This window comes from Populus trichocarpa, chromosome 2 (genome assembly GCF_000002775.5).
Source record: "Populus trichocarpa isolate Nisqually-1 chromosome 2, P.trichocarpa_v4.1, whole genome shotgun sequence".
NCBI lineage: Eukaryota > Viridiplantae > Streptophyta > Magnoliopsida > Malpighiales > Salicaceae > Populus > Populus trichocarpa.
The window spans coordinates 16,114,378-16,179,927 of record NC_037286.2 but is presented as its reverse complement, the minus strand read 5'-3'; the positions used below and the strand labels follow the sequence as shown (position 1 = coordinate 16,179,927).

General features: G+C 33.0%; 8 protein-coding genes across 27 annotated transcripts; 4 read left to right on the top strand and 4 right to left on the bottom strand.

Moving 5' to 3' along the window:
* Positions 1 to 4,546: 4,546 nt before the first annotated feature.
* LOC7478859 (uncharacterized) lies at positions 4,547 to 5,437 on the bottom strand. The gene has a single exon (XM_002302711.3). It carries the CDS (start codon positions 5,318 to 5,320, stop codon positions 4,733 to 4,735), a length of 588 nt encoding a protein of 195 aa, XP_002302747.1. The 5' UTR covers positions 5,321 to 5,437; the 3' UTR covers positions 4,547 to 4,732.
* A 25,315-nt stretch (positions 5,438 to 30,752) lies between these two features.
* On the top strand, positions 30,753 to 31,316 carry LOC7460440 (uncharacterized). Its single transcript, XM_002301461.4, has one exon. The coding sequence runs from the start codon at positions 30,753 to 30,755 to the stop codon at positions 31,314 to 31,316; it is 564 nt and encodes a 187-aa protein (XP_002301497.2).
* Positions 31,317 to 32,639: 1,323 nt separating this feature from the next.
* LOC7478860 (eukaryotic translation initiation factor 4B1) lies at positions 32,640 to 34,170 on the top strand. The gene is made up of 2 exons (XM_024596147.2): positions 32,640 to 33,064; positions 33,297 to 34,170. The coding sequence occupies exons 1-2, from the start codon at positions 32,853 to 32,855 to the stop codon at positions 34,042 to 34,044; spliced, it is 960 nt and encodes a 319-aa protein (XP_024451915.2). The 5' UTR covers positions 32,640 to 32,852; the 3' UTR covers positions 34,045 to 34,170.
* Positions 34,146 to 37,383, bottom strand: LOC7478861 (phosphoribosylformylglycinamidine cyclo-ligase, chloroplastic/mitochondrial). The gene is made up of 8 exons (XM_002302713.4): positions 36,900 to 37,383; positions 36,557 to 36,651; positions 36,379 to 36,480; positions 36,222 to 36,281; positions 35,337 to 35,509; positions 35,100 to 35,202; positions 34,841 to 34,999; positions 34,146 to 34,673 (listed from the first exon to the last, which is right to left on the bottom strand). The coding sequence occupies exons 1-8, from the start codon at positions 37,228 to 37,230 to the stop codon at positions 34,509 to 34,511; spliced, it is 1,188 nt and encodes a 395-aa protein (XP_002302749.3). The 5' UTR covers positions 37,231 to 37,383; the 3' UTR covers positions 34,146 to 34,508.
* Positions 37,384 to 44,692: 7,309 nt separating this feature from the next.
* On the top strand, positions 44,693 to 50,539 carry LOC7460441 (arginine--tRNA ligase, chloroplastic/mitochondrial). Of its 2 annotated transcripts, none has more exons than XM_024596025.2 (18): positions 44,693 to 44,911; positions 45,002 to 45,063; positions 45,146 to 45,282; positions 45,369 to 45,447; positions 45,568 to 45,669; positions 45,851 to 46,066; positions 46,406 to 46,486; positions 46,639 to 46,722; positions 46,837 to 46,941; positions 47,119 to 47,297; positions 47,389 to 47,473; positions 47,727 to 47,913; positions 48,101 to 48,170; positions 48,941 to 49,010; positions 49,182 to 49,271; positions 49,741 to 49,809; positions 49,929 to 50,027; positions 50,304 to 50,539. In XM_024596025.2, exons 1-18 carry the CDS (start codon positions 44,803 to 44,805, stop codon positions 50,412 to 50,414), a joined length of 1,935 nt encoding a protein of 644 aa, XP_024451793.2. In that variant the 5' UTR covers positions 44,693 to 44,802; the 3' UTR covers positions 50,415 to 50,539. The 2 variants fall into 2 exon arrangements, with proteins under 2 accessions (XP_024451793.2, XP_002301499.2); XM_002301463.4 differs by having other exon boundaries at positions 44,743 to 44,911; positions 44,998 to 45,063.
* A 2,262-nt stretch (positions 50,540 to 52,801) lies between these two features.
* LOC7478862 (uncharacterized) lies at positions 52,802 to 55,467 on the top strand. 5 transcript variants are annotated; one of them, XM_024594510.2, is made up of 3 exons: positions 52,802 to 53,095; positions 53,310 to 53,383; positions 54,403 to 55,467. In XM_024594510.2, exons 1-3 carry the CDS (start codon positions 52,937 to 52,939, stop codon positions 54,959 to 54,961), a joined length of 792 nt encoding a protein of 263 aa, XP_024450278.2. In that variant the 5' UTR covers positions 52,802 to 52,936; the 3' UTR covers positions 54,962 to 55,467. The 5 variants fall into 5 exon arrangements, with proteins under 5 accessions (XP_024450278.2, XP_002301500.4, XP_024450280.2 ...); XM_002301464.4 differs by having other exon boundaries at positions 52,807 to 53,095; positions 53,310 to 53,407; XM_024594512.2 differs by having other exon boundaries at positions 52,922 to 53,090; positions 53,310 to 53,407.
* A 1,524-nt stretch (positions 55,468 to 56,991) lies between these two features.
* LOC7478863 (probable protein disulfide-isomerase A6) lies at positions 56,992 to 60,580 on the bottom strand. Its single transcript, XM_002302714.4, has 11 exons — positions 60,343 to 60,580; positions 60,003 to 60,087; positions 59,746 to 59,843; positions 59,605 to 59,660; positions 59,283 to 59,400; positions 59,124 to 59,151; positions 58,472 to 58,563; positions 58,219 to 58,375; positions 58,008 to 58,132; positions 57,746 to 57,845; positions 56,992 to 57,477 (listed from the first exon to the last, which is right to left on the bottom strand). The coding sequence occupies exons 1-11, from the start codon at positions 60,495 to 60,497 to the stop codon at positions 57,412 to 57,414; spliced, it is 1,080 nt and encodes a 359-aa protein (XP_002302750.1). The 5' UTR covers positions 60,498 to 60,580; the 3' UTR covers positions 56,992 to 57,411.
* Positions 60,581 to 61,965: 1,385 nt separating this feature from the next.
* On the bottom strand, positions 61,966 to 65,305 carry LOC7460442 (uncharacterized). Of its 15 annotated transcripts, none has more exons than XM_024594602.2 (7): positions 65,126 to 65,305; positions 64,994 to 65,045; positions 64,387 to 64,561; positions 64,186 to 64,287; positions 63,764 to 64,087; positions 63,380 to 63,636; positions 61,966 to 62,491 (listed from the first exon to the last, which is right to left on the bottom strand). In XM_024594602.2, exons 1-7 carry the CDS (start codon positions 65,169 to 65,171, stop codon positions 62,248 to 62,250), a joined length of 1,200 nt encoding a protein of 399 aa, XP_024450370.1. In that variant the 5' UTR covers positions 65,172 to 65,305; the 3' UTR covers positions 61,966 to 62,247. The 15 variants fall into 15 exon arrangements, with proteins under 15 accessions (XP_024450370.1, XP_024450372.1, XP_024450376.1 ...); XM_024594604.2 differs by having other exon boundaries at positions 63,764 to 64,084; XM_024594608.2 differs by having other exon boundaries at positions 63,764 to 64,081.
* Positions 65,306 to 65,550: the final 245 nt, after the last annotated feature.

Genomic DNA, 65,550 nt, shown 5'->3' with positions numbered 1-65,550 from the left:
AAAGCGGTCACGAGTTCGAATCACACCATTCCTATTTATTTGATAAAAATTAAGCACGATGTAATATGGATCTATGCAAGTTTTAAGCTCAAATGACTTTCACTTGAAGGGGTGTGTTAGAGAATAATATAAATCATATCTTGGGACCTCACCTAACAACTTAAGCTATTGAGTTGAGCTGGTTCTTTGACACACATGAGTGTTTTTTTTTTTAATCACTAATATGGATTATACCCTATTTTGAGTACTATTTTAATATATTTATACATATTGTTATATTTAAAGTGATGAGACCCATGTCATTGCATGGAAACCTCAAGGGTATGACGCCGCTAATGATTTATTTTTAGAGAAGAAATTAGGTTCAAAACAATACCATGCGATAGGTTTGGGAGGATGGGAATAAAATGACATATATGAGATGTAACTATTTGGTCTCAATATAATGAATATATTTTTCCATGTTTTTGTGATTGTGTTTGCCATGTTGTATACAATTGAATTGTTGTTTGATGATGTTGTTATATTAATATGCGTTTTTATTTATGTTTGCTTGTTTTTGGCAATAAATCTCCTGAGTGCATCTCATATCCTTTTTTACAATAAATCCCAGTAAACAAATGGAATGAGTGTTTGCATAAGCACTTGGTAGTCATGACTATTTATTCCATACAATATGTCATTCTTTAAATTCACCAATCTAAATATGTTCGAAACATATCCATTAAAAAAATACAAACTCTTAAGTTATTGGTAGACAAGTAATTGTGCATTTTTGTCTAGGATAAAACTAGCTTTGGACTTTGTGATCTATGACTCATCATAAACCGACTCCATATTGACAAAACAAAGGTAAATCCATTTTATCCTTCATGTTTTCCTTTGTTTTCACTTTCATGTCCATCGCCATGTTAAAAATGTTTTCAAACATGTTCTTTTTATATATTTGGCATTCAGATTATGACGGAGGAGATTAGTCTTCCATTAAAGAAGCTCTCAAAAAATACTTTGTTTAACCCAGTTATGGGTCACACGAAAACATGAAACTTCTGTTTACCAAATTGAAAACCAAACACAACGTCTTTATACAACCAGACCATGTCATACAATTCTTCACCAGACGGTACTGACAGTGCAACATCCCTTTCAACTCTACCTATAAAGAAGTCATTGATGTTCTTTCTATACTTGTAATCAGTTGGCAAGAACCTTTAGTGGCAATAAAAAAAAAATGTTTTATCACTATTTGTTTATGTGAAGGCCTTATTATTTTTCATACAGTATGGACATGCTAATTTTTCATACGTGCTCTAACCAGAAACTATCTCATATGTAGGAAAATCATTGATAGTCCATATCAAAGCTACCTTCATCTGAAAATTTTGTTTTCTCAAGACATCAAATGTTAAAGTCTCGAATGACTACAATTGTCTTCACTCATCAATCAATGGTCGATGACAAACATCTATATTTATACTCAGATTATTAGGACCAGGTATGATCATAAATAAGAACATGAACTTTAGCCTGATGTACATTTTCAGTGGCAAGTTGTATATCGTGAGTATTACCGGCTGACAAGAATATGGTGCAAAAAATGACCCAAATTGATTGAATTTGTCTGTATATAACCCAACACATATGTTTTGTGGTTCTATTGAAAACTAAAGATGCACCATATTAAACTGTTTTCAGGTTTCACCATCGAAAGGGCGCACCATAACTCCATCTACAGTATCATATGAATGATGTCATGTCATGTGCAGCAGTATTTGGAGACATGAATAACCTTTACAGTCCAGAAATGATTGTGAAGTATCTAAGTTTTCTATGTGCGACAAGAGTCATTTCCCTGCTAGTTCTAGGTTTATACTAAGCATGCCTACATGCTCTGTAATTGGTTAAATCTGTATATTCTAGGCACTACAACATGCACAAGTTTGGACACATGTTAGTTTTTTGGTATCCTAGGTCAAGGGGTTTTATCATGGATTTAGCAGCATAAAAGTTCTCTTTTAACATATTCTCTTCAGGTAAAATTCTTCATGCCCATTCAAAGATTCTATCATAACAAGCCTCGCTCAACCCATGATTTGACTTGATGGTGAACACCTATGCACCGGTCAATAATTTACTGTAATTTGTGAACTCATCCCATAATGATTTGTCAGAATCTTTCAAAAGATCAAAAAATCTGGTTGCGTCTGCATTTGGTTATTCATCTATAATTGAACATTCACCTACATCACCACAATTCATTTTCATTACATCCATAATCATACTCCTATAATGATTATTATTATCATCTATAACTTCATGCAAGTTAACTATAACTAAAAATTGACCTAACCATCAATTCTACCATGGTTTCATAAGGAACATATGGTTCTATGTGTGTAAACTGACACAAATATTTCTTCATAAACCTTTTTTCATAGAGATACATTGTAACAACATCTGAATTGAGAAACTTTTTTATTTTTACACCTCTTACTTGGACATCTAATATCATCTCCACTAATATTTCTCGAATTAGATAATGTGTATTTAATAAAACCCTCAACTCCATTACAATAACCTATTTTGCACTATCTTTTGAGTGAAACTTGATACATATAAAAATGATCATCCATTACTTATATAAAACCTATATAGAATATTGATTACAACATGTATTAATTAATAATGTTAACAAAACAAATTATCGGTGCCCAACTAATTAGTTATCATTGGTTTAACTAAAACTTATTCAATCTATTTTAATAGTATCCATAAATCATTATCAATTCTCTATAAAAATTCAAATTCCTCTAAATTTATCGAAATTTTCAACTTAATAATAAAATTGATAAAATGTGAAACATACCCATTAAATAAGACATTATTTGTTTTATTATAAAACACCTAAGTTACAAAATCAAACTCAATTTCATCAAATGACAAACAAATATAATTTTTTAAAATCTCAAACAAACCCTAACATGTACAAATCATACATTCATACAATAAATTTCTATGGAAAAAGGCTATAAAACAAGTAAATACACAAACAAACTACATATACTAGATTAAAATACCAAAAACTTAACATTTTAAAATGGATTACAACAAAAAAAAATATATGTAATTTTGCTTGCTTGATGTGGCGAATCTTCATAAAAAATTGAGTCAAAATAGGGATGATGATAGATTGAGTGTTCGGGTAGCTGGATTTGTAATGATAGGAGCTTGAATTTTGATAAAATATGAGGGTGTTGTGTGTTGTTTTCAGTAGTAGCAGCAGAGGAAGAAGAAAAAAAGAAAAAAAAGAAGAAATAGAGAAGGGTAAGAGGGGGGGTTGTCTGTCAGGTTATAACTTAAATATTAGTGAGAGATTCACTTATGGGTATTAACAACAGGTATATTTTCTCGGTAATTCAGTCTATAATAATGACACATTATTTTATTATTATTATTCCTTCATTTCCAATTGTATTTTCCATAATAGTCACCAACAAAAAAAATTTGTCGGTGTATATCTAGAGAAACAGTGAGGATATATTTTGTCAGTAAAAGACATTGTGATTTACTAATGAGTTTTTTTCCATCAATATTTGTATTTGTATTTGATAATTTTTTAGTAGTGATAGACTTTTTGCTTGAAAAAAACCATCTCCGAATCAGAGAGGGTTTCATAAAATGGAGGCAAAATGGTTTTTTTTATATTATTAATAGTTTTCTCTTGTCAATCAGAAGCACATAAAATTCTGATAGGAAAATCACAATTCTTCTTGATCTTCTTTCTTTCTATTTATTTTTACCTAGAGTGAATTTTGTAAACCAATTCTGATCGGAAAATCACATTTCTTCTTGATCTTCTTTCTATTTATTTATTTTACCTAGAGTGAATTTTGTAAACCAGGAGTTCAACCATCAAAATATTCGCTGATTTTTTTGGTTTTAGAGCCTTAATATATACACCAAGAACGCCCTCGCTCAGGGTGCGAAAAAACTTACATTTTTCTCTAGTTCTCGCCAGAGTAATCTGGGCCAATCAAGGAGCCTAGGTGCCTAATCCATATTTCCAAGATTCCAGAGTAATCACATTTCTTCTTGATCTTCTTTCTATTTACTTATTTTACCTAGAAGGTTTACCGAATGATATTGTTTTTCAAGATTGTTGAAATAACATGGTTTAAGAAAACTCTGGAGCGCCTGCCGTACGCATTTTTAAGCTTTTAGCTCTATGATCTGATATCGCGGGCATAAACCTTCTTATGAGTAAAAATTTCCAGTATCAAACTCTGATGTTTCATGCCAGAAAAAGAATAAAACGAATATTGAACAAGACGTGTGTGTGTAAGACAAGAAATCATGTTCTTGAGCAATTTGAATCTCTAGAACAAAACTATGTTTATTCATTAAAGAAAAGTCTGGATCCATGCCTAAGCTTCAAACAAAATTGCAACAGTTATATATCCCCTCTTCTTCCAATTCATAATTAACTTATACCCAAATTACAGGAAAACGGAAAAATTAATAACATGTAAAAAAAAAAAGGGACACATGACAAATATTGTTTGTCTTCATTGAATAAAAATCTAAAATACAAAAACACTAAAGTAAAAATCATAAAAACCAGATAATGGTTTTCAAAGATTAAACAACCCAGTTGTTTCGCCCTTTACCTGAGAATCTGAGATGAAACGAGCATACATGGAAGCAAACAAATTGTAGTTTCAGTTTAATGACCTCAGTAACTCTTGTGTTGAAGCTTCATTTGGTCATAAAATTTAGCAATGAACTGCTCAGCCTTCATGTCTATCGTTTCGTCCCCATATTTATCATCATAATAACTATCCTCATCCCCATCCTCATCTTCATCACTCATATCAATTAGAAGATCTAGAAGATTTTGCGCCGATGCGTATTGGCTAGTTTGACCCGACGAGGATGACGCGATGCTTTTTGGGGCCGGTGAATAAGATGGGGTAAGCACCTCTAAATATTGCTCAACAACATCCACGGAAGCCGCCGGAGGTGTAACTTTTGATTCTTCATCAACCGCCGTGGATGTTACAGGTGCCGGTGTGGCCTCGATGCGTTGTTGGTTGCTGTGAACGTGCAAAGGACGCATGAAAGACAAGTACTTCTTCCACTTTGAAGCAACATCTGTCTGGACAGATTTTGATTTGCCAGATCTTAGAGACAGCATGTACATGGCCACCCTAAGGATGTGCATTGCACTGCGTCGCTTTTTCTTCTTGGTCTTTGGGACGCCATCTTGATGGTTGTTGACAGCACTGACAATATCAATGACGGCGTCTGATTTATGTTCCATTAATTAATTAGAGGAAGCGAAAAGTAACTGCCAATCTCTAGGGCTCTTCCCTGCAAAGAGCAGGGGGAGAAATGGTGACTCTTAAGAAAGAAAGCAAATATGGAACGCATGCATTTATATGTGCTCTTATGACCCTGAGGTGGTCATTTATTTATAATTAAATATAGCCACTAATTTAGGGAGGTAGCCATTTAACCAAGAATTTAGGGAGGTTAAGCGCGGAACACTCCCTAATGCTTGTTTGAATTCTACAATTATATAATATGCACGCACAAAAATTAGTGTGATGGGTTGTATACAACTCACAGATACCCCTCATGATGCATTAATCAGTATAGTTTGCCCGTTACAAAAACTCCATCTTGAAACTTAGCTGCGGAGAATAAATTAAATTTCCCTACTTTCTACGCCCATCTCCCATCTCTTTTAATAATTACCAATGACATGCATGTTGGAGTTTGTGGTCTGCAAGTACGTACGTACTTGCTTCTTCTTCTTCTTTCTTTCTTTTTTTTTTTTTTTCTTTTTTGAGAGAGAGAGAGAGCGATGGAGAGAGGGAGGGAGAGGGAGAGAGATGGGGTTTTGTTTTGTAGATTTAAAGATTAGAATTTAAAGTGATTGAATTAATTTTGAGTAATCTTCAGAAAAACTGACCTCGTATAGTTACTACATGGATACTATCTTTCATAATCTAACAGTTGCATAGTACTGTAGTAGAATACGATTGCTGTAATTAATTCCTTAGACTCTTCACTATATAAGGGCAAAAGGAACGTTGGTACTTGTTGATCTTAACCAATTTTCTTTTTTTTAAAAAATATGAATTTAGGTTCACTCCGTTTTGAGGAAATGAGCCCACAACCTTCCCATGCATTAAGGGAGGAATGTTCCTATTAGTGAAGCTAGTGCGCTATTCATGCTGATCTTACTCGATTTGAGCAATCATTTAACATTGTATTTGACCAAATGGAATACAGTATACTAAGTAATTTATTTGTGATACGTTTTGGGTTGGATTACATTTTTCTTGAATATAAAAGAAATATTTACATATTGTTAATGTTTTTTTTTCCAGCCAAAAAAATTTAAATTATCTGAGAATTGACTCGATATAACTCAATTGAATATGTGAGTTCAAAAGCAAATCCATTAAAAATATAGTTTGACTAAAAAAGATTTTAAGATAATATTTTTTTTTAATATTAAGATAACAATATGTTGCATTGACTTGGGTTAACCCGAGTTTTCTTGTCAAATCCATGACTCGAGTTATGAGACTATGATAACTCAATAAAAAAAATCAAAATAAATTATGAAATCTAATTCTCAATCAAACAAATGTTGAAGGATAAAATTAGGAAAAAAAATAAAAAAAACAAGCCGAATTAACCAGAACACGCGACCCGGGTCACAAGACCGAGATAACCTCATGAAAAGAAAATCGATAATAAAACAATCAATTAAAAAAGAACATAAAAAAAGACCCGAGTCAATCCACCAAACCCGTGACCCGGTTCATCAGACCAAGATAATCTCATAGAAAGAAAAAAAAATAATCTGAGTTAACTCGAGTTAACCTACCAATTCCATGACTTTGGTCATGAGACTAAGATTATAACCCCTTAGAGAGAAAATCAAAAACAAATTATGAAACTGAATTCTCAATCGTTATTGTCGAACCAAATATTGAATGATGAAATTTGTAAAAATTTTAATTAAAAAATAACACAAAAAATAAGTCAAGTGAACTCGGGTTAACCCGTTAATCATTATCCATGGTTCATGAGGCCGAGATAATATAATAAAAAGCAAACTAAAGTAAATTATGACTCAAGCAAACACGATATTAATTATTAAATGATGAAATTGGGAAAAAAGTCAATGAAAAAAAACTAAGTCAGTTGGGTTAACCAGTCAAACCTGCAACCCGAGTCATGAAACAAGGACAACCCAATAAAAAGAAAAACCAATGTTGAATGACCTATGACCTAGGTCATGAGACCGAGATAACTTTTTAGAAAGAAAAGAAAAAAAACAACCCAATTTAAATGTGGTTAAAATGCCAAAACAGGCAACCTTGATCATGAGACCAAGATATCCCCATAGAAATTAAGCAAATCAAAACATATCATGAAGCTTAATTTTCAACCGTCTCAGCATTGAATAATGAAATTGAAAAAAAAATCAATTAAAAATAAAGCACAAAAAACCACTCAAATCTACTTAAGTTAACCTTTTAATCACTATTTTCAAATCATGAAATTGAAATAACATAATTATAGAAAGTAAACAAAACAAATCATGAAATCTAATTTATAATCAATCCAATATTAAATAATAAAATTAAAAAGAAAAAAGTGAATTAGAAAGAAGAAAAAAACCTGAGTCAACAGGGTTAACTTGCAAAACTCGCGATTCATAACTCAATAAAAAAATATTAAAGAATAAAATTAAAAAAAAAACATTGATTTATTAAGAAAAAATAAATTACTATTCCAATAAATAAATACAATAAAACCTCCTTCTCTTTTAGTTTACTATTAATAACACAGAGCAGAGGTTCTAACCACCAACCAACTTGCCAAATGGAATCCTAGATATCAAAAAAGAAAGAAAAAGAAGAAACTTTTTCCAATCGCAGTGCTCGCGGTAATGTAATTTGTATGTGATGGACTCCTGTTTGCTAATATTGAATTTGGAAATCAAATTAAGGAACGTTTCTTTCTTTTATTTCAAATACTCTTGCATTATTACCGTCCAGTTCCAGCATAGAAACTGGAGTAGTTAGCTGAGGAAAAAACACATCACTACCTGTTCGATCAGTAGCCTCTCTTTTCTTTTTTTAAATCTCTCAGACACATCTCAGTAACTCAGTCAATTAGGCCTGAGCAGAGGAAGATGCGCGACTTCTTCTGCCATGGCGCAAGGCGACGTGCAAGCATTACTTTAGGCAAAAAAGTCGTCAGGATTCTATTTCTAGAAAACAAACCTAAAAAACCAATCCATGGGCTCACATTCATTTGCCACCGCGAGCTTCTCGCCGTGGTTGAACTGGTCTTCTCCATCCTTGATACCCAACAAGCATTTGCTTTTGCTTTGCATGCACTAAAATTATCTATAAACGTTTTTCATGAAAATTAGTGACCCTGAAACATGGGTTCATAAAATCGGTGCAACTTGTATTATGTTATTGGGTATATATATGGTCATAGAAGGAGAAACTATACAACTCATCTCTGCCATAGCTAGGTTTTTTTAGATATTTGAATATTCTCCGGTTGTTCCAGTCCATTTATTGTTATTGTTCCTGTAAATATAATTTTTAAATAATCCCAGCATGTTATGCAAGGAAAATATTATATAATTATGTGGTTTTCATTATTTTTTCCATCCCTCTATCTTTTTTTTTTATTATTATTATTAACGTGGGTATCCGGGTCAGTTTGCGCGCACCTCGACTAATCCCACGAGCCTTGAAGTTAACGATCATGTAAGCCTCCAGTAACCATCCTATTAGATTTGTCTATTTTAATATATATATTGATTTGAAGTTTCTGCTTTTGAAAATATAATTTACTTGAAGACATACATAACCGGAAAGAAGCCATGGTTTACGTGAAGCAATGATTTATGCTTTACTTAATTTGGAATATTGGATATCATGATCATGCACGTAAATGATTTGGAATATTCAGTTTAAATTAAGACTAACCAGTTAGTACGAAGGACCAAATACTATAGAACAAAGATTAAAAAAAAAAAGTGTGCGCGTTTGATCGACATAAATGCCTCTCAAAAGAGAATGCATTTCATCACTTTTTGGAAAATGGGTCAAATAACCTCATTTTGTATGCGTACAAATTTAACTCCCTGTTCTTTTCTTTTCTTTTCTTTTTTAATTACATTGTTCCTTTTATATATAATATACTTATTTTTTTACTTTGTCTCTCTTCTCTTCGTTTAGAAATTATATTTTATATCTGAGATCAATTTAGATTTTTCAAATTAAACAAAAAGACTAAACTACCTTTATATATATTATATTAAAAACACTATAAACAAAAAATTAGTTAAATAAAAAAAAATTCTTCTAACATTATTTCTCTCTCTCCTCTCCCCAAATACAAAATCAACCAAAATGGAACCTGGATTTTGATGGATTATTTATGCAAAAAGGTTTGTATCTCTAGGTTGATGTTGATGTTTTGTTTTTATCAGCGAGATTGAGAAGGAGATAACTGGATTTCAATTATGGACTAAGTTGTTTCATTTGTGATAGCCATGATAGACATTGTTGCTAGTTATCTTGGTGTGTATTATTGGTAGCTGATGTTGGTGGTCGAAGGGTGGAGTTGTTATCGATAATAAGTGTAGAGAGGGAAGTTATCGGTGGCGTCTATCGTGAAGTGAGAGAGGGTGCCTAGCCTTTTTTGGTTGGGTGGCTAAAATTGGTTTATGTTGTTGATAGTGTAGTAGTCTATGGCGGTTTTAGGTTGAAAAGATGGTTAACGGTAGATGTTTGGTTGCTCGGTTTTAAGGAAAAAGACTTGAATGTTTTTTTTCTTTTATTTTTCTTTTTGCTTTTTTACTCTATTTTTTCTTCAAATTTTACTCTCATTTTTTCTGCACGCTTTCTCTCTATCAACGGTGGCTAGAGTTTATTTGACTCACCCTCCTTTTCTCTCTGGATTTTTTTTCATATGGCTAGGGTTTCTTTTTGTAGGCACCTTGGATAGGTTGTTTTTTTTGTCTTTTTGTTCTCTAATATTTTTTTTCTTCTCTTAATAGTGGCTAGGGTTTGTTTTTACATCTCTTCCCTTCTCTCAAAAATATATCATCCCTTCTCTCAATACAATGCTTCTGGTATTGGTTTGAATCCCGATGACACATACTCAAACTTCTTAGTATTGGTTTAAAATCCAACGATTCAAGATAACAGTTCTGAATGGGTATAAAGAAATTTTGTTAGAGCTCTTTGGGACCCCAACATGAAAGTCTTGTGATGACAGGGTTCAATGCAAACTCGTTAGAGCCTTGCTGAGAACAAAAGCAGAGAAAAGCTTTACTTGATAAATGGGTTAAATTTCCTAGCAATGTAGTTAATTTTTATTTTTTTTTAGGATTTGACTAAAGATGTCCTTCCTTAGGATCATTCTCAAGAAAATATTGTTTTGAGATAATTTAAAAAAAATCATATAGCTCAATAGTTTTAAAGTTAAGATTGACAAATGATTTCATTATCTTAATTTGTAGTTGTTTAGTTTTTTTGCTTGGAGTTATACTAGATCTTTAGAGCACGCTAAGTTATGGATTGATCATTTTTTTTAAAAGCAAAAAAAATAATAAATGCTTGGAGCTATACTACTAACATGTTTTCTAGTAAAAAAAACCAAAAACATGCAAAAGGAAATTAAGATGTTTGTAAATTTGGATAACCAAAAAAAATGATAACAAAAATAGATGTTTGTAAAATCAAGCATCAATAAAATGATGGGATATTTATTTGGGACCACAATAACTCCATATAATGCAAAAGAAAACAAAACATGAAGACCAATTAAAAATAAACCAAAAATTGAAGGAAGAAATTGAAAAAAAAATCAATCTCTTTTTTAAAAAACCAACATTAAGGTATGAAATTAAAAAAAAAAACAAAAAAAAAACAGCACCTAAAAAAAGGCCCAAACATACAGGCCTTAATAATAATAAAAATAAAAAATAAAAAGCTTGGACATGCGAATTTGCATGTCTAGGCTCGCACCTAATCCTTCATTATTTTTTTAGGGGCGGATGACATGTCTTTTAGAAAACATTGCACGGTACGCCTCACTTTTTATGCCCTAATTTCAGTAATAGAGGGTCACTGAAAAGCCAAGGCATGGGTGTTTTACACCTATAAATCCATTTTTAAAAAAAAAAAAACTTTCTAGAAACCTAAATAAAGTCATTTATAACTTCAAACCAAAAAACAGTCCAAAAATAAAATATCAACCTGAAATCCAAAAACTTCTTGATATCAAATCTACCCTCTCAAGCAATTTAAAAATGAAAAAAAATCTCAGTACAACTCCCCTCATCGAATGGAACTCGTCAACACCAAAATTGATTATTTTTATGGACAAGATTTGTGTCAACTAAGACTCTTTAACCATAAGTTTACAGATCTCACTCTCTCTCATTTCTCAAATCAAGGACTGAAAAATAAGAAAAATAAAATTTTGAAACAAAATGGAGTTTTAAAAAAACCAAAGGGACAAAAATATAAGAAATTTGAAAGTAAGAGGACCAAAGTGAACATTTTATGCCATCTTTAAAATTACCAACCATTTTTTTTCCACTTTGGTCCTCTATCTTTCAATTTGGCCTTTTCTTTATAAAAAAAAAAACCAAAAGCATTTTGCTACCAATTTGGCCACAAAAGGATTAATTCAAAAGGAATAAAAAAGGTCTGAATACCAAAAGTTTTTTAAGAAAAGAAAAGAAAACACTTTGGATTCTTGTAGAAAACATATATGATTTTTAGATTTTTTTATAATAATTAAAATCAAGATTATTATCAAATTCTTTGGCATTATCTTCCAAGTTGAATTCCTTTTCATTGCCTAATGAAGTCGTAGACGTAAGATCACAATAAAGAGTACAACTGTATTTTTTTTTTTTTTGAAAAGGGATTTGATGTTATGTTTCAATAGTGTAGGAAGTTTTGGGTTTGGTGAGTGTTCCTATATAAAAAGATAAATATAGAAAAGATAAAAATATGTTTAGTTAAAAAGATAAAGATAAAATTTAAATTTAAATTTGTCTCTGTGATAGTTTTAGAGCAAGTTTTAGTACTTATAAACAAGAAATAAAATAAGAAATATAAAAAAAAAAATGTCTACACTATCTTTGCATCTTAGATCTCAAATCTCAAGATAGTAACATATCACTACTAAAACTTAACCTAAGGATAATTTTGGCATTTTAAAAAAATCAAATTATGTGTTATTTCATTAAAGGCAAAGAAGAATTGAAGCGTCGTTATTACTTATGTGCAGCAGCAATAGTGACTCCCAAAAACCATTTGTAAAAATATTTCAAAACCAAATGAAATGGATTCCAAAAAGAATTGTTAACATTGATTGTTGAGTTTTTGTTTCAATAAAAATTCAAAATAATCAAGTGTTATATTTTTATTTTTAGTTAAAAAAAACAATAGATTACACCAAACAAATCTTTAATTATCATGCTATATGGAAAAATTAAGATTATATAATTGATTAAGGTCTTTTTTTTTGTTTTGCAGTTGTAAAATGTTTTTATAAAAATTTGAATTTTTATTCAAATTAAGTTTTTTTGGTATTTTTAAATCATTTTTATATGCTAATGTAAAAAATAATTTTTTAAAATATATATTATTTTGATGCATTTTCAAGAGAATAAACACTTTGAAAAGCAATCACTACCACAATGTTAAAAAAATTGATTTCTAAAGATGATTCGAGTTGACAGTCATTACATTTACCAACAATTATTTTGAAGTTCGTGCATTTATAGTTAATGAGTTAAATTTTTTGTTATGATTTTTTTAAATAAAAATTAACTTTAATAAAATGGATTTGACAAATATGTCAAACCCAAAGAACTTGGAGTTGGCAGTCAGCCAAGTCTAAGGTACAAAAAACTTTGACTTTGCAGTCAGCCAAATAATATATGATTGGAGGATCCTTATTAGAGACTATTTGCAAACAAGAGAGCTTACCCTAAAACAGAAATGAATTCATTTGCCTGACATGACAACCATCAGGATATTGTATAATTGACAATGTCTTATACAGAAGATCTACCTTAGCCTCATTACTGAAATGAGTGTCCCCATATGGGACTCCTATGTTTTACAAGAAATAAATGAAGGCATATGTGGTTTATGTATAGGCTTTAGAGCTCTTGTAGCTCAAGCAATACAGGCAGGATTTTATTGACCAACCATACTATAGGATGTTATAAGCCTAGTAAAAAGGTGTGACAAATGTTAGAGATTTGTTTCAGTTCCTCGACAACCATCTATAAAAATGACAGCTATAACTTCCCCTTGGCCATTTTCACAATGAGGAATGGACATTCTAGGTCCATTCCCTAAGGCTACAGGCAAGAGATAGTTTTTCTTAGTGATCGTAGACTACTTTACCAAGTGGGTTGTAGTAAAAGCTCTAATAGAGATAACCATCAACAAAGTGCTTTTTTTTTTCTTTTGGAAGAATATAACATGTTGTTTTAGGCTCCCTAGAGTTTTGATCTTTGATAATGGAGCGCAGCTTGACAATCATAAAATGAGAGAACATTGCAGAGGCTTCATATAGATCATTGTTTCTCTTTAGTATCACACTCTCGGATAAATGGTCAAACTGAGTTAACTAATAAAGTTTTGTTTATTAAACTTAACAAATGATAAAGGAAGCCAAGTCAGAGTGGGTAGAATTGTTGAATGAAATTTTATAGGCCTACAGAACGACTCAAAAAACATCAATTGGTGAAACATCATTTCTTCTCACATATGGGACAGAAGCCATGATCCTAGCTGAAATTGGATGTTCAAGCCACCGAGTAGTTCATTATACCTTAGAAGGCAATGAACAAGGTCTTAAAACTAACCTCGATTTTCTAAAAAAATTATGTTTGACAGCTGCATTTAATAATGAAGTTTATAGGCTCAGAACTACACAATATCACAATACCGAGGTCATGAATAGAAGGTTCTAGTTTGGAGACCTGATACTCATAAAACTAGAAGCTATATACAATAGAAAGAGTAAGGGTAAACTACTTAATATCACAATGTCGGGGTCAAGAATAGAAGATTCAAGTTTGGAGACCTTGTACTCAGAAAACTAAAGGTTAGAGGCAATAGAGAGAGTAGGGGTAAACTAGCTCCAAAATGGGATGGTCCCTTCAAAGTTATAAGAGTTATCAAAGTCAATACTTACCATGTACAAGATATGGAAGGAAAGATCTCCCCCACGAATGGCATTCAAACAATCTAAAAATATATCATAGTGAATAGAAATGTATATTTTCATTTCTTTATCACTGTGTATACCTTTCAAAATCCTAGAGGACGGTGTGTGTTCTCCCCATGGGCAATCTTCAGGGGATTGGTATGAGGCCTTCCTTAGGGCAGTAGCCCCTACAAAGTCCTAGAGGATGGTATGTGTTCTCCTCATATGTAATTTTAAAAGGATGGGCGTGGTCTCCCCAATGATATATGCACTACTCTCCAAATGATAGAGTTGGTCTCCCTAAGGGTAGTAGCCCTTACAAAGTCCTAGGGGATGGTATGCATTCTCCTTGTAAGAAATCTTCAATGGATGGATGTGGTCTTCCTGGTGCTATATGCATTACTCTCCAAAGGATGGATTTGGTCTCCCTAATGTTATATGCATTACTCTCTAAGGGATGGATGTGGTTTTTTAAGTGCTATATGCACCATTCTTCAAGGTATGAACTTGGTCTCTCTAAGGGCAGTAGCCTTTACAAAGTCTTAGAGGATGGTATGTGTTCTCCCCAAGGGCAATCTCCAAGGGATTGTTCAACGGTCTCTCTAAGGATAATAATGTCAACTATCTCCCTAGAGATAATACTCTCAACTATCACAAGCACCTCAATTATCTAACATCGTGGGTCTCAACAACATGTAGATTACTACCTAACATAGAGAATTCATCTCCACCCTGGCCAAACTTAGATTTTTAGGTGCTGGTTATTTCAATATAGCCCTTGTTGGATGTTGGTTGTTTAAACTTTTTAAACTTTTCTTATAGATGTTAACATTTTTATAAGAATTTTTCTAAGCATTGGAGATCTATGTTTTTTTAACAGTGGGCTTTGGACTCGTTTAGGCGCTTAACACAACTTGTTAGCATATATAAATACAATAATGATATAAGTAATGTATCATATGCTAGTGATGTATCATAAATTTTAAAATCCAAAATATAAAGCATAAGCCTTCCGGCCAAATTCAAGGCTTGAAAAGCCCTAGTATTCAATACATTGCAATAAAAAAAACAAAAAAACACTAAAGGAACCTACATCTCCAGACCAGGTTCTGGAGCCAGATAAACTCCACTCCTGGTTGAGGTAGGTCTAACAGGGAAAACATCAGCGAAGTCCAGGACTTGGCCATCTGGGAAACTCTCGTTAAAATCAGCTTGTATCCCTCTGGACAGGTTGAAAAAATAAAAGTTTGACATGGCTAAAAAAAGCTTGTCCCCTATTATCTTTGTTAGAGACATAGACTACCTATATTCAGACCAAAAAGCTTGGGAGGAATTCTTCAAGTCTTTCATTCTTGCACGAGAGTTTTGAACCTCCTCTTTAGCTAATTTCAGCCCTTCTCTTAGGGTTTCTCCTGCCCCTTTAAGCTCATCTACCTCCTTCTCCAAGTCATTCATCCCTCTCTCTAGAAGGTCAATATGGTTTGAGCTTTTGTCCCCCTACGCAGACTGGAATACACAGTTCTAAAAAAGTCCATTTCAATATCTTAAGCAGCATTTTCTTCTCTAAGTTTGTGTATTTCAGACCTACTAGCATGATACTACTCAATGGCCTCTTTCATAGCCCTTCTCTCTCCAGCCCACCTACTCTTGGAGTGGGCATACATCATAAAAGTCTAAACAACAAAAGAGATAATATAAGTTATCTTTCAAAATAGTATAAAAATTAAATTAAATTAATTTGTTATCTTACCTGAAAAGCCATATGTCCAGTAATGGCCAAATAGCGTTGGAAGCTAGGGTCGATCAGTCTTTCTACATTAGAAGAAAAGGTGAGGAGTTTTTCCAATCTCTATATCATGTCCAACCCACTAAGTCCTAGTATGGACCTCCCCTAGAGTATAGTCTCTATTATCCCCTTCCTTTCCTCACTTAGAGTGGGGAAACGGATGGGGGCATGGTCTAACATGAGATTAGAGAAGATTTCCTCCACCCTAGAGGGTAAAGAAGCTTGACTAGAAGATCCAAGAAATAGATAAACTGGACTTGTAGGAGTAGGACCACTATATAGATGGGGAATGATCTCTACATCAGAATCTGAAGGGATAGAGACTCACCTTCTTTTCCGATGGAAAGCAGCCTCCAGAATAATTGAGGTTGGGGTTGACATCCTGTGACCTCTGATAGTGAAAAGTGAGACCTCTTGTTGCCTCTTAACAAACCTCATTAGCAGGAAGGTTAGTTATAGGGATGTCTTCAGGAACATCTTCAGCTTGGACTTGGACTGTGGAAATCTCTTCAATGTTCATTTGAATGGATGACCTAACCCTTCATCTTCTCTTCAATGGTTGATTTTCTTTAGAAAAAGAGTCGTCACTAGGAGATGGCGTAGACACGTGACTAGGCATAAACAAGATAAACCCACTAAATTCATATCCATCGGTCCTAAGTAAAAACCCCACACAAAGAAACAATCAAGAAATGAAAGGTATTGAAATAAAAAAAACATATAAAAGCATAATTACTTGAAATGTTGTATAGCTACAATTAATGTCATATTCAGTATAGAGGTTGTCTAACCGGGTGCAAACTCTCTCCTCCTATAGGCCTAAGAAAGGCTTTTCATTTACTCTCATTAGAGGTGTCTTCCAATAGTGGGTACAACCCTTAGATTGGGCTATACCCATCTTGAGGTTTAGCTAAGCCAGTATACCTTACAACTGCTCCCTCTATTTTTTTTACTAAAAAGACCTTCCCTTCATAGTATTCTTTATTGGTCCATTTTACCTATTGAAAAAAATAAGAAACCAATGGATTGAAAGCTCCCTTTCAGTGCCACTGATCAAGGTATAACAGTGCCTAAATAGCCTGACCATAAGTTCATCATTCAAAATCCTCAATAATTTCCAAAATAAGGATAAAATGGTTCATCCATTAGGATGAATATGAGCATGACTGAGGTTGTAATAACTAAAAACATCTTTTACAAATTCTTGTAAATGAAATTAGTATCCAAACTCGTATAGACTTATAGGGGTTGTAATGATAATATTACCCCCATCATATTTGTTGGTGACCTGAGAGATACGGTCACCAGCTTTAGGGACGACCACCATATAATCTTTAGGCTGACTAGCATTAGCTAGAGATACTTGGCCCCAATTCACTAAACTATAAGGTCTTAGTTGTCCTCTCAGGTTTGAGACCTCCTGGGAACATCATCATCCCTTCTTCCAGCAAAAAAAGATTAGACATCATCCCTCTCATATCTAGGGCCAATTCTTATGGCTAGAGATCTGCAATGAGTGGTTTTAGTTTCAGGCTTGAAAATAAAATCATGTTCAGGAGATATGTTTCCTTTTCCTTTTCTAAATGTTATGATGATAGAAGAAAGAAAAGATTAAAGAAGGTTTTACAAAAGCACAAGGAAAGAAGATTTGGTTTACTTAGCCAATGAATTCCTATCTGTTGTTAAATTGCCATCTTCTTGTAAAAGATTGGAAATTTCTAAGTCAGAAAATATTGGAAAAAAAGGTTTAAAAAAAGCACAATAAGAGGGAAAGATGGAATGCAAGACAAATAGCACCTCATCTATAACCATTAAAAAGGCCAAATGCTTGCAATATTTATTATGCACTGTCGGGTGATCTTCCTAAAAACCTTTTTTCTTTTCTCTAGAAATCTTTTTAGATCAATTGTCTCCCTCAAAATCTCTTATGCCTCTAATGAAATATTAGACATTAAATGTTTAGGGGGAAACTGATGAGTTAACTTTTTGGTTAAGATTTTTATAAATAAATATCATCTAAAAATAGGTTTAGTGAACATGCCAAACCTAAAAACTTGAGTTTGGTAGTCATCCAAGTTCAAGGTAACGTGGGTCTGCCGAACATGTCAGACCCAAAGAACTTGGACTTGGCAGTCAGCCAAACTCACGGTAATGTGGGTTTGTGAGCATACAGACCCAAAGTACTTGGGCTTAGCAATCAATAAAGCCCAAGGTAACGTAGGCCTGGTGAGCATACATACGCAAAGTGCTTGGGCTTGGCAATCTGTCAAACCCATGGTAACGTGGGTCTGGCGAGCATGTCAGACCTAAAGTACTTGGGCTTGGTAATTAGATAAGTCCAACTGCTAAGCCCAAGGTAACGTGGGTATGGCAAGCATGTCAAACCCAAAGTACTTGGACATTACCATGTTTAAGGCTATATGTCTGATCGTGGATGATTCTCTACAATAAAAGTATTAATGGCCCAACATGCCTATACTCATAAGTGTATACAGTGTCTCTTAAAAGACTCACCATACTTATTATCTCATTAATGATATGTAAGATATATTTATCTCCCATTAATGTAGCTAAAAGCATAGGACTTTTCAGTCCATCCCTTCTCTGAAAACAACAAGGTTCAGGGAATATAAATACCCTCTGAATCATCCAGGTAAAATGTCAGAACTTTTCATCTCTTAAGATAAAGATATATAGATTTCAAAGCATTAACCAACTTAAAAACTCAAGAACAAACATCTTTATTTTTTAAATTTAAGACTCTTTTAAGTTATTTGTTGTCTTAAGTTATTTAATACATTTCCCATAAATATACTGACTTTATCATTGGAGGGTCTTTAAGTCCCTCCGATTAAGAAAATTTTTATAGGTACTCAAGTTTCCATCATAAATCTGGAGTTTCTTAGATTAAGAAGAAGAAATTCAAGCACTTGAACATATTAATTAACCACTATCTAAAAAATTAAATAACCTCTTATTTACATATCTTAGATTTTGAGACATCATCAATAGTTATTTATATATGTTTATGATTATTTTGGCTAGTTTATTTGTAAAAGGAAAGAAAGGGTTTGTTTGTAAAAATAAACATAAAGCTAGTCATAAATGTTGTTACTCATTATACATCTAGCATATGATTTCTATATGAAGGTATGGGCTCGATCGGTTGTCAATGTACACAAAATGTTTGTATGGGAAGTCCCTTTCTAGGATTTAATTAACACACAAGCAATAGACACCACGAATGATGCAGCACAATCGTTGAATATAATGTCATTAGCAAGCCCTGTCATGGTTGTTTTTGCATAAAGTCTCAAACATACGTGTAGCAACAATACTTGAGATAGGTAGCTAGCTAGCTAGTCTCATAATCGTTGGACCATAATGTAATGATCAACGCAATGTATACTCGTTAAATAAAGCTAGCCATAACAACTTAAGGTGAAGTTTGAATTTCTAAGCACACCAACTAAAATGTCACCAGTATCATAATTACTCGATCTTATTTAAAAATATTAAAATGTGCAGTTGGCATAATTTTGAAACATCTAATAGAAGAACGTTGCTCACTGTCATTGAACATGCATTACAACTATCTTGAAAAAATAATTTGAAGGGATGTTTCTTCAGTTTTCCTCGACAAATTAATGACATTTTTTATTGTTATGAATACGATCTGGTGTATAATTTGATTGATAAATATTAACATATACTTAGCTAATTATTAGATTTGGTATGAGAAGAAATTTGGGAATGAAAATATTAATTGGATAAAATTAAAGGAATAAAAGATGTAAAAAGGGTGAAGTGTTGAAGGTTTTTGTAGAGAGAAAAAATATGAGAATTAGTAGATCTCATTAACTTAAATTGATTAAACATAGATAAAGTGCCCTTAAATTCAAGAAAAAAGTTAATCGTCTTTTCTTGTACTTTTCATGTTTTTTTTTCCTTTTTAGATTTAAGGTTTCCCTACTATATGTTTTTCAATTCTGAATGTAAGGTGAAAACAAAAGAAAAGGTGGTGGGTTTCAATTTAAAGAGGAAAAAAAACAGAGAAAATGCATAAAAGGCAAAACCATTTTCTATTGGAAGTTTCTTTAACCCTTTCTTATTATGGCATTGAAACTTTCATAATCTAATCTTCAAATACTCATATCAATGTTTATGCTTTTGGTTTTAATGATAATCGTGCTTCTAAGATTATATCTCACTAGTTGGATTTGAATTTCCATATATCCTAACAATGTACTTAAAGAGATTTTTATAAAATATAGTGTTTACAAACAATTTATATTAATTTTTTATACAAACTAATTTTGCAAGGTGAAATGTAAATCTCAAGTATACAAATGATTAGTTAAAAAAGAAAAGAATGATTATCAAATGCTTCTTCTTCTTTTCTTTTCTTTTCTTTTCTTTTTTTTTTTTTGCAGTTTTTTAGAATCCAAGCCTCATATGATAATGTACAATAAATTGGCTAATCATGATAGTTTTAATAGGTGTGTGTGTGTGTGTGTGTGTGTGTGTGTGTGTGTGTCTATATATATACATACATGTTTAATGGATGCAAATGGATTTGTAATATGTTGTTCTGGTGCATAATGAAATTCAAACCAATCAAAGAATAAAATTTGTATTTTATGGGTCTCAATGTAAGCATAAAATTGTTTTTGGATATCATTTCTCTGTTGGAGGAAGTTTTGGAAAAACCAAGATCATTTTTTAAAATTATGGTCACCATAAAAATCTTTTTTGAAAAGAGTTTTGTTTATGACAAAATACTTATCTGAAGTCAAAACAATCAGCTCGTTTTGGATGTTTTTAGTAATAGCTGAGAAGGTTGGTGATGTTGGAGGAGATGGTTGCTCAATATATGTATAAACAGGTTTTAGTATATTTGTAGTATAATTTGCATTTTGAAAACTAGCAGAAGGGATATCATATGTAGATTTTCTAAGAGGATTTGCGTGAGAAGGGATATTGATAACAGAAGGGATTTTGAAAATTCTTCCCAGATCTATTGTACTGGAAGAAAAAGAGTCTTCTGAGAATCTAGAACTTGTAGAGTGTCGATGGAAAGACAATTTGACTTTGCCATCTGTGTACTGGGTAATGTTTTTTATTTGGACATTGGGTTGAGGTGGTTGGGGTAATTCTGGTTGTGCTGCTCCTTCAAAGATCCAATCTTCTGGAAGGGATATATCTTTCCATTGGATTGCTTTTGGGACAACAGTATTTGAATGGGATAAATCTGTTTGTAGAATAAGTGTTTCTCCTTTTTGGGATTGAAATTTGTGTTTGCTGGCAAAGGTTGAGAACATAGCCTTGTAGTGGATTTTGAATATGAGAGCAACAGAGATCGATCCTTCCAGCATATCATAATTATGGGTCTATATTTGTAGTAGCATACTTTGCAGGATATTTTATCTTTGAGGGATACAGTTAAGTTTGGATAACAGTCAAATGAAATTGGGCTACTGCAAAGGCTAGACTCAATAAAACTTAGGAGTGAGTCTTGAAAGTTTTGGAATCTAGCATCTTGGAGGACAGCTAGAATGGAGGTGTTTAAACCTTCTTTTGTAAGGGGTTTTATCCCAACTTAGACAAGGCCAACGTGGATGTATTTATAGTTTCTGGCTAGATGTTTTTGTAAGGATTTTTGAGAGAGGAGTTGGATGGTTTCAAAAGGCTTTGTAAGCTGAATATTTCTTTCTTCAGTTTTGATTGTCAAATCTGTTTTGAAAATATCATATTTGGATTTTTGATAAATCTGTGTTTGAGAAATCTTGGGAATTTTCCAATCATCAATGTTTTTTTGTAAAATCCTCAATTGTTATCTCTTCACTTTGTACAATCCTTCTACTTTCAGAAGTTTCAGAGGTAGAGGAAGTTGAAATATAATTAGTCCTGTGAAAAACAGAATCCATAGATTGAAAAGATAAACTAGAAAACAGGCTGCAAGTTATATGGATTTATTGCCCTAAATCTCGAACGGGACTTACACCATTCAGTAGCATTCACCTATTAACTAATGGTCTCTTATCATACTAAAGTTTATAAAGCTTACGTTACTATTCCTACCCAGATCCTAGTAGGCTCTGATACCAGATAATTACACACACACACACACATACACAAAGATGAGAGATTGAACTTAAGATGGTGTGGAGAAAAGCTAGAAGTTTGAATTCATTTGAACATGCCTAGTTTGCTTCTGGCATGACAAACTATAATATGGGAACCACACATTGAGAAAAAAGGTGTCGTCGTCACTCTCTTTTTACATGTTACTCTTTTCTTCTTCTTTTTCTAGGTGAAGGTTAGTATTTGTAGGGCCCATCACCCGTGACTTATGAAACAATGGTCCAACCAACCTGTTCTCTCCAACCATCGACCTGGGTGATTATCGTGAGCCCCTGTGATTTGTGAATACAAGCTTCCAAATGATAACAGTTCAGCTAGCTAAAATGTAGCCATTATTTATGAAGTGCAGATTTCAAACCCCAACTTCGTTTGTGGCTCGTCCTTTCATTTCGATCCAAAAACAAAACAAAAACTCCCCCTATGGCTAGCTACAATAAATTGTTGCTTGTTACCTGCTACTCTTATATCTATTAGCTCAAGATATCATGGTCAGACCATATCAAACATAAACCTAAAATATGAAACTCTAGAAAGCAGTTTGATGAATTCTTTGAAATTTCAGGATTGGATCAGGCTTTCAATACTTATTTCTTAGGTTGAAGTATGAGCAAAAATGTAGACTTTATCTTTGGCCTTGGTTGTCGCTACAAAACAAGTCTCAGTCAGAACAAAAAAACCTATGATGTTTAAGTTAGTAAATATAGGAGGAGAAAATAATATACAGGGAGTACGTGTTTGTTAAATGAATTGGTGTGAAACCCTTTGATGAGCTAGCTCAAATGGCTTGAACTTACTTGGCTTGGCTTTAAATTTTAACTAGTGACAAGAGGTATTTATAGACCTTAATCACGTCAACTTACTTCGTGGAGTATGGAAGGTGGTGTTGTAGATACCACGTGGTGCATGAAGTTACGAGTTTCTTATGGTGAGTGAAATAATGATGGAAAGCGACCTTATGGTTAGTGGACAAAAATTATTACCATTAGTGGAGAGATTAGTGTTTGTCATTGAATTGATTTGTGGTTCTTGTTCTACCATTGGTAGAGAGGTCGGTGTTTTTACTCTACATAGAGAATTTGTGTGAACAGAAATGTCTAAGTGTGCACCTATGGGTGGTGTGTGATGTTGCTTTGACTTCTTAGAAACTCAAAAATACATTGAAATGTATGCTTGAGCAAAAGAAGAAAAAGGTAGGAGACCAATCTGGTTAGGATGATTGTGTCCAAGAACAGGTATAATTTTGTCCAAACATGGACACACTTTTTTTTTTAGTTTTGTGCATTATTATTTGCCTCTCAAGTCTTTTAAATGATCATATTTGAAAAACTTGACCAACATAAATAGAAGGAAAAAAACACTTATTATTTTATGCATGCCATATGACCTTCTCATGGTTTTTATTAATATGAATACTCGTGAGTTTTGTTAATGTTCCTACAAGAGAGATGAGAGTTAAATAAATGTGCTTAATTCTCTTGAAGTTGAGAACATTAATATTTAGAAAATGAAGAATGCTTTGTGATCATGGAATTTGTGTTAAGGTATTGTGTAAGGAGACAATGCATATAGATATTTTTGTTTGAAATATGGAGATTTTAATGGAGACAAAGAGATCTTATATTGGATATTTTATTAGAGACATTAACAATTTATCTAGAGACATGGAGATCTTATCATGTAGATTTTATTAGAGATTTGGAGAATTGAAGATCTTGCAGTAAAGATTTTATTGAAGACATAAATACTTGTTTAGAGATATGGATAATCTATTTGGAGACATGGAGATTCCATTGAAGATATGGAAAAGCAATACTACTTTTATTGAAAAGTTTAAAAGATTTTCTCGTGCAAGTAGAGATATAGTTTTTGGAAATTATCATATATCGAATAATGCATTGTAAAGATCTTTTCTTATTTGTTTGGGTTGCACTTCTTTCCTTACAAATTATTATAGGCAATTATTGACAATTAACTCTTATATCTTTTTCTTAAGGCATGACATTCCTCAGTATCATGACCATGGTCGTAGTGAAAATGACAGAACTTGTTAGAGTTCCTTGTATTTATGTCATTCTTTATAGAAAGTAGGTATCATATGAATTTTCTTTTCCTTAATGACAGCCAATACCTCAACATGTGTGGTGATTTGAGATGTGGTCATGAGCTTAGAGAGTTTTAGGTAATAACGAATGGATCATTTGGTACTTTTATTGGATGCCCTAGTAGGTGATTGATAGTATTGGAGAGATTCTTCTCTTTGTGGCTGGAAACGAGGGCGTTCTTATCTGGTCACGCTAGTTTTCTCTACTCGAATATGGTTTTTCATGGTCTATTTCATGTTGATGAGAGTTATGTTAGGGAGAATATACAGTTGTTCCCATAAAAAGTAGTTATAGACTTACTGATCAAGGCTTTTAGTGGTAATGGTTCGAGTAGGCTCTCCACAAGAATTTCCTTGTTAAACCTCTGGAGATATACTATGTACTCTCATTTTCTCATTGTATGATGGTGAATAGCTCATTAATGCTCTTTTTAGTTGAAATGTTACTAGTGTTGAAGCAGGAGATGATCTTAACAAAGAGGTTATGAAAGCTAAGGATGGAGTCATACTCAAAGCTATAATACCATACTCAAGCATATCCACAAAATGTTATCGGGAGGATTTTGCACATAGTATTGCTCTTTTATGTTATAAGCTATATGATGTTTCTCATATTTTATATATGTATTATTGGATCTGTAATATCATCATAGTTGTCTTAGTTGAGCTTCATAAAGACATAATTTTTTAATAAATGAGTGTAACACTTTATGAAAAAATAAGAATGTCTCACTTGGTGAAGATGGTGTTCATTCTTAGAAGCTCATGCGATTATTGATCTCGTCTTGCATTTGGATCTTTTTTTATAAAAGGCACATGAGCGAGATATAGAGGAAGATTGATGGCAGTAACCACTCATGTAGCTAGAACTTGTTGAGGAATGCTTTTAATATAGGGAGTTGCTTCTTCAAAGAGTTAGAGAATGAGTTTTTTCATGCCTACTTTTCATATCATTTTGTCATGTTTCCTTAAGAAACTCGAGTTGTCTTTGTGTATTTAGAGGTGCATGCAATGGAGCTACATGTTGTATATCCCATTGAGAAAGTGAAAGAGTGTCATAACTTGATTTTTTACCCTCTTTTTCAAAAACAAATTGGAAAAAATCTAAAAAAATATATTTTTGACGTATTTGTGTTATTTTTGGTATTTTCAACGTCTCTTTAAAAGAATTAAAAATTCAAAAATTTACTTTTGACATGTTTGGTTTTTGACACGTTTATTTCAAAATCATTGATCATTTTTTCTTATTAAGTCAACAAAATACAAAAAAAAAATCAAAATATAAAAAGTATTTGGACAAGGGGACCAATATCCAAAGGAAAAAAATAAGGGACCAAAGTTTTTTTTAGTTGTTTGGGGACTAAGCAATTGGGAGGAAAATGAAAAATTTGTTTTGCCTATAAATAGGTGATTGTACCACACATAAAAGAGAGAGATAGTTGGGGGGAATTAGTTAGAACAAAAATCACACACACACACACAAAATACTCTTTCTCACACTATCCAGCACAAATATAAGAAAATAAGAAAAAAAACAAAAAACATCAACCACAGAGCCTCATAACAGAGCACAATTAAGAGCCTCATGTTAAGTTCCATAATCATGATTTCTTGCAGAACCCAAAAACAAAAACAAAACCTTGTCCTTCCATTGATTTTGGCCAAAACACACCTATTTTTGTTGACTCTCTAAGCTTTCCTCATTGTCATCACCTTGAACCTTTCCATAACCAAGATATGCCACACCTCACGTCAACCATAAACAACACATATAAAAACCCACACTAACCACCATAACACCTATAGCCTTTTTTTCTCTCATCAATGGTCACCTCACACCACTGCTAACCATCACGTCATCATTTTCTCCATAACAACCTCACGATAGTTTCTTCATCTTTTTTATTTCCAGTCACCACTACCCCCACCAATTTCATAGCTTCGTGACCCCATCCCTTCTTTTCTCTTCCAAATAGTTTCCTCCAGCTATGGCCATCATAACAGCAGCATCTACCTACAGCAACAACCCTTGAACAACTCTCAAAACCAAGTCAACCTCCCTCACTAAATCACTCCAACCATCCACCTGTAAGCCAATGTCCATCTCCTTCTCCACTGTTACCCATTGACACTAGCCGCATAAAAATCACCCAAGCTAATCAGCTACTGCTCAAAAGAACCAAAAAAAACTCTTCGACATTTCTCTCCAATCGTCAGCCACCACACACTGATAACCTCATTTCCCTCACTCCACAACCTAACTCAATCATTGTGAGCAGCTTCCTCTCTCAAACCCTCAACATTAGCAGCGACGGCGAGTTCTCCCTCACGGTAACGACTCTCTCTCTTCCCATCGGCCAAAAGAACCTCCACATCAACCCAGCCATGCTCTATCAAGAAGCTTCAGCTTGTGATCAAGGATCTCCCAATCAGCAAAACAACCTAGCGACCAAACTCATCACATCTTCGTCCATCAGTGACGACAATATTTGTCATTAAATGAGATACAAAATAGAGAGAGAAAAGTAAGAACTAAAGTTCAAGTGTTCAAATCTCTCTCCTTAGAACTATATTTTCCTCACCACTGGTAAGGAAAGGAAGAGGTGAAGGAGTCATTTTAGATCCACCAATTTATGTTCTTCAATCGGTGACAGCACGTGGATCCACACGCGGCCACTATTTCAGCGATACTCTGGCTTTATTCCAGTAGCTTCTAAATGCATTAAGCATCTTAAAAGGTCAATTCATAACCTCAAAATATTTTTTGGACAAATTTAGAAATTGTTGTGAAATTTAGGACAAATGCTTATTGTTGTGTATAATTTTTGGACTGTTTAAACACTATTTGATTTGGATTGATATGTGTTTTTTCTAATTTGTGTTGAATTGTGAGTTTATTTTAAGGTTGTGATTGCTAATTGAATATTAAATATTAAATATTGGTTCATGATTTAGGGTTGAGTTTATGTTGATTTGAACATTAAGTCTTAATTCATGGTTTGTGTTTGGATTAATGTTGATTTATTTGAATTGGCATGAAATTTGAATATAATTTCGTGAAATTAATAAGATTTATTTTGATTTTTTGCATTGTTTGGTTTTGAGTTGATGAACAATAATTCGTCTTGAGTTGAAATCGTGGTTAAAATAGATTTGATAAAGGCATGTTATTTGTGTTTGCCGAACATGACCTTAGTTTAATTTTTTTTTTAAATCAAGTTTTTGGAAGATCATCTTACAGTTAATTTCAAGTTCCCCACATTTTTCCTTACCCCATCATATATAATATTTGAAATTGTAACCTACATATGAAGTGTTTTTTTAGTATTAAATAAATTAGTTTCCTTTCACAAAAACAACAAAAAAATCTCATTCACAAATACAACTTCATTTTAAATTGTATATGGCCAAGTCTCTCAAAAAAAATCATATTAGCATAAATAATAAAAATAAACAATATATACAAGGCATGATTTAGCATCTTTAAATACAAAAATTCAAGAAAAATACTTTGTTGATATATTTGCATGTTTTTTTTTCATTTAATAACCGGTTTATGAAATCCATGAGAACTTGGCCTACATTTTAAAAATAACAAAAAATATTATCTTGTTTGTTTGAATATCAAGGATTACAAACTTATACATAAGAGGTATTTCCAATATTAAAAGAAAAATGCAAAAAATATATTTTTGACATTAGAATGGTTAGGTTTTAACTTGATAAGATAGGATCTCCTTACCAAGAAAAACTTTTCTTAAATCTTACATGGACTAACGGTTAAAAAATACAACAATACCTTAATTTATATCAGACAAGCAAATAATGCAGCTTACTTTAGATAAGGTGTACTAGGAGTGATACATCATCCCTATAAACAACCAGTCTTCTTATCCAGACTCTAAGACCAGTTAGGAGTGATCAAAATATTAAGTGACGACTCCATCCTTTTTTTATTGATAAGAAACAAGAATATTTCATTGTTTTTTCCATCCATCACCACACTGATCCCGCTCCTAGAGAACGATCATTGAGACGCCACACACGTGCGACAAAAAGTGTGAAGTTATTTTTGTATAGCTACAATAGCATCATTAAGAACTTTCACCGGAAGAGTGATTTGTTGGATATTTAGAGGAGCTGAAGTGTCTGTAGTAGAGAGGTCAGTCACTCTCCTATAACCTATGGTTTCTAAGTCATTGGTCATGGAAAGGAATTTTTGAAAAAAGAGGTGTAAAAAGAGAATGAACTAGGTTTTATTCAGTTTTCCATAAATAGTATCACTAGTGAAATTATGAAAATTTTAGGATTGGATTGGGCTTTTCATGGTTGTATTGAGCTAAGATACGGGTATGTCCTTGGATGTAGGCTTTGTCTTTGGTCTTGGTTGTTCTTGCAAAAACAAGTCTCGTATCATAATATCATAATAGATCATAATCCTTCACTGATTAAATTATTAAATATAGAAAAAGAAAATAATATATAGTGAAAAACTTCGGGAGTGTGTTTGTTAAATGAATTGGTGTGAAGCACTTAGATGAGCTTGATGGCTTATGCTTGGCTTGAATGTTAGCTTGTTGCAAAATTCTCAACCACTTATGTTTGAGCTTTCGGACACTGAAAACAATATTTTCGAAAATTGTTGAATGTGACAGTTTAAAAATGCATGTCGTCTTGCCCAGGGACCTCGCTTATTAGTAATTAGCCAGCAGTATTTAGTTCAAATTGTCAAATAATACTAACCCAGAAGAGGTTACTGATCCGCTGTGTCCTGACAAATCACACCTACACAAGTAACTGGATTGCACTATTTGGTATATTTGACCAAACAATGAATGAAATGGGCTGTCCAGCATTAATTCTGTGATTAGAACCCTTAAGCTTATATTGCTTGAATCAGACCTAATTAACCCGCGCCCCAACAAAGCAAGAGTAACATGAAGCAATTTTAAGGGGATATTGCCTAACTAGTCAAATTTTAAAATTGATTTTTAGAAGTTATCAGTTTAAATTTTATAAATTTTAGAGTAATTAAAAGCTTATATAATTGTTAATTTCAGGATCTGTAAAATTAGTCGAGATACACACAAGTTAACCTAGACTATTATGTTAATCTAAAAAATTATATATATATATTCTCTGCATAAGTCAGTTCCTTAATTTCATTGACCCGATCAAGTTGTTTATAACTTGGAACTTGGAATTAATTCCTGTTGATTATTACAAGATTTTTTTCATATAAAAATGAACTGTCTTTGTTGTTATGTGCTTCAGAAAATACTTAGCATTTGCAACCTCATCATTTGTGGGTTCGATAGTGATTAATCAACATTTACGCGCTAGAAAACGATATCCAATGATTAGCACAGCTAGAAAAACACGGTTTAGCCGCAGTACTCAGCTGCAGGTCCCATGAAGAAAAAGAAATTAATTAGTTAGCTAATAAATACAAATCAACATCTCTCTCTCTCTCTCTCTCTCTCTCTCTCTCTCTCTCTCCCCTGCTTGTTAAGGATTTTTAAAACCAAAAATCAAGCAAAACGTTTACTTGTACGAAGTCGTTAACCTTTTGTGAGAGATTTCTCCTTTCTTACTACAGAAGCAAGACAAAAACATGCCAACCAGAAAATGTGCTGATTTCACGTTGCATGGGCCCCTTTAACACTCAACCATCGCCCGCTTCATTTACCCTTTCATAGTGAAGTCTACCACTGCTACGAAGTTACTTGGAAAGATACTAATTAACTTAATTTTACCAGAAAATAAAACATTAGTTGTAACATTCATTACAATACTGACGGACAGTACTTCACATATTATTTAGAATTTCAAGAATTCTTTAGAAAAACTGTCAAAATTAATAATTTATCATTAATGTATTTAATTACTGCTTAAAAACTTGACTGAAATCATGATGCAAGAGAAAAACACCATATTTGTTGAAAAAGAAGAAAGAAAGAAAATTCGTCTAAAGAAAGTTAAAGATTTCTTACCAGCAATGTTTCAAATTCCAAATTCCCAAAACCGTATAAAAATATAGCGGCCGATGACGGTTGTTGAGTGTTGGGACAATGGCATGGGTTAGATTTGGAATTAACTAAAACTCCAGCTTGAAGCCCCCGCGGACAACCTATTTCCCACATGTCTTCACTGCCCACAGCTCACATTTCAACGCCAGCTGCGTTCGGCTTTCCAAGGAAAATGATAAACAACTCTCTCTCTCTCTCTCTGCACACCGCGTCTTAAAAAACCCACGCATATAAGTGAGCCATCGTCGGTACCATTTTCATTCAGCAACTGAAAATATCAAATAGAAACAGTTTTTTGTATTAGAAAGCTTTCACTGCCAACAGAACCTTCAATCTCGACCTCAGTCTCTTTTCACGCACAATATAGCTACTTTTTGCTACTGAACTAGATCTGAAAATGCCGAAGAAAAATGGCAATGATGTTGCTCATAGAGCATGGAACATCCTGCGCCTAGCATTGTTGTGGGCAAGAAAAGGTGGTGTTTTCAAGAGGCGTTTGATAATGGATCATCTACGAGTTGTGCGTAAGTTTCTTAAAAGCCTGGGACAACATACTTCTCGCAGGCGCCAGCTATATTATGGAGAGCACGAACTCTCTTTCGACAAGACCCCCATTTTCCACGTCAAGATGCATCGCCCAGCCTCCATGCGATTCAACATCCCTTGCATAACCCCACAGGTTGACTTTGACTACGATTTTGATGGTGAAGTTTGCGAAGATGATATTCAGCAAGATGGATCAGTTTATGAGTGCTATGATGGAATGAGGAGGAGTTTCTTATTAAAAGGTGGAGATGAAGAAGAATACGAAACTTGTGAAGAGAAAATTCCAGCAGAGGAAGAAGGGATTGATATGAGAGCGGAGGAGTTCATAGCTACGTTCCGCCAGCAAATGAGGCTTCAAAGACAGATCTCGTATCTACAGTACCATGAAACACCCAAAAAAGGAACAAGCGGATGATCTCAGACATCCACTGTCTTCTGAATAATTTTCTCTACAACGTTTTTGGTTGCCTTTGTTGTTAGCGGATTTAGCGCAGTTTCAGGACTTTTTTCTTTTTTGTGAAAGAGGCGTTGCTGCATTGTGTAAATACCGGAAACTTCCATTGATTTTTGAATAATTATGCTTGTATCATCGTGCTTGCATTTTATTTTTGAATAGATATTTCAAGAAGAAAAAAAGATGAAGATGTTCCATTGACTCCGAAATTCGAAAAGATATATGCTGAACAGGAGAAAATATATACATCGTGAGATATGGAGATCAAGTACAGACAGTGCGCAGGGACAGACAGCCACTTTTTTTTTTATATATAATCCGGGGTGTTCGGGTCAGCTTGCGCGTACCACAGCTATTTCCCGGGTCTACTGAATATCCTGCAAGCCCAGTAAACAGGTAAGACACCGCGGGATTGACAGGCATGTACATGAAGGGTCGAACTCGGAACGGGAGCAAAGCAAACCTCACTTATTGACCACTGAGCTAAACCCTCAAGTCCACGACCACTTTTTTAAACTTACTGGAATCGGCCTTAAGAGACCATAAGATTTCCTGTCATGGTAGTCTGTTACTTGAGTTCATCAAGCAGAAAAAAAAGCTAAAAATATAGATGCAGAAGGAAACAATTTCAACCAAAATTTGTTGTGTAAATTTTGTTGAACATTAACACAGATATTTAAAATATTTTATTATATATATAAGATGTCATAAATAAAAATTAATTCACGTGATCTATTAAGAGTTTTTAAGTCTTCTTCGTATACACTTAAAATCTATAAGAAATTAAACTTAGATCAAAACCTAAATTAAGAAACAATTACTAGTTAATTTCTTTGAAATTCTTCACCCTTGGGCTTTATTAGTCTTTTTAAGAAGGGAGTAAGTTGTTATGTTCTTTGTAAAGTCAATAAAGCTACGAGACTAAATTCACTCATATTGCGAATCTGTCTAGTTATAATTTTGAAATATTAAAAATAAAATTAATTTTAAATTTTTATTTATTTTTTTAAATTATTTTGATATCTTAATATAAAAAATAATTTAAAAAAATATATATTATTTTGAATTAACAAGTTTAAAAAACATTAATGGAAAATAAAAACTAAAAAAATAAGTAGGAAACTGAAATTGAAAAATAAAAAACATTCTATATTACTAAAAACTCCCTATGATTCTCTCTTATTCCTTTTTTCGTGGTTGATTATATTTGTTAAATATAAACTATTAAGTAATCATGGAATTTTTTTAACAAAATGTGAGAAGATTTTGACATTTGACAATCATAATAGAGAAAATTATAAAATTACAAGGCTACCCTTGTGCTTGACATAACAAAACAATTATGCATTAGCTGGAAATTTCGAATAAATTACCCTTGTGGTTTTACATAAATGGCACCTTAGGGTTGCGCGATTGAATCGGAAAGCTCCAAAGCCTCGAACTTTTGAATTTGAAACAGCAAAGAGCCGTTGGAGTTGAGAAACACACGTAGAGAGAATGGCGGATAGCAGGATAAAAAATGTCTCTGCAGCGTTTTCGTGGGCAGATGAGGTAGAGAGAGAAGAGGAAGAACAAGCTCGATTTCAGGAGCACCAGAAGCAGAAGCCAGACCCTTTTGGCTCTGCCAGGCCCAGAGAAGTTGTTCTCCTGGAAAAGGGAATTGATTGGAGAAAACTCGACATCCATCTTCAACAACCTTCTCACAAAAGGTACTAATGTCTTCCTGTTTACTGGTACTCAAAAGTAAAGACTTGAAAGATTGGAGGAAAATAAACTCTTAACCTTTTCTTTTCTCTTCTCTTATATGGAGATTAGTACCGATCCGATTAGTTTTGACATCTGTAAGATTTGCATATGGGGATTTTAATGGCTAAAATATTTGAGTTCTGTTTCATGCCCGTAGCTTGATAACCATTCAGTGTAATCATAATTATTGTACAGGCAGCTGGATCCTCCTTATGGGAAGCAATGCAAGGAAAACATCCCTGCCTTTGCTGCTCCAGGCATCGACAGGATACCTTCAGTTACCCCAAGCAAGAGCCTAAAAACTGAACTGGAAGATGCAAATTCGGAGCTGAAAAGAAGCGAAATTTTGCGGGTTCCTTTGGCTACAGAGAGCCAGATTCCTGCAACATTCGTACCTCCTCTAAGATATCCACCTAAAAATGTCATTCCTAGTTTGTCCGAGTCTGGCTTTCATTATTATCTACAGGAATTAGACAAAGGGCAGCAAGGTTTTCAAAGCAAGCTGCCCCTAAAGCCTGGGAAAGAGAATACATTTCATCAGCAAGTGCCACAGAGGGATCGCAGCTTTCAGAACTTGAATCAGGGAAGCCACACTCACCCTCACTATCATCGACAAATATTGCAAGCTGAGCAAAGGAGCCAGATGGAGGATAAAATAAGTTTCAGACTGTGGCAATCGGATGGTAGTGGCAAGAACTTGAGGAAACCAGCAGCTAGTAGATTACAGCAAGATTCAGATTCGGCTACTGAGAACCCTGGCAAAAACCTTCAAGGAAATGATGCTGTTAGGCAGGGGGGTAGGCAGATTTTGACAAAATCCTCTTGTGCTGGAGGTACAAACAACATCAAACAGAAGAATGGCGTGGAAAGATCCGTTGCTAATAGATCAAGCGGAACAAAATTCAATGTAATGGTGCAGGTAAGAAAAAGGCGGGGGAACTAAGTGAGGAACACATGAAACTAGCTGTGAGAAAGGGTATGAAAAAAGCAGGGGAAATCTCGATTATTCAGTGTTTGCTTTCAATAATAAATCAATCGTCCCAATAAAAAAAGCACTTCAATTGTATTATTAGCAGAGCATGACAAACCACCATTGATTTGGGCTCGGTTACCCACCTAAATTTTAAGATTTTGAAAAGGTAACCTGGAAATTCTCTCTTTTTTTTAGAATACCCAGCAACTTTTCAGAAAATAAAAAAGCACAAATGATAAAGGCATTGTCAAGTGAGGATCGGTCATCAGCCATGGATTACATTGAGTCTACAAATGTAAGATTTTTTGTCCCACCATCTGTCTTGGCACTAAGATTTTTGGTGGCAGCTCATGTGACAGGAATAAAGAAAAGCCGTTAATCTCTATATCTCTCATCTCCGCATGCACGTACATGTTTAAACATGTGGTAGTATTTTAGTGATAGCTCACTCCTTCACCATGTACAACCTCACCAATGCGATATGCCTTATGTTGTCCCTCCTCAAGAATTCTGCGAGATGCTTCCTCGGTCATGACCAGAACCATCCCAATGCCCATGTTAAAAGTCCGACTCATCTCAGCATCTTCTATTCTTCCAGCCTGAAATAAGAAAACGATAGAAAAGGAAATAAATACCACCGCGTCTCTATTTTTATTTACAACAAACATAACCTCCAAGATCTACCAGTTAATCAAATTAAATACTCACACGTTATTGGGTCAATCTAACATCATAATCCAGCATTTATATGTAAAACACAATTTACCTCTTGGATCCATTTGAAAAGGGTTGGGACTTCCCATGAATCCTTGTATATAAAAGCTCCAAGGCCTTTCGGGAAAACTCTTGGTATGTTATCTGTAAAACCGCCTCCAGTGATGTGAGCTATGCCCTTTACACCGCCCTTGCTAATCAAATCAAGCACCTTTTTGAAGAGGAACAGTTTTTCTTTTAGCATAAAAATGTAGTCAATTCAACGATATTAATCATAACAATGTGAAAGGGAAACAAAACTTGAATGAAACCTGCTTGACATAGATAGAAGTTGGAGCCATAAGAGCTTCACCCAAAGTAACACTTCCACCAGGAAGTTGGTCATTCAAAGACAAGCCACTCTGAGCTAGAACCCTACAAAAATAGGCAAGCATTCATCAATTAATATTCAATGCAAGGAACTAAAAAGATCATACCGCTGTAAACAGGCATCAATGATGTTTTAATGCATGGAGAAACAAATAAGAATTCCTCAAACCAACACCAACCTTCTTACAAGAGAGAAACCATTGGAATGGACTCCACTCGATGGCAAACCAATGAGAACATCCCCGGCCGCAATGTTTTTCCCATCAATCACTGATTCCTTTTTTACAATGCCAACAGCAAACCCGCTAAGGTCATACTCACCTTCTGCATAGAAACCTGGCATCTCTGCAGTCTGGAAGGAATTTAACAAAACCATTGAGGTCGAAGGAGAGTTGTAAGTTTTGGTGAAATTATGATCACATGTAGAGGGAGGAATACGAGTCCACCAAGACTTTTAGTGTCAGCAAATTTGACCTCATAGCATGCATTAGGTAGGTCTATTCCTCAGATAGCACGACCATAATAGGACAAAATAAAGCAAATGAATAGAGAATTTCCATAATTATCTACTTATACAAGTTACCATGCCATATCCTCTTACATGATGCAACACACATACATCTAGCCTCTGACCATCCCTAGCCTAACAGACAATCTCTTCCAAACCAGCATCTTATTTTGTCAAACAAAAATTATCCCTTCAACTGTAGACGATTTCTTTGTTGCTGACGATTGTTCATGAAAAGATAATTGGGCACTTGCTATTTCAGATGAACATTTCAAGAACTCTCTAGAGTACGACCATTTCACATGAGGCAGAAACTTGTGATGTGTCAAGACAGGCCAAATGTACTTAATAGGATAGTTCAATGCAAACCCATCTTTCATATACAAAGATTTAGCAACACCATATTGGTAATTGCCACTATTGTGTAAAATGACTGCAATAACCTTGTTACTGCAAAAATAAAAGCTACGGTGACTACAACGTCAATCTTCAGATGCAGCATTACACGATGCACTGAAAGGTAGACATCCACCAGTAAAATATAAAGAAAGAATACCTCTCCCCCTAAAAGAGTGCAGTCCGATTGTTGACAACCATCAACTATGCCTTTAATGACCTAAATCAAAAGAGCAGGAAAATCTTATTCAGCTGAAGTTTTTTTTTTTTTTGCACAGATACCATATTAACTCAGTAAACCATGCAATTATCAATACCTTTTCAGCAAGGTCAACATCAAGGCGGCTTGTAGCATAGTAATCAAGAAAAAACAAGGGCTTTGCACCGGAAGTAACAATATCGTTTACACTCATAGCAACCTGCAGCAGGAGAAGTGAATTAGGAAGCAAATCAACAGCAGCAAAATGCATGTAACAAGATTTATCCAGACTTTACCAGATCAATTCCAATGGTTTCATGGATTCCAGTTTCAAATGCAAGCTTTAGCTTAGTCCCTACACCATCCGTACCTGCAACTAGGTACGAATCCCCTGTGTGCAAAAACTTTAATCAGCACAATAACAAAACACACACAAGGACAAAAACAAAGGTCTTAGCATCACTCTATCCCCCCAGTTCCCAGTGCGTAGGCCTAGCCTATAAGGAGAAAAAAAAATTGAACTATAGCAGTCAGCATGAAAACAATCTGTAGCCTCATAGATTTTTCACAATCAATTAAGTTCACAACCAAGAGCAGAGAGAGCCATAAGCGAAGGGGAAAATCTAAAAGAAAGCATACCAAGAGGGAAAAGACCACCAAAACCACCAATCCCAGGAGCCATCTTTGCAATTCGCCGAACAAGCTCAGACCCAGCATCTATATCCACCCCAGCATCCTTGTATGTAAGTCCTCCACCAGCCCCATCACCGCTTTTGCTGCTATTTTCCTTGGACATCGAACTATTGCTTGTAGCTCTCACTGAAAGAAGCGGAAATCTATCGGAAAAGCGATTAAATGTGCATCTTCCTTTGGGTTGTTGAGTGGCCAAGGGTTTATTAGAAGAGGGTCTAATTGAAGCTGCAATCGCACGCGATAGCTCAGTGTTTGATGCTATGCTAGTAGTAGCCATGGGAATGATGGGGGGAGAACCTAAACTGGGGAGGTTGAGGCTCACCTGTATTGGTGGAGCTATGGGAAGTGGAGGAGGCGCGGGAATTGGGAAAGCAGGGGTTAAGGTAGGGCTTTTCAGATGTTGGGTTGTTTTTATTTTTTATTTTTATTTTTTCGTTGGAGGTAACTGGTAAGGGCATTATAAGTCCTTTTAACTTCTTTTTTCCTTCATAATTTTGTATCTAACTAGGTATGTAATTTTAGCAAAAATAAATAAATAAATATCTAAGCTTTTAAAATTTATTTTACAAAAAATTAATTATAAATCGAAAAGCCTATGAGAACTATTTGTGTCAATAAATATAAAAAATAAAATGTTAACATATTTATTCAACTCGTTTAGTTGTAGGTTTAATAATTTTTTTCTAACATGAAAAAATTAATATATAGATTTTATTAACACGGTTTTTTACATAAAGTAAAAAAACATAATCATAAATCATAAAGTTGACGCTTACATATAATAAAATATAATAAAGATTATATGTATTAATAAAAATATATAAGATCTCAAGTTAATTTTTAACATAGTTAGAAAATGAAATAATATTGCAATTGCTATAGTGAAATACTATTTTCATATTTTGTGCAGAATAAATTTTCAAAAACAAAAGGTGTAAAGAAAAAAATATTAAAAACAAATTACAAAAGAATAAAAAAATAAACATAAAGAATGGCATAGATAGGCCAAGTGTAAAGAATAAAAAAATAATTTTTTTCAAAAAAATATAAAGAAAAAAAATAAAAATTCTAAAAATACATTAAAATCATGAATTTGGCATGCATGTTATAATTTTTTAAAAAAGATATCGGGTATATAGACTGCTTCAATGTGTTTTCTTACATGAAAAATTAAAAGTAACATTTAAAAAATCTATGCAATGATCAAACTAAATAAATTGATAATCATTTATATAAATAATAAAAAAGTCGTTAACAACAAACCTGATTATGTTTACTAAATTTTTTTATTTAAATAAATAAAAGATAAAGACACCTTAAAAAACTCATGGCTTAAACGATAAATACAAAAAAAATAACTAAATAAACCCACACCATAAAAGGCCAAACACATCAAAAAAAATATTAGGAACGACATCTAATATGATGGAAACATATAAAAAAAAGCCTCAAGTGAACCCCATATCTAACCCGGGTGAACAAATCAAACACATGACTTAGGACATGAAATTTGGACAACCCCATAAATAACAAAGCGAAAAAATGCTGGCAAAAGAGATATTTGAAAAAATACTTTAAAAAAGACCAAATTCGATCTGGGCTAATCTTTTAGATCTATGACTTGAGTCATGAGACCAGAGTGATCTTATTAAAGGCAAATCTGAAAAAACAAAAAAGTAAAATTCTTAACCAAACAAATATTGAGGGGTGAAATTAAAGGGAAAAGATCAATAAAAAAAACAATGCAAAACAAAACAAATAACAATTAAAAAAATTAGGACTAAATTCGACATAAAAACCAACTGAAATTAATGTTAAGGGAAAATTTAAATGAAATTAAATATTTAGGGATGGAATTGAAAAAAAAAAAACAAATCAATTAAAAAATAATAAAAAATAACAATTAAAAAAATTGGCACCAAACTTGACATAAAAATTCCATGAAAAGAAATATTCAAGGATGAAATTGAAGAAAAACATGTAAATCAAGAGAAAGATTGAAAACCAAAAAAATAGCAATTAAAAGAATGAGGACCAAATTTAATAAGAAAAACTAACAAAATCAAACAACTAGGGACGAAATAGAAAATAAAATCCAATTAGAAAAAATCAATATAATTATATAAAAAATTGCAATTAAGAGAAGAAGAATTGAATCAAAAGAAACAAAAATTGAGGGCTGGTATAATTTTTTTCATGACCAGTATGTAATCTGAGGAAGAAACAGAAGGAAAAAAAGAAAAAAAAACAAAGAAAAGTCAATTAGCACTAACCAAACCTCACTATTAGAGACGCATCACCTAGAAAGGAAAGGAACGTCGAGATATATCAAATGATGTGGTTGAAGCTTGATTTCAACCACCATTGTCAGCCGTACGCATCAACGATCTTTTTTATGTGTACAAACCGAAAATGCTCATATGATTAAACAACAGCAAAAAAAAAAAACCCATGAAATTATAACCAAACCCTTGAAGTCAAGGCTAAAAAACTTGAATGGCAAGAGTAATGGAGTAATTTAAGTGTTCATAAAATTATATATATAAAAAAACAAAAACAAAAATGCTCATAAGACTAAATAACATAAAAAAATCATTAGGAAATTACAATCAAGCATCTGAAACCAAGGCTAACAAACTTGCATAATAAAGGTACCTACATAATTCAACTATTTATGATAAAATTAAAATTACCATACGACCCATGGACCAAATGTTCTATTGCTTAATTTTTAAGGGCAATACAATAATTGCATTTTTATTATAAAAGTAAAAAGATGGTGTTGCCCCAAACAAATCAAGAACGATAAATTAACCGTGTGTAGAGATTATCTTACCCCTAAAGTAAAACTTTAAAAATTAAAGAATAAAAAGTAAAAAGATAATTTCACTATAGTCCTAAACACATTTCAACGTGGGTGGACTACAATAAAAAATATATATGGTTTAGTATTTCACTTAATTAAAAATCAATCGTCCGAGTTTCGAAAAGTAAAATGTAATTTTTATAAAAATAGATTAAATATATTTTACAAGTAATGCTTTTGGAATGGAATGTTGTTTATTATATTTTTTGAAAAAAATATCTATTTAAAAATTAACCAACCTTGATAATTTTTACATAATAATTGCATGGTTAATAACCTTAAATATTTAAAATTAAATAATATTTATTTTATTCTAAATAAATTAGCTCTTAACTTATATAAATTTTAATTAAATCATTCAGTCATATTTTGATTTTTGTTTCTTATTTGTTTTATGATATATTTTTATTTTTCACATATATTAAGCAATTTATTTAGTTTTAACACACAAAAAAATTATTTTTAATGGTAATTTTAATTCAAATAACATAGTAATAAATTATCAACAATTAAAGTGATTTGCACAACATAGCAATTCATTACCAAACAATTTGATATGTTTAATTTTGTAAACATGATCTAAACTTTAATTTATTATTTGATAGTCTTAAATGGATATCTTGTGTGATAAATTTGATGCAAAAGATCCATTTTTCCGCTCTCTCCGCATTTTATCTTTAACCCTAATACTAAATAAAGAATCAAAATATAAAAAAAAATACAAGAGAGAAAATAGTGAAAACGGATCAAACCGTAAAAAAAAGTTAAAAAAGAGAGAAGAACCTCTCAATTGAAATTAGAGGTTACTTCTAATATTTTTAATATAGACTTTATATGTCGTGTATTTAATTTTTATTTTGTTCAATAATTTTAGGCTCATGCACTATTGTGTGCTAGGTAAATTTTTTCAACATAAAACATAGTGGTAGGATAAAAAAAATTCAAGACCAATTCAATTACTAATTTAAATAACATGAATAAAAAAAATATAACAACAATAAATAAATTGAAAAAATAAATAAAAAGAATTAGATCTAAACTCATTCAGATTATCAAACAACCAAATATTGAAAAATAAAAATATATATATAAAAAAGGGCTTATTAAACTGGATGAACTCACAAACTCCGTGATTATAAGCATAAGACCGAGATAATGTCATGAAAAAAAAAACAAGTAAAAGAGTTTGAAGGAATAAATTGAAATAAATCAATTTTTAAAAAAGACAAAAAATATCAATTCGTGTTAATCTTTGAAACTAATGATTATAGTCATGAACCTAAGGCCCCGTTTATTTGCTGGAAAGTAGTTTTTTTTTGGAAAGTGAATTCCGGAAAAGTATTTTCCGATGTTTGGTAGTGTAATGGAAAATAAGTTGGAAAACACTTTCCAGTGTTTGGTTATGTCATGGAAAATGAGCTGGAAAATAACTTATTAATGTTTTATTTTTCTCAAGTTTATTAAAATAATGAGGAACAAATCTTACAAATTAAAAAGTTGAATGAGAATGAAATTGAAAAAAAATATAATTTCATAAATTATCTCAAATAAAATAAATAATAATCAAAATAATAGAGATCAAATCTAAAAATTTTAAAAAAATGAAAGGTGAATAAATTAAAATAATAATAATTAACATTTCATAAATTATTTCAAATAAAATAAGTAACAATCAAAAAAATAAGGACCAAATTTGATAGATAAAAAATTTCAATAAAAAAATAATAAGAAAAAAGCAAATAACAATTATAAAAATAAGGACCAAAATTCATATAAAAATTAAATTTTAAGAGATGGAATTGAAAAATAAATATTCAAAACAAATTATATATAGCAATCAAAAATATATATTAAAACATTTAATCTCATGTAGCAGGAAGCCTTTTAGAGTTTCTTTTATTAAATTAATGGCAGTAAAATTTGTATAAGAAGAAAAATAATTTGGATTCCATTCAAACAAGATATTTCACAAAATATTATTCAATAACAATCAAAAGCAATAAGAATAAATATAAAAAAAATAGATGATTTAAAATAATAATAATAAAAAATGCATATCTCTAATTAAAACCCTTTACCAATGTTCTCCATTTTTTTCCCACTTCAATAACAAGAATATTTGTTTTTTAAGACATTTCATCATAATCATAAAACAAGTTTTAACTAGAAATAGTAATATAACTAGTTACATGACCCGCGCGATGCTGCGGGTTAATTTTTTTAACATAAAAAAAAATTTAAAAAAATTAAAATTTAAAAGTATTAGGTCTTTCTGCAAAGTTATACCCAAGAATATTGGGTTTGGCTGCAACGCTTGACCCAAGAGTAATATTTATAATATTAATAATAATATTAAACTTACATGACTTAAGTTTAAGTGAGTCTGACTGCAACACCGGACCCAAGAGCATTGGATGTGAGTCTGACTATAAGGTCGTGTCATAAAAGTGTGATAATTAAATAGATTAATTAAAAAGAAAAAAATCAATAGAAAGAAAAAAAAACTAATGAAGAAAAATAAAAAAATTAATATTAACAAACTAAATTAAAAAAAAATTCATTAAAAGAAAAATAACGAAAAAAAAAAACAAAAAAAAAAGACAGCTACAGTACTTTTTAGGATATGTTATAATATAATAGAATAATAATAATAATATAATTATATTAATGGGAAAGTCTAAAAAGCGTGGGGAAAGCTATACTACTTTCTCCATGCCTTTTAGAGTATTCTATAATAATTATTTTAACGTCACAAATGTATTAAAAAATTTAAGAACAATAGATTACTTGTGTGTTGTCTTGAGAAATTTTTTAATAATATTATTAAACCTAACTTAGAAGATCAATTTAAAAACTCTCAAACCTGACTACTTGCTTGACCTAGATTTAAAATCAAGGTGGGAGTTGCTATAATGCGACCCCATTGACCTGGCTGGCCTAGATACGACCTCATCGATGAGGTGAAAATATAGTTTGATTTAAAATTTTATTTCAAGACAATATCTTAATATTTTTTTAATATCAAAATGATAATATTTTGGATCAATCCGAGTTTATTTGTTAAACAATTAAAGTTTTGAATTTTATTGGGTTTAATAATTTTGTGTTTTGAAAACTATTTTTATCGAATTATATGATAATAAAATAAGTATGAGCAAAAAAGTCACTGGATAAGATTTAAGAAAACAAATCAAGAAGTGTTATATATAAAAAATGCTTGCTAATGTTTTTAAAAGATTGCCACAAAACTAAGTCAAAATTCAATGATATTTAATAAAACATTATCTTTAATATATTTTTTATTAATTAATTTTGATGAAATATAATTAAAAAAAAGAAAAAAAATAATGATAGAGACCCTAACAAATAAAGCTAGGCCTACGCGTTGCCTGCTCTTTAAAAATTAAATCAAATAATGTGTCGTTTACTAGTGTAATATAATTTCCACTCACCTAAGGTGGCTAGAAAGTCAACCTCTATTTTTCTTGCTAAGAAAACTTATTTTAAACTCTTTTTTTTTTCCACTTGAAAACACTTAGAAAAAAAATAATAATAGAGACCCTAACAAATAAAGCTAGGCCTACGCGTTGCCCGCTCTTTAAAAATCAAATCAAATAATATGTCGTTTACCAGTGTAATATAATTTTCACTGAGGTGGCTAGAAAGTCAACATCTATTTCTTTTTGCTAAGAAAACTTATTTTAAACTCTTTTTTTTTTTATTTGAAAACACTTAGGAAACATACCCGAAAAACTTAATAAATATATATCTAATCTCAAACCAACCTTTAATCAATCAAAAATAAAAACACTCCGATTCATAAATAAATCTTAAGCCCCGATCTATATATTTTTTTTGTTAAGATGAAAAGATAAAAATACAATTTCTTTCATCAAATAAAAATTATTGATAATAAATTCAATTTTTTTGTGTGGTTATTACACCGTAGCTAACTAGTTGTCTTTTCTCTCATTCCATTGTTTATGATGACACACTCTCTCTTAGTTTTTAAATTGAGGGATTGAAACATGATAAAAAATAAAGTTTTAAATAACAAAATAAAATTCCAAAATTAAAAAGAAAAAAAATAGGTATTGAAATTTTAAAATCCATGCTTCATGTGCTAAAAAGATGTTGCTTTTTGGTTAAAAGGTTTAATATGGTCCCAAATTTTCAATTATTTTTTAATAAAACATTGCATTTTCTTATGCCAATAGAGTATTAACTTAATATTAGAATAATTTTAAAGACCGTGAAAATAATATAGTAATTTATTTGAAATAAATTATTAATTTTAAATCTCAATAATAACTGTAAAGATAAAAAACAAAGTTAGTGATGAAAATAAAAAAAATACTTGAATAATAAAAAATAAAAAAGTATTCAAATTATTTTCTCTTTTACTTTGAAATTCTGATAAGTTTATTTTTTTTAAAAAATATATTGAAAAGCTAAGATAAACAAATATCTAGTGTAGGTTTAATAATATGATATATGTGTTTTTTAAAAATATTTTTTAATTGAAAATATATCAAATAATATTTTTTATTTTTAATCTAATTATACTAAAACCATAAAAAAAATATATTGAAAAGCTAAGATAAACAAATATCTAGTGTCGGTTTAATAATATGATATATGTGTTTTTTAAAAATATTTTTTAATTGAAAATATATCAAATAATATTTTTTATTTTTAATCTAATTATACTAAAACCATAAAAAAAATTAATTTATTACAGATAGTTTAAAAGCAAGGTTTTTTTTTTTTATTATTGTAATTTGAAAAGCAAATTTAACTAATAATATGTGGTTACCATAAAATAAAAAAAAATACGGACCCGAATTTTTGAGGTTCCATTGGCAGACGCTGTCGTTTGGCTCCAGGGTTTCAAGACTTCGTCCCCAAGCGTTTCTTACCTCCATTTCTCCATAGCCGCCACAGCACTACTTGCAAAAAGCGAAGCGAATAATTAAATAAGGGATGATACCCTCCTGCTTAAACCTACAGCTAACTCCACTCTTTCCCTCCCCATTTCTCTCCGTCAATCGACTCTCTCTGCTACCCTCTTCTACTTTCCCTGCCTTTGCTGGTTAGCCTTCTCTCTCCCTTTCGATTCCTTTTTTATTTTACTTCGTTTTATTTTTTCTTTAATTTTTTATTTATTGTGAAACAAAGACAGCGAAATCTAGAAGACTTGCTTTTGCAGCAACAAAGGCGCCATCAATTTCAACCATGGCAGCTGTAAGTCTATTTTGTAATTTCTTTAACCTAGAGCGGTGAATATTTCTTACAGTGTCTAATATTTTTAGAAGAAAATGCTCAGGAACAAGGGAATGCTGGAAATTTAAAGCAGAAATTAGCAAAATTATTTCAGTTATCACTTGAAGCAACAGTTCCAGGTGAGCCTGATATCGAACCGCTGGTTGCTGCTTGCACTGCCAAATTTGGGGACTACCAATGGTACTACAAACACTACTCTAGAATTATTCTTTTGCTGTAATTAGTTATAATATTTTAATTCCAAAATGATATGGTATTTACTGCAGTAATAATGCGATGGGCCTCTGGTCGAAAATCAAAGGCCGCCCAGGAATTGAATTCAGGGGACCCCCAGCAGTTGGACAGGTATGCTTTGGATTTTTTTTTCCTTAAGTAAAATATTTCTGTTACTTTTTTTTGAAAAAATAAACACGGACAGCTTTTCTGTTCTTGTATAATGATTTTCTTTTTTATTGTTTTTGACAGGCTATCATGAAAAATCTTCCTCAGTCTGAAATGATAGAATCATGCTCCGTGGCTGGTCCTGGATTTGTGAATGTTGTGTTGTCTAAAAATTGGATGGCTAAGGTGTTTGGAAATTGTCCAATTTTTGTTTTGTTTTCAATGCTTTACATTTTGTGATCAATTTCAATTTCATTTTTTTTCTTTTTATTTAATTTTTAGAATGTGCATCTGCATTGTTGATATTGTATCAATGGTTCTGATATTACTGGCATAGATTACTTAGGTTAGTTTGTTGTGGCTGCAGAACATTCAAAAGATGCTAGTTGACGGTATTGAGACTTGGGCACCAAAACTTTCCATTAAGAGAGCCGTGGTTGACTTTTCCTCACCCAATATTGCTAAAGAAATGCATGTTGGCCATCTGAGGTCGACTATTATTGGTGACACTCTAGCAAGCATGCTTGAATTTTCAAACGTTGAAGTTCTTCGGCGAAACCATGTTGGTGATTGGGGGACACAGGTTAATTCTGATTTCTGATACTTTGCAATCAATGTAATTTTATTTCCCATGCATTATAAAAGCTTCAGTGGTTCATCTATTTTCTGTAACCGTGTGCACTACATTAACTTATAGACCCTCTGTATCATTTATCTTTGATATATCTCATAGTAAATAACATGGATGACCTGTATTTTTTGTGGTATTGTTCTTGTAAGAACATTTTTGAACAGATGTTGATGCTTAGAAGATTCTTATTATCTCCTTGGTTTCCATAGGACTTGACAATTTCTAATGTATACTGCTTTTGGCCCCTCTCCCAACAACATCTAGCTAACAAATTTGCTATGTGCTTTGCAGTTTGGTATGTTGATTGAATTCCTCTTTGAAAAATTTCCAAACTTTGAAGATGTTAATGAAACAGCCATTGGTGATTTACAGGTGATTCAAAACACTATAGATCTATCAATTATGAAAATTAGAGAGTTGAAGTGGGGTTTCCCTACCTTGCCTCTAGATACCAATGATTTATAGAACAATAAATCCCATGCTAGGAGTTGATGTGATAGTAACCTGACTGATGTCATGTTTAGGCATTCTATAAGGAATCAAAACAGAGGTTCGATGTTGATGCAGAATTTAAGGATAGGGCACAAAAGGCAGTGGTTCGCCTTCAGGTAAATTGATCACAATTGACTTGAGGGAGTCATAAGTTTGACATCTTGTGTTATATCTTTGGAATCTAAAACTTCCTGATGTTTAAGCATTGAATTACATCCATTTGTACACAGAGTGGAGAACAAATGTACCGAAAAGCATGGGCACAGATCTGTGAAATTAGCAGGAGGGAGTTTGATCAGGTCTATCAACGACTTGGAGTTCACCTAGAGGAAAAGGTATATTTTAGCTTTTTGTGTAATGCTTCTGAGGGCACCAACCTGAAACATTTTTAACTGCATGAACATTTAGCACAGGGTGATTTGGGATTATCTAGTTTCTGTTCATCCTACTTATTTAATCTCTATCAAGATCTGATGTTACTATACCATTTGCACACTCGTCCTTGTTTGCAGGGAGAAAGCTTTTACAATCCATATATTCCTGGAGTTATTGAAGCACTAACCAATCAAGGATTAGTTGAAGAAAGCAAAGGTGCTCGTGTGATATTTATTGAAGGGATTAACATACCCCTTATTGTGGTGAAGAGTGATGGTGGTTACAATTATGCTTCTACTGATATGACTGCTCTATGGTTGGTATTTCCTACTTTGCTTATGGACTTCGTACATCTTTTAGATAACCGATTCAATTTATTAATCATTGGAAATGTTGCTTGTATATAGGTATCGCCTTACTGAAGAGAAAGCTGAGTGGATTATTTATGTTACTGATGTTGGCCAACAGCAACACTTTGATATGTTTTTCAAAGTATGTATCATTTGCATATCTTCTCTGGTGTATCATGTTTGATTATGCTCTTAATTTCTTTGTGTTACTTTTTATTTACCATATGCAAGTTCTTTTTTCCCCTTTCATCTGTTACCTCTAAATGTCAATATTCATAACTGGTTATTTATTTCAAATTTTCCATGTGATGCTTCTTTAAATACTCGAGGTAGTGCTATTTTTAATTTGAGATTGGATGTAGGAGGTCTAACATTCTTTTGGCTACCTGATACAGGCTGCCAAACGTGCAGGTTGGCTCCCAGCTGATGATAGGCAGTACCCTAAAGCTAGCCATGTTGGTTTTGGTCTTGTTCTTGGAGAAGATGGGAAACGATTTAGAACTCGCTCTACTGAAGTGGTTCGGTTAGCTGATTTACTTGATGAAGCCAAGACTCGCAGCAAAGCAGCACTTATCGAGCGTGGTATGATAACTTGAATGATCTTTGATGAACATGTGTCAAATTTTACATGTCTTCCTTGTAACACAGGTCTCTTTATCTTCCTTATATTTGTACATGGAGTGGTTCACCTCTTTTCATGATGAATTGCTTCCACTTGGCCTTTTTCTTAACTTTGAGAGTTTGAAGATATGCTCTATATCCTTGACAGGTAAGGCTGCAGAATGGACTGAAGAGGAGCTTGAGCAAACTGCCGAAGCAGTTGGTTATGGTGCTGTGAAGTAAGCTGTATATTCTACTTTGGCTTGACTTTTCTTTAGCAGTCTATTTTGTCATCAGAATCATCATCACTGGTTGATTTGTTGGTGTCTGTTTTCTTACATGTGATGTGATTGAGAAACTTGGAGAAATAAGGGTTGGGGGCTATTGAAGAGAGAGTTCAGGAGTTGTGGTTGAGACTTGGTTGAGAATAATTAGTTTTGATGGAAAAAGATAAATATATGAATGAGAACATGCTGAAGGAGCTCTGGCTGGAGGAAAGGCACATTTAAAGTTCAGATAATTATGATGATATGGGGTTTTGAATGTGAATCAATGGGACGAATTGAGAGTTATAATAGTTTGAAGGAAACTATGTTTCACTTTGATTATATGAGGGTTTTGGCGTGTAACACCTATAAGCTATCATCACTGACAAAATGATATCATAATTATTAGGCCTGATTAGCTTGTGACTTGACTTTCAAATGATTAGAGCTTAGTTTTATTAGGTGAATCATGATTTTCCGACCCAAGAAAAAATTAAGTTGCCAAATCTGAAAATTAGGTGAAACTGGCCAGCTCTATGTTTTTATGAGGCTGCATCATCCATAATCTCATGAAGAATAGTTATTATCAGTACCTGCTCGGATGGTTTTAGTCTCTGGAACTGAACTGGATTGCTATTTGTTCCATTTCCATTTACACCATTATTTTGTGGTATGATTATATTTCAGAACTAGAATATCAATGCCTCTTTTGACAACGTTAAATCTTTAACATTTCATGGCAGGTATGCTGACCTGAAGAACAACAGATTGACCAATTACACATTTGATTTTGATCAAATGCTCAACGATAAGGTGAATATGCCATTTCTTGCTTGCTTGTTACTTTGTGAGTTGGTTATTATAGGGATGACTGCCTGTTGTTATCGAGGAATGAGGACCACTCCTGTCTCTCTCATTGTCATTTTATATTATTTATGATCACCCCTACCAGTACCTGTTTCTTACCTTTGAAAATTTATGCAGGGCAATACTGCTGTTTATTTGTTGTATGCACATGCTCGGATCTGTTCAATTATCAGGAAATCTGGTAAAGACACGGGGGAGCTGAAGAAGGTAAGTATTCAGTTTAGTTGAAAACTGTCTCACTGTTCCTGTTACTGTTGCATTTCAGTATTCATAAGACATGTAGACATCTTTTTTTTCTTTCTGTGACGTGACAGCCCATGATTAATGCCCACTTGGAGTCTGTCACAAGACTTATTTTAGAAGCTACTTGTTGTAATCATTTTTGATCTTGGGTGTTTCGGCGCTACTAGTGCAATATTGAATCTTCCGATTGAGAATATATTTCAATGGTTGTGCTGCTTGCTAGTTTTCTGCTTAATCTGTTCACCCAAATTTCTTGTAAAACCAACAATTAGGTGGCCTTGTGTTTCTTATTTTGTTGCTTTCTTGAAAGTTTTTCATCACATGGGATGATGCAACTAGATAATTCTTGCCATGAGAGAAGTGGTGGTTAACAATCTCAACTTGTGACGTTTGATGTTATGTTTTGGTTCTCATATCTGTTCTGATTATGCAGACTGGGAAGATAGTGTTGGATCATGCTGATGAACGTGCGCTGGGGCTTCATTTGCTACAATTTGCTGAGGTGAGACAAGTTTTTATAGAACCAATCTGTCCTTTACCCTTTTTAACTTGCTTGCTTGCATTATATTGATTATCTTGCAAGTTTTGAGTGTATCAATTCATTTATAATGTCCTTTGCAGGTTGTTGAGGAGGCCTGTACTAACCTACTGCCAAATGTGCTGTGTGAATACCTCTATAATTTATCTGAAAACTACACAAGATTTTATTCCAATTGCCAGGTATGATTGAACAATGATTGGTCTTTATACCAGTGTTAGAACTACGATTGTCAACGCTTCTGACATGCACTTGCTTGCTGTTCAATTGGATGGATGACATGGGATGAGTTAGCCATCTCAATGCTTGTACTAGTATACCATATCCTATGTTTTGTCTTCATTTCTCACATAAAAACACTAGCAATATTGCACACTAAGTTAAGGTTCTAATACATGATACTAATGGAAAATACAATCTCTAGAGATTTAAAAAATCTTTGTTGGAAAATTGTGCAGGTTGTTGGTTCAGCAGAAGAAACTAGTAGACTCTTGTTATGTGAAGCAACGGCTGTGGTGATGAGGAAATGTTTTTTCCTTCTTGGTATTAAACCTGTTTACAAGATATAACATCACATGCCCATGATGAAGAGCTCTAATACTTATAGCACGTTCATAATTGTATTAGACCCTATTGGCAGATTTTGTTGGACGAATTCAATGTGCAATTGATGAAGCATTAGGTTTTCGATTTATACTAGATAGTCCTTGCTATGCTGCGAGCTGATTTTTCCTAACCTAAAAATAGGATGCCCTGCAATTACAATTCAAGCAAACTTGGGTTAACTTTAATAACATGCGAAAAGACAGGGAAAAAAAATTACAAAGCATCTAATGTTGTTGAAGAAAAAAATTCGAATTAATTCGAGTTAATTTAACTATCTTAAAAAATTAGAATTTTGAATGTAGCTAGTAAAAAGTTTAACGAAAAAATCATTAAAAAAAACATAGAATGAAAGTGACAGAAGGTTAATAAAAAATTTAAGTTAAATTGGGTTAAATTTAATAACTTGTTTTCAATATAACCTAACATTAATAATTTGTTCTCAATATATTAATAACTTGTTTTCAATATAACCTAGTAGAAAAAATACTATAAAAGTGAGAACTTTTTACGAAAGAGCTTAAGAGTTAATAATTTAACGTTAAATAATAAAATTGAAAATAAATTAATGTAAAAAAAAAAACTTAAAGGGAAAAAAATACCAAGTCAATCCGAGTTAATTCGATTAAATCGCCAACTTGCAACACGATATTAAGATAAAAAAATTAGACTTTTAAAAGGACATAGCAAAAAAAACCCAAGTAACTCATGCTAACTTGACTAATAAGCACTCGGGATAACCCAATATAAAAAAAAATAAAAAGAATCACAAATTTTTTTCAAGGGTTAATAACTTAATACTAAATGATAAAATTGAAAAAAACAAAATTAATTTCATAAAAAAAAATATTAAGGAAAAAAAATCTAAGTCAATCCAAGTTAACTCAATTAACCTGTTACCTAGGATATAAGATTAAGTTAACCCAACAAAAAAAAATAGAACAAACAATGAAGCTAATAATATAATAACTAAATGTCAAATGATGAATTAATTTTTTTTTTAATAAATGATTTAAAAAAAAACCGAACTTAAATCGAGTCTGGGTCATGAGATGTGGATTACCTAGCAGGAAGGCAATTATAAAAATGTTTTTTTGTTTTTTGTAAGATGATGTTTTTATTTTTTATTTTAATTTTTTACCCTTTTTTGAAGTTTTGCTTTGTTATTTTTCTAGTATGACTTGTTTTTTTTTACTTCCTTTGCATTTTGTTTTCTAATATATATATATTAATTTATTTTTTATGAGGTTATTTCAAACTCATGATCCAAACTGCGAGTTTGACGAGTTAACTCAATTGACTCGAGTTTTTTTTTTCCTTTTCCTGATTGACTTCTCCTCTCATTTCAATTTCATTTTTCAACATTAGGTTAATAGGGAATTAGACTTCATGATTTATTTCAGTCTATTTTCTATGAGGTTATCCCCTTCTCATGACTCGGGTTACGGGCTTGACAAGTTAACCCTAATTGACCCGAGTTGTTTTTTTGTGTGTTTTTTTAACTGTGTTTTTTTTTTAAAATTTATTTTTCAACATTGAGTTTATTGAAAATTAGACTTTATAATTTTTTCGATTTACTTTCTATTGGGTTATCCTTGTTTATGACCGGATCATGATTTTGACAGGTTAACCAGTGTTAACGCGGATCATTTTTTTGGGTCTTTTTTTAATATTTTTCAGTTTTATCCTTCAACATTGGATTTATTCAAAATTAAATTTTATAATTTATTTTAATTTGCTTTCTATAAAGTTATCATAATCTCATAATTTAGTATGCAAATCGAAAGGTTAACTCGATTTAATCCAATATATTGTTGCCTCAGTATTTATTAAAATATATCATTTTAAATATTTATTTTGAGTCAAATTATCTTATTACCGGTTAACAAGAGAACCAAATTATATTGGATAAATTTCCTCACCATTTATTTTTTTTCTATTAAAAAAACATTAATAAAACCAAAATATTTTTTTACATTAAAAAAAACTTAAACTTACTCGCAGTATGATGCATGTCAATTATCTAGTCACGTCTAGACCTGATTTGATCTCCATAGATATATCCTCCGCGCTAAAGTCATAAAATTCTCACATGTTGGGTTGCTCAGTGCCCAGCCTAACCTAATCTCACATCTTGTTTTGTTTTTTTGTTTTTTTTGTTTTTGACAGAAATGCTGTTTTTTTAATAATTATTTTTATTTAAAAAATAAATTTAATATATTAATTTAAAAAATAAATAAAAAATTATTTTAACTTATTTTTTTAAAAATATTTTAAAAAATAACTTATGTGGAATACACTTTTACGATGAGAGGTTATTCGTGGTCTTTCTTTTATCGAGTCTTGACCAAACCTTTTCACTTTCCTCGTTTTTCTCTTATCTTTCGACATTAACTCCAACGGTAACATAAACAAATGAAACATTTCCATCTTAAACGAGGTTAGAGATTTGAGTAAAAAGACAATATATATAATATAGCAGAAATTAATGGGTTCGGATTCGAACGCAGTCCCATCAGCATCAGCTTCAGCATCGACATCGACATCGACATCAACACCATCGACACCAAATGGGAAGCGAAGTAGAGACCCTGAAGATGAGGTCTACCTTGACAATCTCCATTCTCACAAGCGTTACCTCAGTGAAGTTTGTTCCTTTCTTTTCTGTAATTCTAATATTTAGCAGTATGGGTTTTCTTTTCTTTAATTCTTTTGCTGACAACCGGCCACCCTTTCCCTTCCCTTGAGGCTCTTGAATTGGCTTTTATTTTAATCTTTCTCGTTATACTTTTTTAATTTTCTTCATCGTTTCTTTGGGGTTTAATTTTGGGCTGAAAAATTGTTAACTTTTTTGGTTGCAGATAATGGCATCTAGTTTGAATGGATTAACGGTCGGAGACCCACTCCAGGACAATCTTATGGAATCTCCTGCCAGGTCTGACACCATGTTTTTTGCCAGGTGATTTTTTTTTACTACTCATAATACTAAAATGAAAAAGTTTTCAAGTACTAATACTTTGGTTTTGGAACTTCTGTGCCGTTTCCTTAAATATTAGTCGATGGATTGCATAACCACTCTACTAAAATTACAACTTGATAAGTTCATATTTCCTGAAACAGGAAGTTGTCATTTGATAGCCTCATAATTTGAAGCTCTTTTATAGATATCCTATACAAATCTGTGGATTATGGCAATAATCATTGATGGACTCAGGCTGCTGTTTTTATCCTCAAATCATTATACTGAGAGATGTTTGTTGACCGTGGTTTATAACAGTTTTGTGACTTAGAGTAAAGAGATTCCTTTTAAGTAAATACTGGTAGGAAATTTTCGGTAATGAAATTTGCAGTTTGCCTAGGGATTTGGCTGCATATTATCTACTATTTGCTTATGCAAAATCAAATCCCGGGGATCAGGTGCTGGGGTATGCTCTATGCAATCTCTGTGATGGCAATAGAGGCATTACCCTTCATCCTGGCCTTCAAGTTGGACTTGAGGTTGATGTCCTGTCATGTGCTTTAATAGATTTGAGTCACCAAATTCTGTTCTTTTGGTTCAATAGCTCCAAGTGGGAAGTATTGTTTCATTGACTTGGGAACAAAGAAGTCTTTAAGGGGGTGGTCAGAATGCCAAATTGTCATAGAAATTGCTGTTTGAAGTTTTCGTAATCTGAAAAAAATGTGATTGATAGATCAAACCATTGGCTAGATAAAATAATTGATTTCATATTTAAATTGTTGGGGCCTGCCGTCACTACTGGTAAGCAGGGCTTGATTCATGTTCTTTTTTGGTAGATAATTTATTCGAAAGATTCGCTTCTACCTTGAATTGTGCCATAGGCTGATAAGACTCTTCATTTTTTGATCTGGCTGATTGAGAGGAAAACCATCTATTTTATTTTTATTCTGTTTTTAATACTTGTTCACTTTGTTTCCTCACATTTATCATTTCAGGGATGAAATGTCCTTGCAATATTCACCAATGTCAGAAGACTTTGATGACTCTAGATTTTGCGAGACCCCTATAAATGCTTGCTCGCCTCAATCTGAAAGTCTACCCGGCAGTCCAGTTTCTCCATATAGGTACCAAAGACCACTTTGTGGATTCTCTTCTGCTCCTTATAGCAGCTCTTTCTCTTCACATGGATGCAGTGTCACTTCTTCACAGCCTCGTCAACGAGGCTCAGATTCTGAGGGCCGGTTTCCGTCATCACCTAGTGATATATGCCACTCAGCTGACCTGAGGAGGGCTGCTCTCCTGCGTTCTGTGCAGATGAGAACACAACCTACTGGTTCATCATCCTTTGAATTGCCATTTAGTTCAGGACACGAGCCTGGATCAAACATGGAAGCTGAAGAGCGGCCATGCTCATATATGAAATCCTTGGTTGAAGAGAGGGAGTATCCACTCGAGGAGTGTTCTTCAATGAGCATCTCAGAACCTGAATTTAATGAAGAGAAGGCGTGTCGGGTTTTAAATATGAATATAAAAGGGGATGACTCTGGAGGTTAAATACTTTCGGATTTGTATTTGCAGACCCAACCACCAACTCTGACCATATCTTGTGCACCTATACTGAAGTGGTTTGGAGTAACTTATCAGTGACTAGCTTGCCATGACAGATTTTGGTTAATAACCATATCATGGATCGCATTTGAGGCTCATATGAGGTCCAATGCTGAATAGCACTTCCGGTTTAACTGCTGGCTGTTTCACTATCCTCCACCCTCCTCCTCCAATGGGGGCCTCTGATTTAACTTATAAATTGCTGTGTAATATCTGGTGTATACATATTTGCTAGTGGAAAAATCTGGCCAAAGCTTAACTCATGAAGCTATTGACAAAATCTGGCCATAGCTTAGGTCAGTGCTGCTGTAACTTCTGATGTATACATTTTGTATTTGCGACATTCACCCTTTGCTCCGCTTTCCCTTCCTTTTGTCTTGGTTGTATAACAGTTTCGAGATTTTGATGAATTGCAATGCCATTGGCCATACAGGCTAGAACTGATGCTTAAACTGTTACGTTGTCCATTTATTTGTCCATGTTTCAAAATCCAACATATATAAATAACTCAGTTATATAGGTAATGAGATAATGATTAGTTAATATGTTAAAGTACATGAATTTCATTTTTTTAGTCTTAGGATTTTTAGACTTGTGGTAAAAATTTTAATATCTACAAAAATAGTTTCATTCAGGGAGGTTTAAAGATCATCCGATAATAAAATCAGTATATATGAGTATATATGGAAAAGACAATAAATGTTTTAAGATAATAAATGATTTAAAAGAGTTTTAAATTCAAGAAACAAAGATATTTGTTCTTGAGTTTTAAATAGGCTAATACTTTGAAATCTATAAGAGTTCATCTTACGAATTAAAAAATTTTGAACCTTTATCTAGATAGTTCAGGAGGTATTTCCACATCTGAATCTTGTTGTTTTTAGAGAAGGGAAGGACAAGAAAGTCCTTTCCTTTTGACGGTATTAATAAGAGACAAATATCTCTTACATATATTAATGAGATAGTAAGTATGGTAAGTCTTTTAAGATACAATGTATACACCTATGAGTATAAGAAAATCATTAGATCAATACGAATGATTATTCTAGATGAAGAGACATGACGGTTTATCATACATTCAATACTTTTATTTCAAGAAATCATTTAGGATTGGATACATAACCTTAGAATTTGATAATGGTAGAATCCAAATACTTTGGATCTGGTATATTTACCAAACCCACGCTACTTTCAGCTTTGTTAACTGTCAAACTCAAGTTCTTTGAGTTTAGTATGTTTGTCAGACTCATATTGACTTATTCTTGACTAATTGTCAAGTACAAGTTTTATTGTCTGTCATTATTATCAGACCAGACTCCTTTAAACCTGGCTAACTTCCAAACCAAAATTATTTTGCATGCCAGATCCATTTTATTTTATTAAGATTTTTTTCTATTTATAAAAAGTCATCATCCTGCCTGCGTATACTTTTGTCTTTACGATGCTTAGCCAGTGTGGCCTTGCTCTTTGGAGTTGCGGGCTTTGGTGGATTTGAGATCTTGATTCAATGGAAAGAGGTCGGGCAGATACCATCACCATAGGCTGTTCACGCTCAGCGTTTCATGTCTTCCAGAACTAAAAACATAAAGACCATTGTCAAACGATCGATAGACGAGCACTCAAAAGTTGCTTGATTCGTTTGGGGCAACTTACAATTGAGAACACGTGTTATAACTTGTACTAGTGGACAATAGAACACGCAAGGCAGCCAAATAAACAGGCCAGCTACATAATTATTTCCCCTCTACAGAGACAACTTTTGTGATTGCAAACTAAATGTAATTTTTCTAAAATACAGGGACCAAAACAACTTCAAGTAAGGAACAGGTGTAAATAAAAACCAAATGATCTTGTTCAGTGCATGATCACTTAACAAGCAAGCGCAACTTGGGTCGAGCTCTCTACAGAAAAGGGATGATTTTAGGTGTAAACATCAATACGATCATCGCCAGTTAACAATGGCGAGGGCTTCCAAATTATTCCAGAACAGACACAATTCATATAATAGCCAACAAGGAAGATCCATACAGGCTAAACTTGCAGAGCATAACTAAACTTCTCAAGATTCTTGATCATACGTTCAATCGATCACAACAGATCAATTGGCAGATATTCACTTGTCTAATGCGAGATTCATTTGAAAATTAGAAGTTTCTCCACTGAAAATAAAAGGTACAAAAGTAAAAATTAAGGCATATAAATATACTTCACGAGCCAGTTAAGGTTTCTCAAAATCATTTCGTTATAATGAACCTGCTCAGTCGAAATCCAAGGGATACAGATTTTAACTGCGAGAAGAAGACTTGCCCAGATTACTTCAAAGTGAAGGTTGGGGTTGGGTAGCTGGATGATGTTTACCCCCAAAACATAGACGAGTTAAACAAAAGATCAGGAGATCAAGCAAAAGTTGATAGAATGTTCTTCTTCAGGGTGAATTCATCTGCCTTTGCCGGGCTTATTGACTGCACCATCAACAAAAGAAAATATAAGATCAATTAACAGTCATCACAATTTTCACGTAATTACTCAAAACTCATTTTCTACTCATGCAAAAGTTCTTATCATGATCTGTCATCCAAACCTCCCAATTGGAGTTCTCTAAAATATCATGAAAGCCCTACGGTATGATTATGTATGATCTTATTATGAATATTGTTCATAATATAGCTGTTCGACTCCCTTTACAAACATGGCATGCTTCAACTAAGAGAGACAATCTATCAATCTTACCTTTTCAAGCATACGCTGCAGCCGCTCAATCTCATTCTTGGCATAACCAGCACCTTTCACCATACAAGTCTTGGCCGCCTTCAAATAAATCTTTCCATGCCTATAAACATGGAATAACATGTGGTTAAGTTTTCCATTCACCAGAGATTTAACAAGAATAAAGTCAATTGCAAAAGACATGACAGCTTTGAGTGATTTTGTAAGGATATCAATACAAGCCAAAATGAATTTTAAACACTAGCGTGACCATGCCATGAAGTACCTTGCTGTGGAACCCTTGAGTTTCTCAACTTCCTCTTCAATTCGGGAAAAGACTGCTTTCTTCTCATCATCACCAGCAGCTACAAACTCTTTTACCAAGGCATCCAAACTTTCAACTATACCAGCCTATCAAGTACATAAACATAACACGATTAAAAGATTCGGTCAACAACAACAAAAGGATTAAACTTCCATATTTTGTGATAACTAACCTTGGAGGTCAGTTGTCCTTTACCATCGCGACTAGTTCCAGCCTTTTCATTGATGAAAGCAACAAAGTCATCCAAATCTCTCCCACCCTCGTACTCTTCCCCGGCTTTGTTTCCTTTTGGAAAGAACTTCAATGTAGGGAATCCACTTACTCCATACCTGAATGTAGTGTAGATCATTAGCATTGTCCGCTCCTAATGTGGAGAACCCTTTTCACAAAAAAATAATTAGCTAACCGGAAAAGTTTGCCCTTACTTTTCAGCTAGATCCCTATATTTGTCAGCCTCTAGATTGGCAACCACGACATCTTCCTCAGATTTAAATGCTGTGGCTACCTTTTCATAAATCTGAAGGAACAAACCAGCAAATTCCAGATCGTCAAATTGTGCAGGAAAGACCCAGATAGAACCATGAACAACAATGGGCGCATGAACACGCACGCACTCACCCACTCATGTGATTTACAAACTTGCCTAGTATTTGGGCAAGTTAGCATTATGCCCACTTTTAAGTTGGATGTAATACATCCTTTAACTTAAAACTCTTCAAGGCTATACGTGTCAAACCATTAAAAGCTAAAAAATTAGACCTAAACTCTCTCCCAGATGTATAGTGTTCGATCATCTCTCTCTTTCTCCACCACATCCTTCTTATCTCACATTATGGCTTTTCACATATAACCTTACAGAAAATTAAAAGAACTCTTTCAATAGGCAAAAGAATCACAGAAATAGACACAAGCAACAAAGAGCAAAGAGGTGAGAGAGAGAGAAGATAAGTGAAGAGGAGAGAGTTGGCTTTTATTTATTTGTTTATTTAGTGAATCACATATTCCTACATACGTGCATGCACACACACACACACACAAATTATAAAGGGAATGGAAGGAAGAAGGAGCTGTACATACAGGAGCTAGGTTTTTGCAATGGCCACACCTGTAAGAAGTAGAAGTTGTAAATCACCAACATATAACACCTTCAAGACTGAGATAAAGGGAGATTTAACAAAAACTCAAGATTACTATGGTTACTAACAGTGGTCAGCATACAAAAGGATGGGAGCTTACCAGGGTGCGTAAAACTCAACCAAAACATCTTTGTTTTCATCCAAGACAATATCATTAAAATTATCAGCAGTTAGCACCACTACACTGGATGTAACTGCCGCTATCTTCACATTTGACCCTGTAAATAACATAGCCCATGAGAAACCTCTAGTGTTTTTTTCCAGTTCACATGATGCTGATGGCGAGATTACAGAAGTATTGCTTTTGTAAAACAATTCCTTGAAGATGCAATAAGTCAAAGACTACAGCAGATAGACCAGTTTTATCAGATACGCTTAGGGGAGAAGGGGGATTAATTTAAAAAAAGAAGAAAAAGCAGTACCTCCTTCATTATTGACAAACTCAGCTAGTGCTTCTGCGGTTCGTGGTCCTTCATACCTATTGTATATAAACCACAAATTCGCATTTCATGTAAGGCATTAAATTTGGACATTCTATCGGTGAAGTTTAATAAAATTCTCACTTTTTAGGTTCGAGCGATCCTTTAGGAAACCATTGAAGAGTTGGGTATCCAGAGACCCCATATTTGCTGCATACACCTTTATGCTCATCACAGTCCACCTGCACCACATCATCAACAATTCACACAGTGACGAAGTAAGGTGAGGTGTCAATAAATCTCTGACAAAAACAGCAGCTCCTATTTTCCAGCAAGGATCAAAATAGTTATTTGCGTTGACCAATATGAAGAAAAATACAATGAATAATAACAAGGCTGACCTTTCCGATCAAAACAGCCTTTGCCTTCTTAAAGCTGCTTCCAAGCTTCTCATATTCAGGAGCTAGCTTTTTACAGTGCCCACACCTATTACATTCAAAATTACAATTTCGTCCTTCTCACCAAATTCTTGAATGATCCCGCTAAAATTCATTAATCATTTCTTTAACTAATGGCTAATCACATGATTCGTAATAATATGAAAAAACTAGATTAATTAAAATAGCAAAATCACAAACAGATCTATGGATCAACCAATCACGATCATTTCAGCATCTAAAGAACTAATCTCAGCTTAATAAAAACTAGGATGATTTGAGAGATCAACTAAGAATCACTGACCATGGAGCGTAGAACTCAACGAGAGCGCCTTTGTCCTGACCGACTTCCTTCTCGAAGTTATCTTCTGTTAACACAACAACATCGTCTGCTAAGGCTGAAACGGCTAACAAAGCCATGGTGCCAAAGGCATACCAGATCTGATTACACCTCTCCATTTTCTTCCTCGTTTCTTTTTTTCTCTGCTTTTTGTTTCTTGCTCTTAGCTAAAAGGGAATTAAAAGAGGTATTTATATGCCAATTCCTGCAGTAGGATTTTTTAAATGAAAGTTGATAGAGGAAAGCCATTTATTTACCATGTGCTTTATCCGAGGTGGAATAATTTGATTTGTTGAAATGACGAACCGTGATATTTTCTTTGAGCCGTACATGGTTGAATTTCTTGTTTTCCTAGGGTGACGTTTTCTTATTACATGGCAGGGTATGAGAGGTCGAAATGTTCAAATCCACGTATAATATTTTTTTCTTTCCTTTTTACGAAAAATGATGCCGCATTGATTCTGTTTTGAGAAGTACTAGATCATTGGCTCTCCAACGGAAGAATGCCATCAAAATAACATGGATTATTAGGAAAAATTAAAAAAAAAAAAAATTCAAAACAAATGATTTAGGTAAATTTATTTTAATTTGTCAAATTTATAATTCAAATTATAAAATTAGGATAATTTTATAAAAAATAAATTATAAAATTTAATTCTCAATCAATTTAATATTAAAAGATAAAAAAGAAAAACAACTCAAGTTGGTCATGGTTAACACGCCAAGTTCATGACCTGAGTCATGAGACTGAAATAACCTTATAGAAAATAAATTAAATAATAAACCCGAGTCAACTCAGGTTAACTTATTAAATCCTTGATTTAGGTCATGAGAATAAAATAATTCTATAGAAAAAAAATTAAAATAACTTATGAAGCTTAATTTCTAATAAACTCATAGTTCTTGGGTTGTGAGATAATAATAGTTTCAAACCAAAATAAATTATCAAACTTAATTTTTAATCCATCAATATTAAAAAATGATACTGAAAATATACCAATTAAAAAAAAATTGAGTGAATCAGGTTAATTCATTAAACCCAAGACACATGTTATAAAATTAAGAAAACTTTATAAAAAATAAATTATAATAAATCATTAAACTCAATCTCCGATAAATCAAATATAAAAAATAAAATTTTAAATTTAATAAAAAAATTAAAAATAATAAAAATATATATTATTATAATAAATAACAGAGGTAACTTAAAGAAAAAACACCTTCTCTTCTAAAAAAGGCTAATCTTAAGGGTGTCGCGATCACTTCCTGTTCAATTTTTGGAAACAGATGGAAAACTTATTTCCTTTTGCATTTTTTCCCTTAAAAAGATAAAAATAAACGAACTATTATCACAACTTGAACTTTTTTTCAAGAACAAAATAAAATAAATATTGCAAATAGCACACGTTCGTGAGGTATTTGATCCGATCATTGAAAAAACCTTTTTTTTATTTTGCAATTATTGAATTGCAGCAAGCTCATTCCCCTTGAAGTTAAAACAAGGTGCAAAGGTTCTAAGCATATTTACTGAATCATATGTTAGCGCATGCTGGAACGTAAAAAAAAAACACCCCTAACTTCAACAGGTCGATAAAATCTTATGCCCTGAATATATATATGGATGGCAAAATTGTTTCTCATCATCTCTGTTAGCAAAGGTCAATCTGCAGCTACAGAAAGAGCTAAAAAAAACTCAGGTACACATATTGCCCTCAGAAAATGGAGCTACCATAAGCTTTTGATATAGCTGCCAAACCAAGAATTCTCTAGTTTGTGAACCTCCATCTAATAATGATTTATTAACTGAGCGTACCCTTCTCTCTCCTTTTCAATTTAGAGGATGAATATACCAGAATGTAAAAGCTCTAGTTAGTGTTTATTGCCGGTGCTCGGATGACTTTGAAGGTGCAGTAGCGCATGATACAGATACTCAAGGTCTTCTGCAAGCACTTGTGTCAGTGAAATTTGACTCTTCAACTCGTGTATTTTACCGCTAACCTCCAACCCCAAGTGCAGTTCAGCATTGTTGTCGTTGTTTGTGACCACAGCAGTGGGCATTACAGTTTGCAAACAAGCTGACCATTTGCAGGCATCCACAATTGTTTGGTTCAACCTAACAGCACAATGAAGAAATATGCTATTTTGAGCTGTTTGATTAATAAAGATAACATAACAACATCAAGATAAAGTAAATTTCATAACATACACAGGACACAGGAAAGTTGGCCTCAATTTAAAAACCTAATCAGATAATATATAGTGAATTCTTTCCCATTGTTAATTTGAAATCGCATTTTCCATTTCCACTTCAACTTCTTATAACACACCAGAAAAGAAAGTTTATGAGTAGAGGAAATCTCCCTGTGAGAGGGAAAAGCGAAAGGACTATTTCGTTATGCACTATTACATAAAATAATATTGCTCTAAAAAGCAAAGTTGTACTTCAACAAAATTAAATCATACATTTAATTGAAACAGTCACTATATAGTCCATTTAAACAGTAGTTTCATACACAACTATTTTGGGAAAAAAAAACACCATTGTATAGTAGATTAGCTAAGGGCTGAGGCACAAGTTTCAAGGGCAAACATCTAAAAAAGGGGGCAAATTTTAACTTCTAAACAAATAAGGGTTGTTATGAATTTTTAGGAAAAACTAAGGGGAGAAATTGCCCCCCTTCTCTTGTCAAGTCCATTATACAATAATAGTTTGGTAGATGCAGCAACTGCAAAAGGTATCAGCATCATCTAAATTTTTCTCTTTAACATAGGGATTTCAGGGGGGGGGGGAAAAAAGGGAACAGAGAGGCAGAAAAGGGAAAAACTTGAGAAAATATTGAAGGACCCTGAACGAAAGGGGAAATGCTTATAATAACTTCAACTTCAGCCAGATGAAACTAAGGAATTGGTGCCACCTCTGGGAGAAGAAACCACGTCCAGTTTAAATAACAAACAGAACAGAAAACATGGCTTTATCTTCATGAAAGGGATTGTTTCTTACCTTTTTTGTATCTTCTCTGTGTCTGATTTGCCCCTTATGCTAAATGAGGCATCCACGATATCTTTATCCCTCACCATCCCCTCCAAAGGACCACATGACATGCACAACGAGCGAATCAAAGAATCATCAGTTTCTGAGCTAACGTTACTAATTCTTAATGAAACAATATGTAGGACATGTAGAGGAAGAATTGGAAGGTTGAAGTTCTCCAATGTAATCCTACCAACTGACACTGCTCTATTCCTTGATTCCACACTCTTCAAAACAAAAAATAAAAGTACAATAAATCAATCCTGGTCAGACACTCGTGTAATAAGGAGAAGAGAACCGAGCGAGAAACAGAAACAGGATAGGCTTTGGAATCATATTACATTCATTAACTACCTCAAATTCAATATCACAACAGTCGAGTCCATTTGGAACAGCCCTCATGGAAGCATTTGAGATCTTCCCATAAGTTGACACTGCCTCTTTCAACCGGCGAAGATGGAGAAGAGAAGGTACATTCTCAATAGTAACTGATGTAGAACTTTTGAAGTTGGATGCATTTTTCTTAGCAAGTTTAGAACAAGAGGCATCAGTGTTGTTCTCAGGTTTGAGATGTGGAGTTGAAGCGCAATTATTCTGTTTCGAGAATGTGTTCACCAAATTCCTGATGCTTTCTGATGGCAAAGATGAAGCTTTTTTGGTACTGACACTATTCTGCTTCTTAAGCGAGGAATTAAGCTCAAGTCAAGTCACACTTGAAACTATTCAATTCAGTACAAACCAAGAGAGAAAGAGAGTCAGTTCTGATGGAAACATACCTTGGAAGCACAGTTATTCTGTTTTGAGGCTGTGCCCGTCAACTTCTCGATGCTTTCTGGTGGCAAAGATGAAGGTTTTTTGGTACTGATACTTCTCTGCTTCTTGAGCGAGGAATTAAGCTCAAGTCAAGTCACACTCGAAATTATTCAATCCAGTACAAATAGAGAGATAGAAAGAGAGTCAGTTCTGCAGAAACATACCTTGAAAGTTTCAGGTTTCTCTGTCATCAACATGGGAAATGTACCAACACTTTGTTCCACAGGCAGGCCCAACTCTGAGAAATCATCTTCTTCACCAGCACAGCTGTGTGTAGACCTAGTCAGACTTTCAATCCTCTCTAACTGAAAACTGGCGAATGGTCGAGCAGCAAAACATCTACCATCCACAGACCACTATAAATTCTCTAAATAATGAACAATCTTATTAACAGGCATGCAGAAATCCATGCCCAATCTGCTGCACAGTTGAGCTCCTATTAAATTTCAAAGTATAAACAGGCCCCAAGTTATCACTAAGATAGCATGAATTTTCAGTTATCCAAAATCTATAGACTCGCGATACAGTGGCTGCTACTGTCCCAATTCAGATACAGAGGAAATTTTGCCTTTAAGCTGAATCTACATTAAATGCCCTAATCGATACAAAGATTGGTTCAGAACACTGAAGCTGAATCAACCACGACGAAGATACACAAATTTGTTCAGAATTATGATAATTAAACAATTTGGAAAGCTAAAACCCTGATGGAATGAGTGGGTTCAGTAACACTATATCCAAACAAGTAGAAAATGTGTTTCGAGAAATTACCTGTCAAGCAAAGTGGAGCTTTTTGTTAGAGGATTTAAGCCGTATTCACCTGAATAAATTCAATTCAAATCAAGTAATTGTTCTCACTATTTCAAAACAAAGGGTTAGGGTTTTGTAAGGAATAGCTATTACCAGTGAATAAAGGGAGTAGAGTAGCTCGGAATCTACTCTTCATCATTTTTCACAGACTGGTGAGGGAACCAGGAGGGATCCGGTGATTGGTAGCTTAGACCATGAAGGTAACGGCAACGTCTTGGCTTTCTCCCAGCTCTAGCGGCATTTGCTTTTGAACCGACCCCGTGTGGTTAATTAATGATTTTTGTTTGCTGAGAATAGTTTTTTTTTTTTTTAATGTGAAATAAATTATTTTATGATGTTTAATAATATCATAAAAATTAAATTGAATTTTTTTTGTACTATATTATAAAAAATAAATTAAAAATAACTTTTTAATTTTTAATTTTAATTTTTAAGTTTATTAAAAGAATAGGGATTAAAATTGTAAATAAAAAATTTAAAGAAGAATAGAATTAAAATTTAAATTAAATTAAATTTTA

What these genes read in the sequence shown, in the direction of transcription:
- LOC7478859 (XM_002302711.3), bottom strand. Translation starts at nt 5,320, where the DNA reads ATGGAACATAAATCAGACGCCGTCATTGATATTGTCAGTGCTGTCAAC.
- LOC7460440 (XM_002301461.4), top strand. Translation starts at nt 30,753, where the DNA reads ATGCCGAAGAAAAATGGCAATGATGTTGCTCATAGAGCATGGAACATC.
- LOC7478860 (XM_024596147.2), top strand. Translation starts at nt 32,853, where the DNA reads ATGGCGGATAGCAGGATAAAAAATGTCTCTGCAGCGTTTTCGTGGGCA. An exon ending in CAACAACCTTCTCACAAAAG is followed by an intron (nt 33,065 to 33,296) that starts GTACTAATGTCT and finishes ATTATTGTACAG; the next exon opens with GCAGCTGGATCCTCCTTATG.
- LOC7478861 (XM_002302713.4), bottom strand. Translation starts at nt 37,230, where the DNA reads ATGGCTACTACTAGCATAGCATCAAACACTGAGCTATCGCGTGCGATT. An exon ending in ATGTTGACCTTGCTGAAAAG is followed by an intron (nt 36,282 to 36,378) that starts GTATTGATAATT and finishes CTTTTGATTTAG; the next exon opens with GTCATTAAAGGCATAGTTGA. An exon ending in CTTCTATCTATGTCAAGCAG is followed by an intron (nt 35,000 to 35,099) that starts GTTTCATTCAAG and finishes CTCTTCAAAAAG; the next exon opens with GTGCTTGATTTGATTAGCAA.
- LOC7460441 (XM_024596025.2), top strand. Translation starts at nt 44,803, where the DNA reads ATGATACCCTCCTGCTTAAACCTACAGCTAACTCCACTCTTTCCCTCC. An exon ending in TACTTTCCCTGCCTTTGCTG is followed by an intron (nt 44,912 to 45,001) that starts GTTAGCCTTCTC and finishes AAACAAAGACAG; the next exon opens with CGAAATCTAGAAGACTTGCT. An exon ending in AGCAGCACTTATCGAGCGTG is followed by an intron (nt 47,914 to 48,100) that starts GTATGATAACTT and finishes TATCCTTGACAG; the next exon opens with GTAAGGCTGCAGAATGGACT.
- LOC7478862 (XM_002301464.4), top strand. Translation starts at nt 52,937, where the DNA reads ATGGGTTCGGATTCGAACGCAGTCCCATCAGCATCAGCTTCAGCATCG. An exon ending in ACAAGCGTTACCTCAGTGAA is followed by an intron (nt 53,096 to 53,309) that starts GTTTGTTCCTTT and finishes TTTTGGTTGCAG; the next exon opens with ATAATGGCATCTAGTTTGAA. An exon ending in GACACCATGTTTTTTGCCAG is followed by an intron (nt 53,408 to 54,402) that starts GTGATTTTTTTT and finishes TTATCATTTCAG; the next exon opens with GGATGAAATGTCCTTGCAAT.
- LOC7478863 (XM_002302714.4), bottom strand. Translation starts at nt 60,497, where the DNA reads ATGGAGAGGTGTAATCAGATCTGGTATGCCTTTGGCACCATGGCTTTG. An exon ending in ATTGCAAAAACCTAGCTCCT is followed by an intron (nt 58,564 to 59,123) that starts GTATGTACAGCT and finishes TTGTTCCTTCAG; the next exon opens with ATTTATGAAAAGGTAGCCAC. An exon ending in CTCAAGGGTTCCACAGCAAG is followed by an intron (nt 57,846 to 58,007) that starts GTACTTCATGGC and finishes CCATGTTTATAG; the next exon opens with GCATGGAAAGATTTATTTGA.
- LOC7460442 (XM_024594602.2), bottom strand. Translation starts at nt 65,171, where the DNA reads ATGATGAAGAGTAGATTCCGAGCTACTCTACTCCCTTTATTCACTG. An exon ending in TCTACTCCCTTTATTCACTG is followed by an intron (nt 65,046 to 65,125) that starts GTAATAGCTATT and finishes ATTGAATTTATT; the next exon opens with CAGGTGAATACGGCTTAAAT. An exon ending in AGAAACCTGAAACTTTCAAG is followed by an intron (nt 64,288 to 64,386) that starts GTATGTTTCTGC and finishes TCCTCGCTCAAG; the next exon opens with AAGCAGAGAAGTATCAGTAC.